Below are 72089 nucleotides of genomic sequence, written 5' to 3' on the forward strand. Positions count from 1 at the left end.
ATACTGTAAAATGTAAACAGGTGCCCTCACACTTTCCTGTTCGCCTGGTAAATCCGTTTTTCGTATTGCCCGCCGAGGAAAATTCAAAACATTTACTGCATTGTCGCCCCTTGCCCGAATGCCAACGCGAGAAAGAGTTTGCCTTCTCATTCACCAAGAAATCAGTTGTGAGCACTTTGTTGTGAATACCGTTGTCGGCAGTTCCTGGGTGCTTTTTCACCCATAAAGAAAGAGTGTACAAGCGAGTTGACAATTTTACACCCTACTTAATATGTATGAGAGAAATGCTATCTTGACCTTAGGAAGAATTGCATACAGTAAGAAAGGTCAGCCTAAGGGCAAACATCCAGTCCAGTGCATTCTGTCGCCATTTTGGAAACCTGGGTTCTGAAGCCTGATTTAAAGAGTACGCGATTCTATATTTCAAGTCGCAGGGAGTGACGTTTTGGAGGAAAGCAGGTAAATAGACATTTTGCAATTAGGTAAGTATATTCAGACAGACCTGAAATGTACGTCAACAAGCATAGAGATATAAACGTACTGTTAGACAGACCTGAAGTCTGTCTACCAGCATAGAAATATCAACGTACTATAAGACAGACCTGGAGTCTATGTCGACATGTATAGAGGTATCAACGTGGTATATTTAACTATTCTTCCACATTAATTTTTTAAACTGTGAAAAGTGGTTTAAAGTGGATTAATTTCTTAAACTGTGAAAAGTGGCTTCTGTTACATATGAACTATGACGTGACAGGAGCATGATTATGCCTTATTTCTGCTTAAGAGTTGTAAACCTTCCGATGTGCAGCTGACTCGGAAGGTTATATCTTATTGGTCGACAGTCACTACCCAAAGCAATTATGGTTAAGATTCAACCTACCAATTTGATATTAGCTTCCGAGATGCTGCACATTAATCCTTCTACACTGGATGCCACATTCGTGCCCTGTAATAGTCAGACATACAGTCGTGCCAGATTTCAAACCGACATACGACACGACCTTATTCTATTATAACTCCAATCTGTGCATTGCGACCCTTGATTTCCATTCTTTACATACAAAAGGGACGGTTCAGAGCGTCTGTTAGCAAAGCTAGAGGACACCAGTAAAAGTGCAATATGTGTTATTTGCGGTTAGGCTGCAGCAATGTAGTAACTTGATTGTGTGATATTTAGCTTTTTAAACAAACAGTACGTTAGAGGTGAACCATTTATATTGAGGGTGTAACTTAGTATCTACTGGATGAACCATCACATTGAGGGCGTACGATGACATTTGGATAAGGGAGCCTTCTGTAATTACAGGAGGAGGATCACTTTTTAGAAAACTGTTCAAGGGGGTGGGTCACGTTTTATAAACCTATCTTGGGGAGGGTCACTTTTGACAGAAGCTGATTTTATGGCCAAACCTTTGATTGTCTGTGTGATATTTCCTGAATAGGAAATCACCAACGATATACACCGATTCTTTTAACTACGTACACATTATCCACAAGTTTCACAATCAAATAAGATGCAGTGGTATCCTACATTAAACACCTTGAACAGTTCAAACTTATGAATGACAAGCGACAAAGACACATAAAAGTGTATATCAATTATCAAATGTACATAAATGCAAAGATATTCTTATATATAATCCCATGGTATTTTTCTCTGTTTGACGTCATCGTATACGAGTGTTTTTCGCGGAGCCGTACAACTTCGAGCCGAAGGCGAGAAGTTGTGCGGCTCCGCGAAAAACACGAGTATACGATGACGTCAAACAGAGAAAAATACCATGGGATTATATATTTATCACATGAACAGTCTTCTTATTTTTCTTTTGACGTAGATGGATCAAAATTATCGTAACAAATTGCATGAATTTCGTCGCGATTTGTGTTTTACTTACGCGGATTACTTTCATTTAAAGAGTAAAGCGGCCCGTCACCCAGGAGATACTTTCATTCATAAATCCCATCAAGCTGAAATTTGCTACATTAAAGGATATCTCCACCAACCAGACGTACGGATTCGGTCACGTGAACGTGTCAATCATTGTCTCGCGCTGTACCGATGCCAAGGCAAGTTGGCCATCGGCGGACATAGCTTTCACCGTGCTAGCGACGGATAACCATAGTATTCAGAGTTACTTAGAATATTTACAATTATATTTATGAAGTAAATGAGACGACACGATCGAAACAGTAATTCTCATTCTCAGAGATGCCGTGGCTTTCAAAATATCACACAAGTTTACGACCTTTGCGAGCGCGAAAGATTCCGTTCGATGACACACTCATTGCATGTCTGTGCCCACAACGTTGCCGTCACCGGTCTCTGCCGGTGTCAACTCGTCAATCCCGATCTCGGTCATCAATGTTTTCGTCTTACAAACTTTGATGTTTGCATTGACACATATCTCGTCCATGTATACATCCTAATTTTGTTTTGAGTGTTGTCTGAGTCAACTTTCGAAGTAGGCTACATGGGATTCCACAGCGCTGCACACAGCTCGACAGCTTATGTCTTCGCTACAGCATTAGGCCTATGCCGCGCTGCAAGTTTGATTCCGAGCGAGACTTTACGGAGTGTTTGTGTGATTAAGGAAATTGATCGTTGTTAGTCGAATGACTTTAGGCTTGTGCCTCCTATGTCGCTTTCCCGAAGATTATACTATACTCATTTATTCAGTTTGAGGTGTAGGTTCTGTTTTATCGCCAACCGGGATCGCCAGGTACGACGTCCACACGACTCGACTGGAGCCGAGACGTTACTGAGCCATTAAAATAACGATCGTCGGTATCTCCATTCGATTCTCGGGAAAAGCTATTGTTTTAGCGACTTGAAATTTCGTTGGACAAATATGCCTTCTATGTTTCCATATCTGGATTTATCGGGTCACCTTTTTGTAAAAATAACGTGCGAGCTAGCACGGCATCGATCACAACAAATCTGTTCGTGTCGCGACGCCTGCATGTACAGTGATGTATGAACGGTACCATGAAAGAAAAAAGTTCCGGTTGATGACGTACAACAGGGGTAATTCGGATTTCTTATCCGTCCTGTTCTACGTCACACAGGTGGGAATTCGGGCCAGTTCATGTGATACTGAGTTTTATCTTGGCGAAATTGGGCATAGTTCTCTCATAGACTACCATGTACAGTGAATCAACATTTCAGTGAAATTTCAAAATCAAATTTCTTGCACAACCACGAATTTATAACCACTCTAGTCTAATCAAGAACATTAATATTAATAATCAAGCGTACATAACTGCACAGATTTACCTACTTTTGTATTGGAAAAAAAAATTATTCATAGTTTCATGGGGAAAAAAATTATTCATAGTTTCATCATAGCCTACCATGTATAGTGAGCCAACATTTTAGATGAAATCCCAAAATCAATTTCTTGTATACAAATGCACATGTTACTTCCCACTTCAAGCAAAGTACATTTGAATATATTATCAAACATGTATAATATACAGATATAGCATGTTTTATAGAGATAATTTTCAATAATTTGCCTGGTAGACTCCATGTATTATAATTTTTGGATGAAGCACTATATCAGCCACATATTGCCTTCTTTATAGTTGCGCAAAATATGGTGACCCTCCCTCAAATGTATGAAATACCACATCACTTCAAAAATGCTTGCGTGATAAATTGCGAATGTCCCTCCCAAAACACCAGCCCTCCCCTCCATAATTTGTCCCTAACTTACATAACAATTAAAACAATTGTTAAAGTTCGACTTCCGGTTATGTCCATGTTGTCAAATGACGTCAATGCACGTCTACATTTCATGATAAAATGTACAATACCACGACAGTTATCTTTTCACGTTCATATCTTTGCTATGAGAGTGGTTCGATAGGGTTACGATTCATATAACTTTTATTTGGTTTTAATGAATGGATGTATCAGTATGGCAATTGTAAACTCACAGAATATCATCACGCAACTGATGAAATATACAGTAATGAACAAAGGTCGTATGGTGTACGCAGATTGGCGACTAATTTTCGGGCGAACAGCGATAAGACTTGACTTTCTACAATTCATTTGATTCATACACTTCATTTGATTGTTACATGACTGATAGTGTGATCTCTTGATTTAATTTGCCCCTTGGTTATCTCAGGCTGATCTAAGCCATTGTTTTATCGCCTTCATCGATGTTGCTTGTGTGTATGTGTGAGTGTGCATGTATGTGTATTTCATTGAACTCTGCCACCGTGGGGGCTCAAAATATGACACTTTTATGACCTTTGCACCAACTTACACCCTTTTGACAATAGCTGTGACTGAATATGAATTAATTTAACGTGTTGTAGTGTGTATATGGGATAACGTTTTTATTAACCTGCCTTGAGTTGAGGGGTAAAAACGTCACATTTATGACTGCACTGCCAGTCAACCGTCATCATTTCTCCCTCTGGCACGACAGAAGTGGTTTATTTTATTCAAAGATCAGATAGCGTATACGTGCTAAATAGTATAGTCGGCTGCAGAAGAGTTTGAATCTTACTAACATACTGATACCAGCATGACAAGATTTGAAGGTCATCTAGGTCCATGCAGGTGGTCATGGCCACTCGTTTATTGAAATAACAACTCAGACTTGTAGCTGAATGGTATTTTGACAGTTTGTGCATGTGCAAGTTGTGTAGCTACCATAAGCTGAGAGTTAGAATGTAACAGTAATATAACTTATAATTTTCACCCGGGATGAACCCATCCTGGTAAAGTAATTTATGTTTTTATGTTTTAATTTATGTGGTCTAACACATACATCTTGTAACGAGGTCCGTAAGGGGAAAAAAGAAATAATCATTGCCAGAAATGTGATTTTGAAATTTCATCAAAACGTTGATTCACTATGAATGGCAGTCTATGATGAAACTCTGAATAATGTTTTCCAATACAAAAATAGGTAAATCTGTGTATTTATGTATGCTTGATTATTGATATTAATGTATTTAATTAAACTACTGTGGTTACAAATGGATGTGTGTGCAAGAAATAGGATTTTGAAATTTCACCTAATATTGATTCACTATACATGGTAGTCTATGACAGATCTATGATCAGTTTTGTGCAAATATAAAACTAATAATATCTGTGCATTTATAGACATTTGATAATTGACATACACTTTGCAATCTGTCCCATATGTTTTTTTTATCCTTCATTAGTTTTAACTGTTCACGGTGTATAATGCAGGATACCGCTGCATCTTCTTTGCTTGTGAAGCTTGTCAATAGTGTGTACGTATTTATAAGAATAAATGTATTTTATCGGCAATTTTCCATACGGGAAATATCAAATGACATTCAAGTTTTGGCCGTAAAAATCATCTTTGTTAAAAGTGACCCTCCCCAGATAGGTTTATAAAAAGTGACCCTCCCCCTTGGACAGATTTATAAAAAAGTGACCCTCCCCTAATTCCCCTGGCCTACCTCTGTAATTACTGAAGGCTCGCTTAGCCTGAAGATTTGGCCATTGATTGTTATTTATTTTCAATGCATCAAAACGCAATAATACAGATAAATTCGCACTAATGAGATGCCTGTATTATAGAATTATACACGTGATTTCACATGAGTCCACATGAATACAGGCTTTCTGAATGCAAGCAATGGATTCTTGACTGTATTTATCTGTATATGCACTATTCAGCTAAAACACAGGCAATAATCCATGCTAATACTATAAGCATTATTGGGTTTCCATATAAAATTTTATTCTGTGCACCAAATGACATTTCTTGTTTGATGATATAGATGCATATACATGGCCTAAACATATATGTGCACAGTCAGCATCGTTATTTTTGAAAGTTGCATTTCATTCCAGACAAGAATTTCTTTGTCAACCAAAATACACCCACAGGCAGCAAACCACAATTTTGACAAGAAATTGAAGCAGGTACACAGTTTTAAAATATTGTAAAAATGGCAAAAAGGTACAGCTGATGTGCTCTTCTCTGACCAAACTAGTCCCCATTTATTATTCTAATTTATGAAAATCTTTTTTCTTTTTTTAGTATTCCATATTTTCAGCTTTGATGCATGAAAAAAGGTGACCCTCCGCCTTAGGCTTGCATAAAATTTTATGACCCCTTAAAAAATATATTTGCTCAAAAATGGCGACCCATACCCCCAACACCGGCCCACCCATCTGAAAAGCTAGAGGACAAAATATTGCGATTTATAGCTATGCTGCAGCAATATAGTAACTTACAAATGTAGTTAAGTCTTTTGTAAGCAAACAATACAAGGTAGCATGACATTTAAGTGATCTTTTTAAACCAAGGGGTGAACCTTTAGATATTGGGGATACTGGAAAGTAATAGCAAAGTGTCTGTACCATCATGATTGTAATTCATCCGATTTATTCTCACTCGTCTTTCTGCAGCAAACTTTTGTGCTTAATTACATAGGCAATTCTTTTATCTTGTCAATTCAGCTTGATAAGATACGGTCAAATTTTCTCTTATCCTCAATATTAAATGGTAGAAGTTTTTCATGGTGGTGATGGAGGTTGCTCAATATAGAACACGGCGTTTATTTGTACTGAAAGGGCTTCATGCCGGTATGTGCGCTTATAATGCTTGTCTAAAAGTTTGCTCACACCGTCAAATGTCAATGCATGTCTGTATTTAGTGACATGAACAGTACCATGATATATCTCCTTTCATGTTCCCGACTTTGCGTTGGACGGTGTGATAGAGTTACATTTCCCTCAATTTCATGTTTGTTTGTTAAATTGACAGATTTTTAACTATGGCAAAAATTCACCCACGTAATGTCATTGGGAAGCTGATTCAAAACGCAGTAAGGAAAGAGACTGGTGTACGGAGGCTGACGACTACCTCTCGAGCAAACACCGATATGAGGTGAGTATCTTTCCTTCCACAATGTCATTTCAGTATACATAGGTACATGATGTATTCGGGCGCGCTTGTAAACTTTGGCAAAGTCCACTTTAAATGTCTGTCTCTATGCCAGGAACCGTCCACGTCAAAGTCTGCTGTTGCTCTAAAGTGAAAGACTTAAACCTTTGTTCAAACTTTCCTCAATGAAACTTTCGACAGTTCTCTTACCAAGGCAAGAGTAAAAATCAGGGTTCACCGTGCAAAGTTTGGTACAAGAGAGACGACAAATTACCTAAGATTTCCAGATATTTGATATTAAAAAAACGCCATCCCTGTGTTAACTCTACTGGGAAAAATAAAAGTATCGATTTTCGAAAAACTTAGACGATGTAAACTTTTCTTTCATCAAGAGCTTTAAAATGAGCCCATATCAGTGGCAAGTCAGAAGAGAATTGTTAAAATTTGAAAGTCCGAATTTTTTTCCCAAGACGCGTTCTGTATACCTTAAGCACGGCAAAGCACATCGTGCACCAAGACGATCCTAAGTAGGTTTGCTCGAAAATGAAGATAAACGCAATCATTGGTTTCAAATTCGGCTGTTTTACCGGGAAAACCATCCCCACAAAAATGATGCGGCCGGGAGTCGGCGATGAAGCTGATGGCAGTCACCAGGACTGCGGTTGGAGACATAACATAAAGCCATGCCATTCAAAATTAGCTCAAATATGTGCTGTATTTGTGTGTGTATGAACGTGTTGTTCATTGAACTTCACAAATGTTGAACCTCCAAATGGGCCTGTTTCATGGCCCCTATTTGGCCTTACATCCTGGTATTTTCGTAGGTGTGTGACCAATCAACAGTCACCCTTTGGTAAGGCGAAATAAAAGAATGTGTGTTTCGGGTAACCCGACCTGCCCTTGAAAAACCCTCTGACCCTAGATATCTTTTACGCATTTTTAAATAAACTTTTGGGCAAATTCTCTTAAGTTTAAATTATTTTATGGGTGTCAGCCAAGAGAAAGAAAGATATAAAAGCCCATTCTGATTTTCGACGGCACACTATTATTTTTAATATGGCCTTAGACAGAATATACATTTTGATTTGTTCTTCGATTTTTTAGAGTAACAATTCAAAAATACGTTACTAGTAAGTAGACTATGCAGAGATTGAAATCAAAGTGACGGACTCAATTTGAATAAACGTATCAAGATTTATGGTCATACTGATGTCATGCATGCTGTGAATACTGGAACAATCTTAATATGCCCATAATGGTCAAAGGGCCGTTCCTTGGTATTCAAATTACCCATGTGAGGGCGGTGTTTTTAAAAAGCGGCCACTCGCTTAAAATCTGTGATTCGTTAGATTTTCTATTTCCATGGTAACTGTGGAAAAATTGGAGCAGGTGACAGTATACCTTAAAACGCTCGGTCATTGAAACAACGGTTTAGTGGTGATAATGTAGCCGAACTGTATTGTAACAGAATTCTCTGCCAGTTGAGCAGGTACTATAAGTTGAGAGATCGAATTTGAATCACGAAATTGCTGAATTTTCAAAAGAGACGAAACTACTCTGATCCTCAGTACAGTGATATGCGTCATTTAAGTAAGTAACCCGGATCACTCCTTCATTGAAAAACGGCCGTGTCATGACATCATTTGAGAAATCAATTTGTACACTAGACATTGGGTCCGTAGTTGGGAACTTGGGCGATATGGGAAAGCAGAAAGGTGCAGCCGTTACTTCCCAGCATTATGTGTGATCTTCACCTCTGGGATCTGTATATGTAGCTCTTGTATATTCGAACATACGACCCTCATCTCTTGAAAATTCCATAAGCGTTTTATAAGTCAACCCAGAGTCAAACGAACCACATTTCTCAATATAATGCAAACTTTAACCTCTATTTCGATGAAAACTTTGTCTAAGATCCCAATATTTTCAATTTCCCATCAATAAAGCCGGATAGTTGTTCTTTCAATATGCCTTACAATCTATTTGTGTACTTTATATGCATTAAGACGTCAAACCTACACTCTACTTTGTCAGACGCCATTTCAAAAAGAATCGCAATTGTCAACCATTGACACGTAGAGACAGCTACCGAAAAAAGTATCATGCTGAAAACATGTTTTTTCATCTTTTAGATCTGATAAGTTGGAACTGAAGTACGAAGTCCTGTCTCAGAAACGAATAACCGACGCAGCCTGGTTCATAACGAAAGAACTGCAAACACATAACCCGATGGTCCGCCTTCTTGGAATACCCGAAGATATACACTTTCGCAGAAACAAGGCTCAGTTAGAAAAGGTGGCGCAAAACGGGTTTTCAGCAATCATCATAGATACCAGTACAGACAAAGTGATTGGTGTTGGTACTGCTTTGTTGGTGTCAAACTTGGATCAGTTTGAGTATTTTGTTGATCCCACTAGGTGTGACGAATTCAAACCTATCCGACTGTTAGCTTCCAAGTTAGCAGAAGTATTTTTCAACATAGAGGAAGTTAAGAATCTTCAAGCCAAAGGGTATCCCTTTTTGTTTATAGATACTGGCGTTATCTCTGAAAGAATTCGCGGAACAGGTATAATGACTCATTTTGGACATTGGACACTTGAGGCTGCTTGGTCGAGAGGAGCCAAAATTGCGTTTGCCAGACCCAACAATACATACGGCCTTAAGTTACATAAAAGATTGGGATTTGAAGAAGTTGAACAAATAACATTCAAAGAATTTGATATCAACGGATTTAAACCCTTTAAAGATGCTCAAGGCGATCCTGAATCCGCAGGTTCAACGCTTGTAATCCGTAGACTTAAACCGGACCATTAAACAAAAACGAAGACAAGTTTTCAACAGAATATTCAAAAGTGATTGATATTCGAACTCTTCCTCTCTAGAATCTTACAACGTTTCGCTGGTCTGCAAAATTCCAGTTCTCTGAAAAAAAACAAAACATTTCCTGGAGATCGAGATAACGATGAGAAATGCAGAATTTTTACTTTCAAATATCAGTATACGATGTAAACTGGTTTTCTAGAACGTCACACCGTCACCCAAGTCTTGCCGTATATTTTGCAAAATGATACCCTTCAAAGTTTCCATAAAATGAAAGTACAATGTATTGGCAAACATGTGCCTTATAGGTCACTAACACTTCATATCTTTAACAAAAGATAAGATAAGATAAGATAAGGTAGATAAGATAAGATAAGATAAGACAAGACAAGAGAAGATGAGATGAGATGAGATGAGATAAGATAAGATAAGATAAGATAAGATAAGATAAGATAAGATAAGATAAGATAAGATAAGATAAGATAAGATAAGATAAGATAAGATAAGATAAGGTAAGGTAAGGTAAGATAAGATAAGATAAGATAAGATAAGATAAGATAAGATAAGATAAGATAAGATAAGATAAGATAAGATAAGATAAGATAAGATAAGATAAGATCATTGAATGAAGATTTTATCATTGAATGTGAGAGGGTTAGGTCTTCCCAGAAAAAGGAAAAACATCTTTCAGTGGATTTCAAAACAGAATTCCAATGTGGTGATGCTACAGGAAACACACTGTACCAGAAATGTAGAACATTTCTGGGCTAATCAAATTAGAGGCACTATGTACTTTGCTCATGGTACGTCAATAGTAGAGGAGTCATTACAATATTGCGTAATATAGATGCTAACATTCATAAAGTTATTCTGATGTTAATGGGAGATATTTGATTTTAGATTTACAGTTGAAAGGTAAACATTTTATGATCGTCAATTCTTATGCCCCTACAAATGAAGAACACCATAGAATTTTTTTGAAAAATCTTCTTTCTGACATTTCAAAAAACATTTCAGATCCTGAATTTCAATAATTTGGGGTGGTGACCATAATTTTGTTTTAGATGTTAATAAGGATAGGTTTGGTGGTAATCCAAAAGTGTGGAGGCATTCTTTAAATATGATGTTGGAAAGTATGGAATCTTTAGATTTATGTGATGTATGGAGGATACTCCATCCTGATGACTCTGCCTTTACTTGGAAACGTTTTAACCCCTCTCTTGTTCAGAGCAGGATTGATTATTTTTTGACGTCAAATTCTCTACTGAACAGTATTAGTGAAACAAGTATCATTCCTTGTGTTTTGTCAGACCACTGTGCAATTTTATTATCAGTGAGTTTCGAAGATACTGCAAGAGGTCCTTCCTATTGGAAATTTAACACAAGTTTATTGTATGATGTAAAATATAACGATTTAATTTATAATTCTTTTCCAGATTGGGTTTCTGAGGGCTCTTCTTTATCTGATCCATCTAATCTTTGGGATTGGATTAAGTATAAGATAAAGCAAGTTACAATCAGTACAGTAAAGAAAAAAGTAGGAACCACAAAAATAAGATTTTAGAGCTAGAAAAAAAGATTCATACTTTGGAGAATATTTGGCTACTTGCCCTTCCCAAGATGTTATTACCAGTTTGAGAAGTGTAAGCAAGAGCTTCAGTCAGAATATGATTATGTTACTGAAGGTGCCATCATTCGGTCTAGAGCAAATTGGACAGAGTATGGGGAGAAAAATTCAAAGTATTTTTTCCAGTTAGAAAAAGCTAATGCGGCAAGGTCACATATTTATTTTTTATTAAAAGCAGATGGGAATATGGTATCCTCACCAAAAGGTATTAATTCAGAGATTAAGTCATTTTACCAGTCTCTGTATTCTTCTTCTCTCGAAAGTATACAAGTAGATGATCATTTGCAATATTTACACAATAGTTTTTTAGATAATTCAAATATCCCAAAATTAGATGGTGAAAAGGCTGGACTTTGTGAAGGGTTGATTACTATGAATGAAGCTTATGAAGCTGTTAAGTCTTTCCCATCAAATAAGACACCAGGAAATGATGGGTTGCCAGTTGATTTTTATAAGCATTTTTGGCCCCTTATTAATGACCAAGTTCTTAATTCATTAAATTATGCTTGTGAGTCTGGTCAGTTTTCTATATCTCAAAGACAAGGTGTCATAACTTTGTTGGAAAAGCCAGGTAAAGATCGTAGGTATATTCAAAATTGGAGACCTATTTCTTTGCTAAATTCAGATTATAAATTGCTACAAAGTGTTTAGCTAGAAGGTTGGAAAAAGTTCTTCCTTTGATTATAAATGAAACTCAACCTGCTTTTGTTAAAATAGGTGTATTGGTGATACAGTTAAGTTGGTTGAAGGCATTTTAGATTATACAGATGCGAATGATATCCCAGGTATTTTATTGACTATTGATTTTGAAAAAAGCATTTGATAAGCTTGAATGGAGTTTTTCGTTATCAGCCCTTGACGCCTTTAATTTTGGTCCCACCTTTATTCAATGGATAAAATCCTTATACTGTAATATTTCAAGCTGTGTAATGAATAATGGCATTAGTACTGGATATTTTAATCTTTCTAGAGGGGTTAGACAAGGTGATCCAATCTCACCTTTGTTATTTATCATTGCATTGGAAGTTTTACTTGTTTCTATGAGAACAAATCAGCATATAAATGGAATAATGTGTGATGACATTGAGTTGAAAAACGTCTCATACGCCGGCGATTTAACATGTTTTCCAAAGGATACCTTGTCTGTGGAGCATTTATTTGGGTTTTTAAAACATTTTGAGATGATTTCCGGTTTTACAGTATATAAGAATAAATGTGAGGCTATGTGGCTTGGAAGGCTTAAGAATAATACTTCCAAACCATTAGGGTTGAAATGGCCTGATGGTCCAATTAAGATTGTTGGTATTTATATTTCCTATGATAAAAAAATGCTGCACGTCTGAATATGGCTAGGCCGATTGAAAGCTTAAATAATTCTCTTAATTTTTGGAAGATGAGAGGACTTTCACTTTTAGGGAAAGTACAGATCATTAAAACCTTATGTATTTCACGTTTTCTATATGTTCTTAATCTGTCTGAGCCACATACTGATCACTTAAAGCAGGTTAATAAGTTACTTTTCTCCTTTTTGTGGAATGGCCCAGATAAGGTAGCACGCAATACTGTTATTGGAACTATTAAAGATGGTGGAATAGGTATGCCAGACATTTATGCTATTTATAAAGCACAAAGAATCAATTGGCTTCGTCGATTCTGTGATGATGATGTGTCCCACCCATGGAAATTGTTTTTGTCAAAAAAATTAAAGGTTATTGGGGGTATTCACTTTCTTTTGAAATGTAATTTTGACATTAAGTTTTTGCCTATAACTTGTCTGAATTGAGCAAAGCATGCTTCAAACTTGGAGAGAGATTACTTTAGTCTCTAATTCCCAAAAGAATTTTATCAATCAGTTTGTCTGGAACAACAGTCAGATTCTCATTGAAGGTAAAAGTGTTTTCTATAAAGAATTTTATGAAGCTGGTTTTGTTTATGTCAGAGATTTTTTTGACAGATCCGGTAAAGTCCTGGATTGGAATTCTGTAAAAAATAGTATTTCACAGTGTAATTTTATGAAATGGTGTAGTATAATTTATTCTATTCCAAGGCAATGGAAAGTTAATGTAGATTTTTCTAATGTCATAGAACTTGACACTGAAGAGGATACTATCTGTATCACCTTCTCAGGAGTCTCTTATAGTATAAAAGATTGGAAAACAAAACTGTTAACACAGCTTTTTGTTTCAAGGTATTTTATTTGACCAAAAGCACAATATTACTTCGATCATGTTCTTCAAGCCAGACATGAAAATTGGGATTACATCTACAATCTTCCCTTTAAGCTTACTTTAGATTGTAAATTGAGGAGTTTTCAATGGAAATTGACTCATAATGTTCTTATGACTAATAGTCGTTTGACTAAGATGATTCCTTCGAAATTTCCATCTGCTGCATGTACATTTTGTGGAAAGGAAGATGAAACAATATTGCATTTGTTTTATAACTGTGAATTCATTTCAAACTTTTGGCAAACTTTTCTTGATGAGTGGGGTGTTTATTTTCATCTTGATGCCATGCTCACTTTGGAACAGATACTTTTTGGTGATAGCTCCTTAACTAAATTATTGAATTTTATGTTGCTTGTTGCGAAACGTTTTATTTATATTTGCAGATGTCAAACAAAAAAACCTAGTATTGTACACTTTAAAATTTTTTTGTGTGATATTCACAAGACAGAAAGGTATATTGCTACACGTTCTGGTAAATTAGATAATCATGTTACAAAATGGGGAGATATTTTGAGCTTTCATGAAAACTCTAGAATGGGAACATAACTGCCATTTTTGGTAATTTTTTGTGTAATTAAATTAATGTTTAAATATGATTTTCCACCTTCCAGCATCCCCCGAAAGGAATGTCGTGGGGACGATTTGTATGTGGATGTTTACATTAAAGTTATGACTGCAATAAAAAAAAAAAAAAATAAGATAAGATAAGATAAGATAAGATAAGATAAGATAAGATAAGATAAGATAAGATACTTTATTAATACCCTTGGGAAGATTTGATTGCTCGCAAGCAAAAATAATAGCATGTCACCTCACAAAAACATAACACGAGAAATAAAGACAGTCGCAAACAACTGATATTACACCAGTCACTTTCTATGATAAAATTCTGAGTTATGCACAGAGATTCCACGAAGTAAAACGGACATCCGAGCGATATGGGAAATACCACAATAGGATTAGACACACAAGAAGTGTAATAAGAGCTCAACACAAATTACCCACAAATATTTTTTTCATTAGGAAAATATTGAACACACGAGCTCGGAAAATAGAGTTATATTTGTGACTATGATTATGCAAGATTAACTTCAGCTCTGCTGCAAATATCGGTACATCTGTATTCACAATCGCTATTAAAAAAGACAAGGCTACGAGTCAGAATAAAATGCGGGCACATATGGGAAATGCATTCAATACGTGATCCTCTTGACAGTCTTGGCGCCATCAAACAAAAATTGGAACACAAACGCTAAATAAAGTAATTTTACCAATTTTATTATGTTCTGTCCTTTTTCTAAAGACACTGTTTAAACTGACTATTTCAAACTTTACCAATTATGTACTTTCTCATCAGTATACCACTTTAGGTATCTTTTGCATTACAGACTTATATCACTTCCCTAATACCATTATTAATTCATTAATTATTAATTAATTAATTAATTGTTCATTTGACAAGATAAAGGTACAAATGCAGGACAAAAATAGTGAAAATATAACCTTATTTTGTTTAGACCATAGAAATAGTCAACAAGGACTAGTCGACCCACTATCAACCAATTGCAGTAACCGATGATGTCATAAAGGGCTTTAGTAAGGACAAAAAACCATGTCTGAAATATAAAGAGATAATGAAAAATACAATAAAATAGATAAAAAAATCAAGCAAAAATACAAGTTATTCTGTGTTCATTACATAGCTTCATAATTCCACTTTAAACCGTTGTCTACACGTTATTTGCTTAAATGAAGATGAAAGAGAATCCCAATGTTTGATTATGTTGAGTGACTGTAAGCCTTGTTCTGGGAATATAGTAATTACAATGCTCGACTGAACATGAAATTTGACAACTCTCCTCTGTACAACAGATATTTATAACTCTCCTTTTCCGTTTAGCAAGACTCATTGCAATAAAGTTAAGCAATAAACCACACAAAGTGACTGTATACCACAAGATTTCGACCAGTTCACGACGTATGTGCGCGAGCGATAGTGAGTGCATACATGGAGTGAACTGGTCAAAATTGTGTGATCAATATACTGAATACAATTCATGATACAGTGCGCCCTCTGTTGGTGACGTTTATTTATAAAGGTCTCTACTGCATACAATTGACAGTAATAGAGGGTATTACCGACGCTGCTGCATACAATTGACGGTAATAGAGGACACATACCTTGTCTGTTTTTGTTAGCACCTAATGTTTTTTGGCCAATCTCGGCAGTGGATGAACAAGTAGTGAGTTATAATTTCAATGCCGCATGAAAATAGCTTACAGTCAGATATAAACTTGATGTGCTCTTTTGGCAAGAATGATAGAAGAATTGACGCGGCTTATGATTTTATAAAGTATCATTTCAACAAAATTAAATTTCAGAGAAGCTTTATTAGATATTTGCTACCCTAAATCCCTTCACTTCATTCGGCCTAGTAATTAATGGATGTAAATTTCGCAATAGGTGGAACAAATTCTTGTTTAGCTGATATGGACCAATATTTGAAAGCAATTTGACACGTGGCTTCGAAAACGAAAATCATTTTGACCAAAAGTGACCGAATTGGAACTCTGCAGTTCTTGATATAAGCTCACTACAATTGTGCAATTAATTTCAGCTGATGGGAGGTGATACTGTCTGGCAGGAAAAGGGTTAAGGTAGTTTTAATATTTTTCATATGATATATTTGTCAAACTCATTGGGAGAACAAAAATACAAGAAAAATACTCAAAGTTACAGCTCATGGAACTTTAATTTAATTGTTTCACATTGTGTGATTGACCCTTTTTTTGCCCTGACAAGCAAACAAACAAATTTATTTTTGTGACTAACTCTGGCAAGATGAGTTCATATCAGGGTGGTGTAACACTATGTCATGACTGGTCAAACGGTCTTGTTTATTAGTGAAATTAAGAAGAAAAAGAGCATGTGATTCATGGAATGGATTTGTGATGTTGACAAATCAGAAAGTTTCATCAATGTTTTCAAAAAAAGTAACTGCCCTAGATAAAATTGAAGACAATATCTCCTTTTGATCTGAGCCCTCCAAGTCAAAGTCTCCATTGTACTGATCCTCTCACAGATTAAACATTGAAAAGTTCTTAGATAGGGTGAACTTGACATGAAAGAACTGCAGTACTCAAGTGGCATACTTCAGGAATATGACATCAAATCAATTCCAGCAATCATAATCATTCAAGTAAATTACCAGGTCCAATAAACAATAAAAAACAAACAAACAAACAAACAAATAAACAAAAAAAAAAGATCTATGACAAAATCAGTAGTACAATCTTGAACCACTTTATAAGATCAGCGCCTAGCTAGCATGCTACACCCGTCAAGATTGAACTAGAGTGACATGTTATTGTACAGTAATTCAGCTAGCTGCCAAATTACTGTTCTGAGTCAAAGTCAGGAATCTGTCTCTCATCATCTGAGTGACAGATTTGTCATATTTGACCTTTGATTTTTCTCACTTTCTGTGACAAAGCTGCTACATTTCCGGTCGAAATTTGCAAGATAGCTGTTTTCACATCCTCAAAAAGAGTGTCTCAGATTTACCCTTTCATTGTTTTAAAGATAATGGCAGTTAAATGTGTTGGACTAAAAATTTTATTGCTCAAAAAAGAAGGGCAAGCATAAGAAATCTGTGACACTGTTTTCAAGCATATAACAATATCTTTCCATGATATAAATTTCAGACAGAAATCTATCGTGGATCCTTGGGTCCTATTGATTTTCATAACTTTCCTAAAATTGATCTTCTCAAATCAACTATGACTGATTAAGACATCATTTATTACATGTAATGATTCTAGAATTTCATTGAATACTAATTATGAGCATTATAACAATTACCTGGTGTTCCCATAATTGGTGGTGTCACGGTCCCTCCACACCGTGGTGGTGTACATGACAAACATGCGTTTATGAGTATGACAGCCATTAAAATATATCAAACCTGGCAAATTCTTTAAATGTACGGATAAATCTTTTGAAAAAGGGCAAACCTTTCAAAATTGGCATGCACTAACCTGGTGTACCAAGGATTCCATCTCTGCAATCGAAATCAGTGCCACGTATATGGAAATGTCCCATCTAGGCGGTTTTTTGCAGCAAAAAACGTCATTTTTGGACGATTTTAGGTCAAGTGGTGATGACCACAGCTGACAATTTTTCACGAATAAAACCAAAAATAAATGCAAGAGCCTGTCAAAAGCACACGAAACATAAATTCCGGTTCACTATCGAATCAAAGATATCATCCTTCAGTGAAATGAAAACATATGTACATGACAAGGAGCTGAAATACGACGGGGTCGTTTCTGTATCGGTGACTCACTCACGCCCGCTATCAGCTGTTTGACCTCTGACGTCACAAATGTACATAGCATAGGACCGCGCGTCGCGTTCGGAGTTTTCCCCTCCCTCCTGTTCTACCCTTTTGACAAGATACAAGACACAAATGAACGTCATTTGTTTCACAATATGATATAATATGGCCATTTGGCGGTCGTTTTTGTTTTTAATTATTGTCTATCTAGTGTCATTACTTAGATATTCCAATGCCGACTGTAATGTAACACGGCACAAGGGTGTGGTACTTAGTATGGATTTACGTTATTTGTATGTATATGATCCTATATGGTCGTCTGGCGACCAGTATGTGTTAATTTTTTGTTAGGCTGGACCATTATGCAGACATGAGAAGACCAATTTCATTTAAACCAGGAACAAAGACAAGGTTCTCTGACGTATAGCTATGACTATATATTCCTATATTTACCAGTCACACATTATAATTGGTGCATGATTACAGTTACATCTAAGATGACCTAAATTACAGGCAGGGCCTGTGTGATTTGCAATGACTTGTTTTCAGAATATTTTTAACATTTTTTTCATACGGCGTTGTGTTTTCGGTCATTCTTGTAGTATAAATTACTATTCTTGCTCATAGTAGTCTTGGAGATGGTCTGTTTAAATTCATTTCAAAGTTGCCAGGGTCTGGCTTGGTCTTCATATTTAGTAATTTCTTGTAGTCACATCGCACAATTTTCGTACAATCCAACTTTCGATGACATCCTTGTGTGCTAATAGTCACGAAATCTGTTTCCGAAGAAGTGGAATTCCCAGCAGTATTAGCAATGGAGACTGGCATGACAGACCTTCACGAAAATAAAGACTTACAATAAAGACTTCAAGATTTTAAACCTATCTACCGCAACTTACGTAAAAGTAAATTTATAACCTTTATACTCTCAGATCTGATATTCATGGAGTGAAGTACGAATTCCTGCCTAAACAGCGGATAGTGGAGGCAGCTATACTGGTTACTGAGGAATTATCCAAACATAATCCGATTAATCGTCACCTTCGAATCCAAATCGAAATATGTCAAGGAAGAAATACGGCAATGTTGGAAAAAGCCTTGGATAATGGCATTGTTACATGTGCGGTTGATACCAGTTCGAACAAAATGGTTGGTATTGGCACATTTACGTTAATTTCTAGTTTGAATCAATTTGAATATCTTCTTGACCCAATCATGTGTAAGAATTTGGTCCTATGCGTCTGCTAAGTACAAAAGTAATGGAAATGTTTTTCAACTTAGATGAGGTTAGTAAATTGCAATCTCAAGGCCAGTAATTTTTATCAACAGATACTGGCGCTATTAAGGCAGGTTATCACAGGACAGGAAAGGCTGAATGGCCACGCATTTCTCAAATTGGGCTCTTCACATAGCTAGGGAGAGAGAAGTAATCTTAGCGATTGGAAGGTCGAGCAACTAAACAAATCAAACGTTTTATACTAAATTCGGTTTTCAAGAGCTTGGAAAAATTTTGTATGAAGATTTTGAGATGAATGGTGTGAAACCCTTTCATAATATTGATATACAATGTAAAAGTTCGAAATTCTTATGCGCAGGCTCCTGCTGGATAAAGGAATAAAACAACAAGAAGATGATTAGATGGGTTTCGGATATTTCATTATGACTAAAGGGAAACAGCTGCAAAATTTGGGTCCTCGAAACAAATGTATAGAATTGTTTATTCAATCTTTACTTGGAGAAACTTTAACCATTCCATTTAGTAAGTTAAATAAAAAAGGAGTGTCAGAGTTTATCGTCTATAGTTTTGCATCAGAAAAACATGTTACTAGTATAACCTAATTTCTACGGATATTTATGATACAGTTTGACCGCAATATATATTCTATGTTAACTCAAAAGTTTATATGCTCCACAGGTTTCTAAAATAGTCGTATCAAGTATTGTGAACATTTGAAACTTGAACATCTTGCAAGATTCTACTTTAAGTTTTCGTCTTGCCTTGAAGTATATGGCTTTGTACGCTTACTTTCCTCTTTTATTCTGAATACAATGTTAATAATTCAAACAAAAGCTGAAACATCTTCTTTCTTTGATGATAAGCGGAATTTAACATCAGTAAAAAATCGAGGAAAATGATAGGTACATTAATACCATTCAAATTCTGTGCAAGCCAATAAATAAGCGTACTGTTTCATGTGCGATCATCCATTGGTGTACATCATCCTTCAAGACATTGCGACATATTTTGTGCTAGCTTGTGGGTAATGTGCTGTACCAGAAGAAGCAGCAGCCATGCTCATATTTATCTCCCTCCCATCCCTTTATTAATAAACCTGTTTGCTTTGTTTTTGGTTATTAATCGGGGTTTGCAACACTAGAATTAAATACAACCATTTTTCTTGTGATGTAATTTTTTGATAGGTTTTATTCTTCTGTTCGTTTGTAATTTAAAAGCTTTTGACATGTTGAGATTTTACTGGACTTTCTTGACAATTGCGTTCATTGTAACTTCTAGGGTGTCTCTGTAGATTTAGTACTTTTGTAGTAGTTAGTTTTAGTAAGCTTAAGGTTACAAGGCTGTACCCCGTAAGTATTTACATTCAACGGTGTAAAACTTCGATCTCTGTGCTGCCTTTTTTATGAATAATAATACCCTCTACAGTTCAAAAAAACCGCCTATCTTCGTGTATATTTGTGCTGTATGACACCCCCAAGCCAAGCCACAGGCGACCATAGTATTACTGAGTTTTTCACACTGTTTTCTCTATCATTTTCTCTTCTTTCTTCATGCTCTGAATGATCGGAATAAATAAAATAAATGGTTTATATAACCTAACCTAACCTAACCTGTGACTCTTTATTTATTTTACACTCCATTACAAGGACGTATATCTCTCATACACACATGCTGTAATTAATTAGTCAACACAACTAATTATGCTAATCCGTGGACTTATCAGGGATTTTACGGGTTGGTCAACATCGCGAAAGATAGGAATGGTTAACATCACTATCTTTCCGATGTTGACCAACCTCTGATAAGTCCACGGATTAGCATAATTAGTTGTGTTGACTAATTAATTACAGCATGTGTGTATGAGAGATATACGTCCTTGTAATGGAGTGTAAAATAAATAAAGAGTCACAGGTTAGGTTAGGTTAGGTTAGGTTATATAAACCATTTATTTTATTTATTCCGATCATTCAGAGCATGAAGAAAGAAGAGAAAATGATAGAGAAAACAGTGTGAAAAACTCAGTAATACTTGGGTCGCCTGTGACCAAGCTTGCCCTCATTATGCTTTTGTCCAGTGTAACCAGGATTTGCATATTGTAAACTCAGCAACTGCATAAAATCTATTGCCTGGTCGCCCATTCCCTGTCTGCAAAAAGGAGACAAAAGTTTGCCTTCGCAGTCGCCATGAAATGAATTGAGAACACCTTTCCTCGCGAACAACGTGGAAGGTCAACGGCCGAGTTATCAAATCCAAGCCTTGGTGAACATGAATACCAACATGACCTCTGAAGGAATTGTACATAGTACGGAAGGTCAGCCTCATTGTAGATCAAATTACAAGGGCAAGACAGTAATATGCATGCTGTGTATCGTTGTATCTCATGGCTATGTACAGCGTTTAGGAAATATCGGTTCCAGAGCGCGATTGAAGGAGTGGAGTAAGCCGTCAAGTGTTAAGTAGGGGAAAAGACGGTTTGCGTAAGTTTATTTATTCAGAGAGACCCAAAGTCCATTTCTGCATGATTTTAACTGCGTAGAGATAACAATATGCTATGTAAAATGACACACTTCAAGGAAGGCCTGTTTTCAAGATAAATTCGCTCAACAGAAGCATTTTGCCTAGTGTGTGCCATATGAGGTGGCCAGAGTGAGGATGCTACTGATGAGTCAAGGTAGCCACACTTACTACTACCGTCATCGTACATTCGTCCCAGATTTCAAATATCGGTACACACGATACAATGTAATGCTCTAACATTATAATATACTTGACAACCATTGGTTTTAATTCCTTAGAGGAACGGTTAAAGCAATTGTCAGAAAAACTACTTGACAAATTTGTGATTTACCAACATTTAAACATTTAAACATTAGACATCGGGGATACTAACGGACGACGCGCTGACCATTAACGCTTATTTATGGGCAACGGCGAGAGGAAAGCCAAAATTTAACGGGTGAGGCTTGCTGAGCCCGTTAATTTGGCTTTCCTCTCGCCTGCGCTTATAGCTAAACGTTATGGTCAGCGCGGAGTCTGTTTATAATATTTCCAATATATATCAATGAACACCGAAAAACTGTCATAATTTACGAAAATTCCCGTGCGAACGACACACACACGGGGCCCCAGAACCTGACAGTGAGTAGTGCGCGCTGCCGAAATTTTGCAAATCCGGATATTTCTTTTGAAAAAGCGCCTACACTTGGTCGACAGATGCTCCATTTTATTTTGTGGTTGATTATGAATTTTGTACAAATTGCAATTTTCGTTTTAGCTGTAAAGTTTCTATGTTTACGATATTATTCATATTCACGGGCACGAAAACAAACCATTACTGTGTATTTGTGGGCAGTCACGTGGTTCAGCTCGACCAATCAAAACGCGATGGACAGGGCATGGTAATATAATGGAGTATACCATTATGATTGCAATTCATTCGATTTATTCTCACTAGTCTCTCTTGAACAAATTTTGTGTGCTGAACCACATAGGCAATTCTTTTTTTCTAACTTGACCAGACACATTCGAATTTTCTCCTACCCTCAATATTTAGTGGTTGAAGTTTTGCACGGTGACAATGGAGGTTGCTTAATATAGACTTTGCCGTTAGACGGTATGATAGAATCACCTTACACACAATTTTATGTTCGGTTGTTAAATTGACAGAGTTTGAACTATGGCTAAAATTCACACACGTAATATCATTGGGCAACTCATTCAAAACGCAGTAAGGAAAAAGACTGGTGTATGCAGGCTGATGACTAATTCTCCAGCACACACCAATATGAGGTGAGTATCTTTCCTTCTACAGTTTCATTTCAGTATACATAGGTACATGATGTATTCGGCCACGCTTGTAAACTTTGGCAAAGTCCACTTAAATTTCTGTTTCTATGAGAGGAACCGTCCGCGTCCAAATTCGCCGTTGCCAGTTCTCACAATGGCGGTTAAGCACGGCCGAGCACATCGTGTACTCTGACAATTAATCCGAGGTAGGTTTGCTTGTAAACGAAGATCAACGCAAATTTTGGTTTCAAATTTGGCTGTTTTCGGCGGGAAAACCATCGCCACCGAACTGATGCGGCCGAGAGTCAGCGAAAAAGCCGATGGCAGTCAGCACGACTGTGGTTGTAGAGATAACATAAAGCCATGACATGCAGAACTAGGTCAGAAATGTGCTTGTATTTGTGTGTGCACGAACGTGTTTTTCATTGAACTCCACAAGTGTTGAAGCTCTAAATACGCCACTTTTGATGACCCCTATTTAGCTTTACATCCTGGTATTTTAGCCGGCATGTGATCAGTCAACATTTACCCTTTGGTATAAAGGTGAATTAAAGAATGTATGCTTCGGGTTACCCGACCTGCCCTTGAAAACCTACTGACAAACCTGCTGACCCTAGACATGTTTTTTCGCATTTTCAAAAAGAAATTGGGTACATTGTCTTAATTTTAAGATTGTCCTATGGGGTTCAGCCAAAAAGGGATAACAAAAAACCTATTCTAATTTTCTGTGACATGTTACTGAAACATTATTTTTATTTGGCCTGAGACAGAACAAGTATTTTATTTGTTCTTATGATTTAGAGTAACAATGCATACAATAACAATGCAATACGGTAGACTATGCAGAGTTTGAAATCAAAGTGAGAGACCCACATCAACAAATATATCAAGCTTGATTCTCATACAAAAGTCATGCATGCTGTCAATACTTGAACAACTTAGACGCTCGGTCATTGAAACGACGTTTTAGTGGTGAGGACGTATAAAGCTAAATTGTATTCAAACAGAAATCTCTGTTGATTGTACCCGTAACTTGCGAGATCGAAATTGATCAAAGAAGATGTAAGCTGAATTTCCACAAGAGTTATGTTATTTGAGTAAGTAACACGGATCACTGCCTTGTCGAAAAACGCTCGTGTCACGACATCGTTTGTAAAACAATTTGTGCACTAGGCATTTGATCATTACCAAGGAACGATATGGGAAAGCAAAACAAAGTGTATCCCTTACTTCACAGCATTATGTATATTCTTCACCTCTGGGACCTCTATATGTAGATTTGTATATTCGAATATAATATGACCGTTTTATGACTCAACCCAGAGTTAACGAGCACATCTCTCTTTATCATGCAACCTTTACCTGTTATTAATGTCAGGTGTATCTAGCATCCAAATACATTAATTTCCCAACAATACAGCGGGGAACATTTCATGCATCGTTTTATGCTCTTTACAGGTATTTTAACTACTGTAAGAATCGCAATTGTCACAACAGAGAGAGAGAGAGAGAGAGAGAGAGAGAGAGAGAGAGAGAGAGAGAGAGAGGAGAGAGAGAGAGAGAGAGAGAGAGAGAGAGAGAGAGAGAGAGAGAGAGAGAGAGAGAGAGAGTGAGAGAGAGAGAGAGAGAGAGAGAGAGAGAGAGATATCACCCTGAAAACTCTTTTCAACTTTTAGGTCTGATAACTTTGAACTGAAGTACGAAGTCCTGTCTCAGCAACGAATATCCGAGACAGCCTGGTTGATAACGAAAGAACTGCAAAAACACAACCCGATGGTCCGTCTTCTTCGAATACCGGAAGATATATACTTTCGAAGGAATAAGGCTGTGTTAGAAAAGGTGGCACAAAACGGGTTTTCAGCAATCACCATAGATACCAGTACAGACAAAGTGATTGGCGTAGGTACTGCTTTGTTGGTGTCAAACTTGGGCCAGTTTGAGTATTTCCTTGATCCGACCATGTGTGAAGAATTCAAACCTATCGGACTGTTGTTTACCAAGTTAGCGGAAATATTTTTCAACATAGAGGAAGTTAAAAACTTGCAAGCTGAAGGGTATCCCTTTCTGTCTCTAGATACTGGCGTTATCACGGAAAGATGTCGCGGAACAGGTATAATGACTCATTTTGGACGCTGGATGCTTGAGGCTGCTTGGTCGAAAGGGCCAAAATAGCGTTTGCCAGAGCCAACAATACACAGAGCTTCACCATGGCCAAAAGAATGGGGTTTGAAGAAGTAATATACAAAGAATTTTATATCGATGGATTTAAACCCTTTGAAGATATTGAAGGCGATCCTGAATCCACAGGTTCAACGCTTTTCATGCTTAGACTTAAACCCGACCATTAAAAGAACAACAAAAATACAATATCCAAAAGTGAGTGATATTCGAACTATCACGCTCTAAAATCTTACAATGCATCGCCGGTCTGCAAAATCACCTGTTTTTTAAAAACCGAACCTTTCCTGGAGATAGAGATAACGATGAGAAATGCAGGATTTTTACTTTCAAATATTAGTAGACGATGTAAACTGGTTCTCTAGAACGTCACACGACACCCAAATCTTGCCGTATATTTTGCGAAATGATACTCTTCAGTTTCCATAAAATGAAAGTATTGGCAAACATGTGCCTTATAGGTCACTCACACTTCATCAACTGTAGGTACTATATATTTAGATAAGATGAGATAAGAAAAGATTCGATAATATACGATAAGATAAGATAAGATAAGATACTTTATTAATCCCCTTCGGGAGATTGGATTGCTTGGCAAGCAAACACAATAGCAAGTCACCACGCAAAACGTAACACGAGAAATACAGACAGTCACAAACAAATGATATTATAACAGTCACTTTCTATGATAAATTCTGAATTATAGACAGATTCCACGAAGCTTAAGTGAAACGGACATCCGAGCGATATGGGAAATAGCACGATGGGATAAGACATATACAAGAATTGTGATAAGAGCTCGACACAAATTACCCACAAAATACTCGTCATATACGGAAAATATTGTACACACGAGCTCAGAAAGTGGAGTTATGTTATGACTACGATTATGCAAGATTAACTTCAGCTCTGCTGCAAATATTAACAATGGCTATTAAAAGGAAAAGCTAAGATTCAGAATAAAATGCGACAGTCTTGGCGCCATCAAACACCAATAGGAACTCAAAAGCCTTTGGTCAGTATGCTGCTTAAAGTATCATTTACGTGGAGGGACTGTGTTTACATTGAAGACATATCACTTCCCTAATACCATTTCACTTGGCCCACAAATATATACAACTCTCCTTTCCCCTTTCGCGAGAACCATCGTAATAAAGTTAAGCAATAAACTACACCAAGCGACTGTATACCACAAGATTTTGACCTCTGCACGACATATGTGCTTGTGCGGAAATTGAATGCATTCATGGAGTACACTTGTCAATCTAGTGATATGGGTAAGCCTAATTCACGTGCCGCGTGCCACGTGCCACGTGCCAGAAGTAGATGCATTTTCACTCCAATTTCATGAATAAATCAACATTCGGGCTTCAACGCCGCCTTCTAAATGCATGAACTGGGGACCAGCGAATGACCAGCGAATTCTGTGCATATGCAGAAAGGGACTCGAGAGAAATTATAGGGAGGGAGGGAGGGCCAGTATTTTTCAAAATCTCACTGCGCGTAAATTTGTAACATTAAAAATTGATCAATCAAAATTCTGTACATTGATTTTGTAGACCATATGGTAAGCTTGCCAAAGGCGGGAAAATAGAGAAAAACTAAAATTATCAGCCAATAGTATTTCACTTTGTCTTTTCGGCATCGACTTTGAGTGTGAATTGCTTCCGACCTAGTGATCACGTGAACAGATAGCGTATCCCGTATGTCTCCATCTGTAGCCAATTTTTATACCTACACGCTCTGTTATTACCGTAACATTTGTGGTTCCGCATTACTTCAATTTACTTTCTGGTAATGAAAACAATTACTGACACCCTTTCCCAAATATCACTGTGATTCACCATCAGTTTGTCACAAAGATCGCGAAGGTTTTGCGACAAAATGCACAATTGTGCCGGTCTTTACATGCCAATAAGTTTGAATACAATGAGAACACGGCCGGTCGCAAACTTCTCCGCTCTGCGACAACTCGGCTCCAAGACGAAGTCGGCCTCTCTGTGTGTAGAAGTGTCGAAATTGGTCAAACTCTAAAGACTTTATTCCATCTAATTAATTTCTATCCCCGACTTTTGTGAGTTTGGCGTAACAAAGGTAGTGTTTAGATTTGTTGTTCACAGTTTACCTGATTGTTCTCTAATTAATATGCAAAAATAAATATTTGTCCGCATTTTTAGATTACGCTTTTGAAAATTACGCATGTAAAAATGACGAAAACACATCTTAGTACACGACTACTTGTGTAACAATGAATACTAAAAGGCATATTCACGACTCAGAGTACAAGCTGCAAAAACGGCCATGTATGCAACATTGATAAAATTTGTCCGCATTTCAAGCTGCGTGTCCGATGTCGCGCGCGTACAGCTATATTTAGTAACAAACCTGTAACCGTGAACAGCGCTATTGTGGTGTTGCCTGAATATACTCTGGGCATGTATAAACTAACGCAATTCCTAGATTCCGTTGTGTGCTTGTGTCAGATTCCGTCGAATACTCTTTTTAATTAGGCCCTCCCTCCCTCCGTATAATTTCTCACGAGTCCCTGGCACGTGGCACGCGGCACGTGGCACGTGAATTAGGCTTATCCTAGTGATATACCCGTTGCTGAGCTGGTTTATTGCGACTACATCATAACATCAAATTGGAACTCTGGCGTGAATCGTTGAAAAGGGGAAATTTTCTTTGGCAGAGCTCGTGCGTGCGCGTGTTGTAACAGTGCTATATTGCCAATATACCATGATTATTTTCACGTGTCGACCAATCAGATCGCAGTATTTGCGCCATCAATATACTAATACAATACATGATACAGTGCGCTCTCCGTTGGTAACCTTTATTTAATAGATCTCTATTGCCTGCAATTGACGGTAATGTAGGGCTATTCCCTTGTCTGTTTTTCTTAGCACCTAATATTGGGGGGGGGGGAATCTCGGCAGTGGATGAACAAGTAGTGAGTTGTAATTTCAATGCCGCATGAAAATAGCTTACAGGTCTTTCTTGCACATAATAATCACTTGTAAATTTGATGTGCTCTTTAATGTGCTCTGCATGAATGGTACAGAAACCGACACAGCTTATGATTTTATAAAGTATTATTTTAACAAAATTATATTTCAGAGAAGCCTTATCAAATATTTACTACCTTAAATCCCTTCTCTACATTCGACCTAGAAAATAACGGGTGTAAATTTCGGCATAGCTTGAACAAATTCTAGTTTAGCTGAACTGGGCCCATAATTGAAAACTATTGGACACGTGATTTTGAAAACGAAAATCTTTTTAACCAAAAGTGACAAACTCTTTCATTTCTTGATATAAGCTCGGTACACTTGCACAATCAACTTCAGTTGCATCAGATCAGCAGATATTTAGATATCGTGTTCCACAATAGCAAAGTAGACAGGAAGACGTACTATGGAGCGTAATTCATGCCAAAATTAGCACCCTCTTTTCGATACCACTCATTCAGATTTTGACACTACTCAACCAGTTTTCGAAACTACCCATCCACTTTTCTACACTCGCAAAACCATTTCGCCACTACCAACTCAGTTTTCAATACCATTAAATCAGATTTCGACACCCGCAAAACCATTTCGCCACTACCAACTTAGTTTTCGATATCAGACACCCTAGTTCACTAAAGAGTTTTACGGCTATGAATGAGACGTCGATGAAAGAATTTGAGACAGAATGACATGCATGACAAAATTCGCTAGCAAATTCTTAGGTCGATTGGGGTGTGCTTAGGGGGTCGTATAGAGATCTGGAAACGGTTACCCAGACACAGCAGCATGATCAAGATCAGCACTTTGTTCATGCTCAGAGTCCAAGAGATTATGTGCTATTTTCATCAATCTACTAGCACGTCTAAGTTTATCAGCTGAATTGCTTCTCCCGCCTGGCGTCGCCATGCTGTACGGTCCGTGTATCCGTTGTATCCCACGTGGTCAGAGTTTGACCTTCCGGTTTACTAGTCTCCCTAGCATATTACGAGAAATTTGATGGAAATTTCAGTGACGTCATATGACGTAGGCATGATGCGTTGTGACGTAGCCACAACGCTCGCAAGCCGAGCTGTAAAAACTCTTTAGTGAGCTAGGGCGTCTATATCGAAACCTAAGTTGGTAGTGGCGAAATTGTTTTGCGGTAGCTCTGCATGGCAGGGCTGTGTGTTATCGGCGTTATACGGCTATGGAGCGTAATTCATGCCAAAATTAGCACCCCACTTTTCGATACCACTCATTCTCTTTTCGATACCACTCATTCACTTTTCGATACCACTCATTTTTTCGCCCGAGTGCTCATGGGTTGAATGAGATTAACAATGACTCATGCACCAGCTGATTTTGAGCGATCAGGCGAGCAGCTTTACCAATAAGTAAAGGAGAAAGTTTAATTTCTAGCACGAAGAGCGACAAGGAAAGGCTATTCTTTCCCAACCATTTCTGATTATTAATCTTAATACGTTAGAATTGCACAGTTATATGTGAAATCTCCGATAACCGAGAACTCAAATCGTACTAGTTGGCTGCACAAATGTAACAGCCTGTAACAATAGAGACAGGGACAGGTTGAATATGTCGTACCTTCAGCCAGTTTAGGAAAAATTCATAAAACATTTACAATGTTAAGGTATTAAACAGGGAAAATTATTTTTTTTAATAATCTGTAAAATGTAAACAGGTGCCCTCACACTTTCCTGTCTGCCTGCTAAATCCGTTTTTCGTATTGCCCGCTGAGGAAAATGCAAAATATTTACTGCCTTGTCGCCCCTACCCCGAATGCCAACGCGAGAAAGTTTACCTTCTCATTCGCCAAGAAATCAATTGTGAGCACTTTGTTGTGAATACCGTTGTCGGCAAATCCCTGGGTCCTTTTTCACCAATAAAGAAAGAGTGTACAAGCGAGTTGACCATTTTACACCCTACTTAATATGCTATCTTGACCTTCGGAAGAATTGTATACAGCAAGAAAGGTCAGCCTAAGGGCAAACATCCAGTCCAGTGCATTCTCTCGCCATTTTGGAAACCTGGGTTCTGAAGCCTGATTTAAAGAGTACGCGATTCTATTTTTCAAGTCGCAGGGAGTGACTTTCTGGAGCAAAGCAGGTAAAAAGACATTTTGCATATATAGGTATATTTAGACAGACTTTAAGTCTACGTATACGTCTACAAGCATACAGATATCAACGTACTGTTAGACAGACCTGAAGTCTGTCTACAAGCATAGAAATATCAACGTACTATGAGACAGACCTGGAGTCTATGTCGACATGTATAGAGGTATCAACGTGGTATATTTAACTATTCTTCCACATTAATTTCTTAAACTGTGAAAAGTGGCTTAAAGTGGATTAATTTCTTAAACTGTGAAAAGTGACTTCTGTTACATATGAACTATGACGTGACAGGAGCATGATTATGCCTTATTTCTGCTTAAGAGTTGTAAACCTTCCGATGTGCAGCTGACTCAGAAGGTTATATCTTATTGGTCGACAGTCACTACCCAAAGCAACTATGGTTAAGATTCAACCTACCAATTTGATATTAGCTTCCGAGATGCTGCACATTAACCCTTCTAAACTGGATGCCACATTCGTGCGCTGTAATAGTCAGACATCGTACAGTCGTGCCAGATTTCAAACCGACATACGACACGACCTCATTCTATTATAAATCCAATCTGTGCGTTGCGACCCTTGATTTCCATTCTTTACATACAAAAGGGACGGTTCAGAGCGTCTGTTAGCAAAGCTAGAGGACACCAGTAAAAGTGCAATATGTGTTATTTGCGGTTAAGCTGCAGCAATATAGTAACTTGATTGTGTGATATTTAGCGTTTTAAACAAACAGTACGTTAGAGGTGAACCATTTATATTGAGGGTGTAACTTAGTATCTACTGGATGAACCATTACATTGGGGCGTACGACGACATTTGGATAAGGGAGCCTTCAGTAATTACAGGGGGGGGGTCACTTTTTAGAAACTATCTTGGGGACGGTCACTTTTGACAGAAGCTCATTTTATGGCCAAACCTTTGATTGTCTGTGTGATATTTCCTGAATAGGAAATCACCAACGAAATACACCGATTCTTTTAAATACGTACACATTATCCACAAGTTTCACAAGCAAAGAAGATGCAGTGGTATCCCAATTAAACACCTTGAACAGTTCAAACTGATGAATGACAAGCGACAAAAACATATGTAACAGGTTGAAAAGTGTATATCAATTATCAAATGTACATAAATGCAAAGATATTCTGAGTTTTATCTTGGAAAAATTGAGCATAGCTCTCTCATAGACTATCATGTACAGTGAATCAACATTTTTATTGAAATTCCAAAATCAAACTTCTTGCACAACCATGAATTTATAACCACTCTAGTATAATCAAGAACATTAATAGCAATAATCAAGCGTACATAAATGCACAGATTTACCTGTTTTTGTATTGGAAAAAAATTATTTATAGTTTCATCATAGACTACCATGTATAGTGAGCCAACATTTTAGATGAAATTCCAAAATCAATTTCTTGTATACAAATGCACATGTTACTTCCCATTTCAAGCAAAGTACATTTGAATATATTATCAAACATGTATAATGTACAGATATAGCATGTTTTATGGGGAAAACTGTCAATAATTTGCCTGGTAGACTCCATGTATTATAATTTGATATTTTGGGATGAAGCACTATATCAGTCGCATATTGCCTTCTTTATAGTTGCACAAAATATGGTGACCCTCCCTCAAATGTATGAAATACCTTATCTCTTCAAAAATGCTTGAGTGATAAATTGCGAATATCCCTCCAAAAACACCAGCCCTCCACTCCATAATTGTCCCTAGGGTTACGATTCATATAAATTATATTTGGTTTAAATCAACAAATATTTCATAATGGCAATGGTAATTTTAACAGAATACAATCAAGGCAACTGATAAACTATACAGTAATAAACAAAGGTTCGTATGGTGTACGCAGATTGACGACTACTTTTCGGGCGAACAGCGATAAGACGTGAGTTTGTTTACTTCTACAATTCATTTGATTCATACACTGAAGGCTCGCTTAGCCTGAAGATTTGGCCTTTGATTGTTATTTATTTTCTCTGCATCAGAACGCAATAAATTAATACAGATAAATTCGCACTATAAAGTTACCTTTATTATGGAATTATACACGTGATTTCACATGAGTCCACATGAATACGGCTTTCTGAATGCAAGCAATGGATTCTTGACTGTATTTATCTGTATATGCACTATTCAGCTAAAATACAGGCAATAATCCTTGTTAATACTATAAGCATCATTGGGTTTCCTTATAAAATTTTATTCTGTGCACCAAATGAAATTTCTTGTTTGGATCCCAGAAACATGATGATATAGATGCATATACATGGCCTAAACATATGTGTGCACAGTCAGCATTGTTATTGTTGAAAGTTGTATTTCATGCCAGACAAGATTTCCTTTGTCAACCAAAATACACCCACAAGCAGCAAGACATGCAAACCACTGGCAATTTTGACAAGAAATTGAAGCAGATACACAGTTTTAAAAAAATGGGAAAATGGCAAAAAGGTACAGCTGATGTGCTCTTCTATGACCAAACTAGTCCCCATTTATTATTCTAATTTATGAATATCTTTTTCTTTTTTCAGTATTTCATATTTTTGAAGACGTGCACATATATGTTCAGCTTTGATGCATGAAAAAAGGTGACCCTCCGCCATAGGCTTGCATAAAATTTTATGACCCCTTAAAAATGCTTGCGCAAAAATGGCGACCCATCCCCAAAAAACACCGACCCACCCCTCTGTAATTTCTGTCCAGTCCCTTAGAAAAGCTAGAGGACAAAATATTGCGATTGATAGCTATGCTGCAGCAATATAGTAGTTTACTAATGTAGTTTAGTCTTTTGTTAGCAATTAATACAAGGTAGCAAGTCATTTAAGAGGTCTTTTTAAACCAAGGGGTGAGCCTTTAGACATTAGGGATACTGGAAAGTAAAAGCAAAGTGTCTGTACCATTATGATTGTAATTCATCCGATTTATTCTAACTATTCTCTCTGCAGCAAACTTTTGTGCTGAATTACATACTAGGCAATTCTTTTTTTTTTCAACTTGACAAGATACGGTCAAATTTTCTCCTACCCTAAATATTAAATGGTATAAGATTTACATGGTGGTGATGGAGGTTGCTAGATAAAGAACACGGCGTGAATTTGTACTCAAAGGGCTTCATGCCGGTGTGTGCGCTCATAATGCATTACTAAAAGTTTATTCACACCTTCAAATGTCAATGCATTTCTGCATTTCATGACATGAACAGTACCATGATATATCTCCTTTCATGTTCCCGACTTTGCGTTGGACGGTGTGATAGAGTTACATTTCCCTCAATTTCATGTTTGTTTGTTAAATTGACAGATTTTTTACTATGGCAAAAATTCACCCACGTAATGTAATTGGGCAGCTGATTCAAAATGCAGTAAGGAAAGAGACTGGTGTACGAAGGCTGACGACTTCTTTTTCAGCAAACACCGATATGAGGTGAGTCTGTGTCCTTCTACAATGTAATTTCATTATATATAGGTAAATAATGTATTCGGCCGTGCTTGTAAACTTTTGCAAAGTCCACTTGAAATTTCTGTCTCTATGCGAGGAACCGTCCGCGTCCAACTCTGCTGTTGCTCTAAAGTGAAAGACTTAAACTTTTGTTCAAACTTTCCTCAATGAAACTTTCGACATTTCTCTTACTTAGATTACAATCAGGGGGTCACTGTGCAATGTTTAGTACAAGAGAGACGACAAATTACCTAAGATTTCCCGGTATTTGATATTAAAAAAACGCCATCCCTGTAATAACTCTGCTGGGAAAAATAAAATTATTGATTTTCGAAAAACTTAGACGGTGTAAACTTTTCTTTCATCAAGAGCTTTAAAATGAGCCCCCATCAGTGGTAAGTCGGAAGAGAATTCCTAACATTTGAAAGTCCGAATTTCTTTCCCCGTTTCGCGATCTGTATACCTTAAGCACTGCAAAACATATCGTGCACAAAGACGATCAGAAGTAGGTTTGCTCGAAAACGAAGATAAACGCAATGATTGGTTTCAAATTCGGCTGTTTTAACGGGAAAACCATCCCCACAAAACTGATGCGTCCGGGAGTCGGCGATGAAGCTGATGGCAGTCACCAGAACTGCGGTTGGAGACATAACATAAAGTCATGCCATTCAAAATTAGCTCAAACATGTGCTTGTATTTGTGTGTGTATGAACGTGTTGTTCATTGAACTCCACAAGTGTTGAAACTCTAAATGGGCCTGTATCATGACCCCTATTTGGCCTTACATCCTGGTATTTTCGTAGGTGTGTGACCAATCAACAGTCACCCTTTGGTAAGGCGAAATAAAAAAAATGTGTGTTTCGGGTAAACCTGCCCTTGAAAAACCTTCTGACCCTAGATATGTTTTATGCATTTGGAATAAACTTTTGGGCAAATTCTCTTAGGTTTAAATTATTTTATGGGTGTCAGCCAAGAAAAAGAAAGATATAAAAGCCCATTCTGATTTTCGATGGCACACTATTATTTTTAGATGGCCTGAGACAGAAATACATTTTAATTTGTTCTTCGATAATTTATAACAATGCAATAATACGGTACTAAGTGACGGACTCAATTTGAACCAACGTATTAAGCTTTATGGTCAAACTGATGTCATGCATAATCTTAATTTGAAGAACAAATTGGTGAAGTCTATGAGTATTAAGAAACCTTGGATCACAAGGTCTATACAGAAGTCCATTCACATTAAGCACAAACTGTACACGAATGTTATTCTTAGGGGCGACGTCAAAAGATCGATGTTTGAAAAAAAACTTAATTGCTTAAGTTTGGGGGTGGGGGGTTTTTGGCCAAATTAATTTCTGTGCAGTCAAAAACGATTTAACGTCTTTATGGCAAATTTTACGATTTCAAGGCTGATTTTTGTACGCTAAAACCGATCCAGTCACCTGTATTTTGTTACTTTATAATGGTTTTCAATTTTTATTTAATTCAATGGTACATTGGTATGTCGTTTGAAAGAATTAGTACTGGGTATGAGTCCGCAATGTTTTTCAATTTTAGGTCAGTTAAGTTAGAAGGGGGGTGGGGGGTCTGAGGCCAAACTTAAGCAATTAAGTTAGATTTATTATATTGAACTTTTGATGTTGTCCCTTAGTCAGCACAAACCATGCAGAGTTTCACATTACAATACTTACAGAAATATCCTCACCAGTGTTCTAAGAAAAGCAAAGCAGAATTATTATGCAAATTTATTCACTGTAAATCAGGGCAACAAAATGTGGAATGTTGTGAATGATTTCGTGGGTAAGAAACGTAGTCCTGATAAACTGCCAGATGACTTGAAGGTATTTGCTAATTGTAATGTACAACACGTAACAGACCCAGCTGATGCGGTTCAGAATGTTAATGATTTTTTTCGTTAGCATTGGTGAAGATTTAGCGCACAATATTCCACAAACTTCAAAAATTTTTCATGATTATCTTTGCAAACCCCTCAAGCATTATTTTTGTCTTAAACCCGTCATAGCTGCTGATATTTATAAGATTTTAGCTACACTGGACAGTAAGAAAGCTTGTGGGTGGGATAATTTACCTCCGCTACCTTACGGACCGTTCCCAATTTGTTTATTCAAATGGCCAGTCATCGGAAAGGTCCACTATCCGTCATGGTGTCCCTCAGGGGTAGGTTTTAGGACCCACTCTTTTCTTAATTTATACATAAATGATCTTCCAAATCCATCCACGTTTTTTTATTTTCGTTTGTTTGCAGATGATTCAAAACTGTTTCACACTTATTCAGCTGCTGAATGCATAGACCTCACAAATGTTTCACATCATTTAGACGATGTTCAGTTATGGTGTCACGCAAACAAATTAACTATAAATAGGGAAAAGACCAATTTTATCATATTTAGAGGACGTCAGACGAAATTAAATGTGTGTGGCTCTGTCTCAATCAGTGGTGAGCACATTATGGAGGCTGACGTAGTTTCATTTGTTGGTATTTTGATAAATAAACATCTTTCTTGATCTGACCATATTGATAAAGTTAATAAGATCATTAGGAAGAAATGTGGTATTTTGTTTAGGCTGAGACACATCCTACCTCTACACATTCAGTTGTTATTTTATAATGCATTTATACTTCCTCACATAAGTTATGGTATCGAGCTTTGGGGTAATATCTACCCAACGCACTTGCATTGTATTTTGACAGCTCAGAAGATGATTGTTCGAACAATACTTTTTAAAAAACAGACGGACCACTCAGCACCATTATTTATCCAGATCAACATCCTAAACATTTTCAAGCTTCACAAATTGTCCCTTGGCACTTTTATTCATAGTCTTATTCATCAAAAGTCACCACACTCTCTAGCAGACTATTTCAGTGATTATAAGCCTGAACATAATGAGCCTTCAGACGCACCTTCGACCATATTATGCTAAGTCAAATTCAGGTCAATTTGCAATTTCTATGTATGGAATAATATTCCAGTTCATATTAGACGAATTGATTCACTGTACAAATTTAGGCAATATTTCAAACGCCATCTTTTGTATGGAATTTGATTGGTTCTGTGACAGCTATGTACCTTTTGTTTGACAGAAACCTTGCATGTTTTCCACAAGCTTTTGTTTTGGTTTGTTGTTTGTTTGTAAATTATTTTTTATTTCTTACATGTATTCATTCTGTGAGCCCTCTTATTTATTTTTCACCACAATTTTCACATGTCGGGGTTCAGACTCGACTAGCTACCAGCGATATCCTGCTTTCCCTTTGCCCAGATCATTTTGACTTATTCAAACTTGTTGCTGTTTTTGATACTGTATGTAACCTTTTTTCTGGGTAATAAATATAATTTATTATTAATATTATTAATATGCCCATATATATAGTCAAAGGGCCGTTCCTTGATATTCAAATTACCCATGTGAGGGCGCTGTTTTTAAAAAGCTGCCACCCGCTTAAAATCTGTGATTGGTTAGATTTTTTCTTTCCATGGTAACTGTGGCAAAGTTAGAGCAGGTGGCAGTATACCTTTAAACTCTCGGTCATTGAAACAACGGTTTAGTGGTGATGATGTAGCCGAACTGTATTGAAACAGAATTCTCTGCCGGTTGAGCAGGTAATGTAAGTTGAGAGATCGAATTTGAACCAAGAAATTGCTGAATTTTCAAAAGAGACGAAACTACTCTGATCCTCAGTACAGTGATATGCGTCATTTAAGTAAGTAACCCGGATCACTCCTTGGTTGATAAACGGCCATGTCATGACATCATTTGAGAAATCAATTTGTACACTAGACGTTGGGTCCGTAGTTGGGAACTTGGGCGATATGGGAAAGCAGAAAGGCGCAGCCGTTACTTCCCAGCATTATGTGCGATCTTCACCTCTGGGATCTGTATATGTAGTTCTTGTATATTCGAACATACGACCCTCATCTCTTGAAAATTCCATAAGCGTTTTATAAGTCAACCCAGAGTCAAACGAACCACATTTCTCCTTATAATGCAAACTTTACCTCTATTTCGATGAATAATTTGTCTAAGATCCCAATATTTTGAATTTCCCATCAATAAAGCCGGATAGTTGTTCTTTCAATATGTCTTACAATCTATTTGTGCACTTTATATGCATTAAACCCTCAAACCTACACTCTACATTGTGAGATGCCATTCCAAGAAGAATCGCAATTGTCAAACATGGACACGTAGAGACAGCTACCGAAAAAACGTATTATGCTGAAAACATTTTTCTTTTCATCTTTTAGGTATGATAAGTTGGAACTGAAGTACGAAGTCCTGTCTCAGCAACGAATAACCGAGGCAGCCTGGTTAATGACGAAAGAACTGCAAACACATAACCCAATGGCCCGCTTCCTTCGAATACCCAAAGATATACACTTTCGCAGATACAAGGCTCAGTTAGAAAAGGTGGCGCAAAACGGGTTTTCAGCAATCACCATCGATACCAGTACAGACAAAGTAATTGGCTTAGCTACTGCTTTGTTAATATCAAACTTGGATCAGTTTGAGTATTTTGTTGATCCCACTAGGTGTGACGAATTCAGACCTATCCGATTGTTAGCTTCCAAGTTAGCAGAAGTATTTTTCAACATAGAGGAAGTTAAGAATCTTCAAGCCAAAGGGTATCCCTTTTTGTTTATAGATGCTGGCGTTATCACTGAAAGATATCGCGGAACAGGTATAATGACTCATTGTGGACGCTGGATACTTGAGGCTGCTTGGACGAAAGGAGCCAAAATAGCGTTTGCCAGACCAAACAATACATACGGCCTTAGGGCAGTCAAAAGAATGGGATTTGAAGAAGTTGAACAAATAACATTCAAAGAATTTGATATCAACGGATTTAAACCCTTTAACGATATCCAAGACGATCCTGAAGCCGCAGGTTCAACGCTTGTAATCCGTAGACTTAAACCCGACCATTAAACAAAAACGAAGACAAGTTTTAACAGAATATTCAAAAGTGATTGATATTCGAACTCTTCCTCTCTAGAATCTTACAACGTTTCGCTGGTCTGCAAAATTCCAGTTCTCTGAAAAAAAACAAAAAAACATTTCCTGGAGATCGAGATAACGATGAGAAATGCAGAATTTTTACTTTCAATATTAGTAGATGATGTAAACTGGTTTTCTAGAACGTCACACCGTCACCCAAGTCTTGCCGTATATTTGCGAAATGATACTCTTCAGTTTCCATAAAATGAAAGTATTGGCAAACATGTGCCTTATAGGTCACTCACACTTCCTCAACTTTATATCTTTAATAAAAGATAAGATAAGATAAGATAAGATAAGATAAGATAAGATAAGATAAGATAAGATAAGATAAGATAAGATAAGATAAGATAAGATAAGATAAGATAAGATAAGATAAGATAAGATAAGATAAGATAAGATAAGATAAGATAAGATAAGATAAGATAAGATAAGATAAGATAAGATAAGATAAGATAAGATAAGATAAGATACATAATTAATCTCCTTTGGGAGATTGGATTGCTCGCAAGCAAAAACAATAGCAAGTCACCACACAAAAACATAACACGAGAAATACAGACAGTCACAAACCACTGATATTAACACAGTCACTGTCTATGATAAAATTCTGAATTATACACAGATATTCCACACGAGGTAAAAAGGACATCCGGATCCGGGCGATTTGGGAAATAGCACGATAGGAATAGACACACGACAAGTGTAATAAGAGCTCGACACAAATTACCGACAAATACTCGTCACATACGGAAAATGTTGAACGTACGAGCTCGGAAAGTAGAGTTATATTTGTGACTATGATTATGCAAGATTATCTTCAGCTCTGCTGCAAATATCGGCACATTTGTATTCACAATCGCTGTTAAAAAGGACAAGGCTACGAATCAGATTAAAATGCAAGCGATATGGCAATGCTTTCAATACGTGGTCCTCTTGACAGTCTTGGCGCCATCAAACACCAATTGAAACACAAACGCCAGATAAAGTGATTTTACCAATTTTATTATGTTCTGTCCTTTTTCTGTAGAAACTGTTTAATCTGACTATTTCAAACCTAATCAATTATGTATTTTCTCGTCAGTTTACCGCTTTAGATATCTTTTGCATTACAGACTTATATCACTTTCCCAATACCATTATTAATTCATTAATTAATTAATTAATTAATTAATTAATTAATTGTTTATTTGACAAGATAAAGTTAAAAATACAGGAGAAAAATATCAAGGGATGTATTGCAGTGAAAATATAACCTTATCTTGTTTAGACCATAGAAATAGTCAACAAGAACTAGTCGACCCACTATCAACCAATTGCAGTAACCGATGATGTCATAAAGGGCTTTAGTAAGGACAAAAACATGTCTGAAATATAAAGAGATAATGAAAAATACAATAAAATAGATAAACAAATCAAGCAAAAATACAAGTTATTCTGTGTTCATTACATAGCTTCATAATTCCACTTTAAACCGTTGTCTACACGTTATTTGCTTAAATGAAGATGAAAGAGAATCCCAATGTTTGATTATGTTAAGTGACTGTAAGCCTTGTTCTGGGAATACAGTAATTACAATGCTCGACTGAACATGAAATTTCACAACTCTCCTCTGTCCCGGCAGATATTTATAACTCTCCTGTCCCCTTTAGCGAGACGCATTGTAATAAAGTTAAGAAATAAACCACATCATTGACCAAGTGACTGTATACCACAAGATTTCGACCAGATTTCGAGCGATAGTGAGTGCATACATTGAGTGAACTGGTCAAAATTTGGTGATATACCCGTTCTTTAGCTGGTTTATTGCTTCTATATCAAACCATCAAATTGAACTCTGGCGTGAAACGTAAAAAGGGGAAGTTTTCTCTGGCAGAGCTCGTGCATGCACGTGTTACAAGGGTGCTACTTTGCAAATATACCGTGGTTATTTTCATGTGTCGACCAATCAGATCACAGTATTTGCGATATCAATATACTGATACAACATGGGTGACTTTAATTTGCCATCTATTAACTGGTCGTTCCCTTCAGCACCTACTTCATCTAATAACATTGAGGTGTATTCATTGACAGTATTCTAAATAATTTTTCTTTAAATCAACATGTTTCTGAACCAACAAGGGGTAACAATATCCTTGACCTTGTTTTGTCTTCATTTGAGTGCATTCCAATTTATATTGGTGAGAACTTGCTTGATTCTGATCATTCTTCTCTTACATTGAGTATTCCCACGTAAAACCATTCTACCATTGGCTTTCCGACACACCGTAAATTCTATAATTTCAAGAGGGCTAACTGGGATGACATCAAAGCCGACCTCCATGCCATTCCATGGAGTTCTTTGTTGTCTGACTCTCTAAATAGCGCGTGTAATATATTCTATGATATTTGTTTTTCTGCTTTAAAAGATCATGTTCCTCTTATCCATGCGAAAAAACCAGTTCCACCATGTTTGATGACGAGGTTTGACCTTTTGAAATCAAAGGAAGCATATGGGAGATCTTTAAAGAAAAATCCATCCTTGCACAACCGTGAAAGGTATAATCAAATTAGGTCCTCCTTTAAAAAGAGGGTCAAAGACAACTATGCTCTTTACATTAACTCAATTGCAGATGATATACCAACCAATCCTAAGCGTTTTTGGACATTGCTGCAGTCACGTAAGCGTATAAAAGTTTTTCCATCTGTTCTTACGTACAATAATGATTTAAAGGCGAGCTCTGATTTTGAAAAGGCCAATTTGTTTTGTAAATTTTTCAATTCAGTTTTCAATAACAATATTGCTGCTGATATTCCCGATGTTGCTACTATAATTGACGACCAATTTTCTATTGATATTGATGTCGATAGTGTCAGAAAAGAGTTGCTCTGCATTAGCACCAGCAAAGCTATAGGAAGTGATGGCATTTCCAATATGTTTTTGAGGGAATGTGCAAATGAACTTGCTATACCAATTACCATCTTATTCAATAGGTCTATTACAGAGGGGATTTTTCCTGATATCTGGAAACGTGCAAACATTATCCCTATTTTCAAATTAGGAAGTCGTTCAAAAGTTGAACATTACCGGCCGATTTCCATTTTACCAAGTCTGTCTAAAATCTTTGAAAAGATAGTTCACAGACAACTCTCACATCATGTTTCCAATTCCATATCTACTAATCAGCATGGCTTTGTTTCAGGTAGATCTTGTATCACTAATTTATCTATTCTTATGAAAGATCTCCTCTTAGCAGTTAACAGCAAATCACAATGTGATATCATTTATACCGATTTTGCTAAAGCATTCGATAGTATAAATCATAAACTATTACTTCATAAGTTGACTTCTTTTGGTGTCCAGGGCACTTATCTGAAATGGTTTAATTCATATCTTGATAACAGGCTACACAGAGTGATTATAAAAAATGCTTTTTCTGAGTGGACTCCCGTCCTTTCGGGCGTTCCTCAGGGTTCTCACCTTGGTCCACTTTTATTTATTCTTTTCATTAATGACATCTCTGATAATCTTGTGTCGGATTCGTTACTTTTTGCCGATGACATGAAGATTTATCGTATCATTGATTCGGATAATGACTCTTTATTGCTGCAATCTGATATCGATAGAATTGTCAGCTGGTCCGACACTTGGTTATTGAATCTTAATCCTACTAAATGTAAAGTTCTTACTGTTTCATTGAAAAGAAATGTTCATATTTTCCCTTACAAACTCGACACTCATGCATTGAGTAGAGTCAGTAGCATGAGAGATCTCGGTGTTATTATTGACCAAAGATTAAATTTTTGTGACCATGTAAATAACATGATTCAAGGTGCTAGAAAAGCTCTCGGTTTTATTATGAGGAATAGCCATTGTATTAAGTGTGCACGTTTTAAAATTATTGTACTTTACCTTGGTAAGGTCTAAGCTTGAATATGCTTCTGTTATTTGGAACAGTATAAGTAAACACCAGTCTGATAGAATTGAAAGAGTACAGCATAAATTTTTAACATTTCTTCATAAAAGAATTACTGGTTTTACAGTGATGACATTGACTCGTTGTGCAATATTTACAATTTACAGTCATTAAAATCAAGGAGGACTATTTTTGATTATATATTTTTATACAAATGCATAAATGCAAAGTTTAATGTTAATGCTTTAGCTTCATTTTTTAGTCTTCATGTACCAAGGTTTTCAACTCGGCGTACTACTTTGTTTCATGTGCCATTTGGTAGAGTTAATTGTGTTCGTGACTCTCTTTTTAGTAGAATTCCGAGACAATTTAATTTGCTTTGAAACGAATACAATGACATTGATCCTTTTTCTGTAAATTTAAATGGTTTTAAAAATGTTTTAAAACATTGTTTTCTCAGTATTTGTTAAAGTTCGTTCGTCTTGTCTTCTTGCTTTAACTCTGTATCTGTATTTTTACTAACAGTCTTCCATAAATGGCCTCGGCTGTGGAAGTCATTATTAATAAAATAAAATAGATAAAAATAAAGATACATCGCGCCCTCTGTTGGTGACGTTAATCATAAAAGTCTCTACCGCATACAAAAGACGGTAATAAAGGGCATTTACCGACGATACTGCATAAAATGGACGGTAATATAAGACGAATACCTTGTCTGCTTTTCTTAGAACCTGGTGTTTCTTTTGGCAAATCTCGGCAGTGGATGAACAAGTAGTGAGTTATAATTCCAATGCCACATGAAAATAGCTTACAGGTCGTTCTTGCACATTGTAATCAGATATAAACTGGAACTTCTGGAAGTACTCTTTTGGCAAGAATGGTTGAAAAATTGACGCGGTTTATGATTTTATAAAGTATCATTTCGACAAAATTAAATTTCATAGAAGCTTCATTAGATATTTGCTACCCTAAATCCCTTCACTTCATTCGGCCGAGAAATTAATGGTTGTAAATTTCACCATAGTTTGAATAAAGTCGTGTTTAGCTGATATGGGAAAGCTATTTGACACGTGGCTTCGAAAAATGAAACTATTTTGACCAAAAGTGACCATACTCTTTCAGTTCTTGGTAAAGGCTCACTAAACTTCAGTAGCATCTGATCGGCAGATATTTTGACAATCGCGTTCCCCGATAGCCAGGTAGACAGGCAGACGTACACCATGGATGTATACATCCATGCGTACACTCAGACAGGCGGATGGTTCTGGAACAACTCCCCTACCGGACAGCTGTCTCCTTAAACAACCTCTCGAATAGTATCTGTCCCTTCCGGAAAGTAGCCTTTTCTTGAAATAAACAAATAATTAATAAATAAAGAAAAACATTTTCGTTACCGACAATTCAGAACGGAATATAGTAACCGTCGGGTCAGGCAGATTTAAAATGGGACTCCGCGCTAAAATTCTATGAGAGCATTTCAGTTGTTACGGCTATATGTAGCGCCACCTGTGGCAGATGAGTGCTATACGTTTGTTTCTTCAAAAAAAATATTAAGTTAAACTGTTTTAATGTTATATAGAATTTCAGCTAATTGTAGTGAAAGCAATACTGCAGCGTTCGCTATATAATTCGGACGGCCATAGTGTGGAAATGTCCACTACGATACCGATACTGGTGCAAGTTACATACAGCGCGATTTTCTTATGACAATTTTCCAAAAGATTTTGTTTACAGTACAATCCATTAAGTAAACAATCATACCTGACCACACAAAAGTGTTCAAACGAAAACTTAATTTGCGGAATGTTACTAGAAGACCCAGAGGAGTATATCAAGGCATGGTTAGTCGTTCAGGTAGACTATTTGTCTCCCATGCTCTTCTGTGTGAAAAACCGCAATCTCAATATTTTTATCATGCTACAATGCTAATGATTCCCCTGTGCAGCAGTGCCTGAATTAAAACTTTGTTTTTCTGCATCAGGTATTGATGAGTACTTTTAAACGACTAAATAAATTACAATGAATACCTTTATCGCCTGTCCACAGAGTTTGAAAAATACGATGCTTTAGAATGAAAGGTTCGTAATATGTGAAACTTAGAGAAGCCAAAATTCATAGCAAGATTTATAATTCTTACTCTTTTTTGACCTCTGATCTCAATAAAGCCAGTGGTATAAATTCCTCTCTGGCCTCTATTGTGGGCCGACATATTCGTAGTTTTATCTTGCACCGTTCGGATACTGATCCTTTCTCCTCCGTAAAGAAACTTAGGGACTTAAATATGCAATGTCATAACCTACACTGCAACTCTGCAAAGCCTGTCAGATTTTGGACAACGTAACGAATGCTACTTTGTGGCAACTGCCTCCTGGTTAGTGACCCTTTGCACAATGATAAATCATGGTTTTTTATCACCGATGAAGTTTTCAAGCTTTCAGATTATTCGCCTTCGCACCTGTAGGACAAACTTCCGCCATTGCTTCAGGTAGTTACCGCGCAAACACTAGTGCTTGCAGTATGGCTGTTACAACTCCGCTACTGGTGTTCCTGCTCGCGTTTGCTCTATCGTGTTCATCCCAGCATACTGCTATAACTCTGGGTGTGGAAAATGGCCCCTATGAAGTAGAGTGTAATGAGTATAAGTACTTTTCAGTTGACGTTGTAGAACCATGCATGGACCTACGAGTACAGGTAAGCGCTTAGCAAACTGACACCAATTGTAGCACAGAACCCATGCTTGTTCATTGCACCAGGTAACATCCTATGTCTGTCGTCTTTTGCTTCTAGTATATCATATAAATTCGTATTGGGTGAGGAAACTCATAAAAAGAGAAAATATCGACATGGGGATGAGTCTGATCTCGGGCATCGATCAACCTATACAGTAAACTACACAAGTGGGTCTCAGTTTGTCATTTTCTATAAATGAGTAGTTTTTCATCTTCTCATAGACCGTTAGACTATACTGATGAAGTGCATGATTACGTATTAACATCTGAATTTGGCAATATTGAAGGAGAGCCTTGCAGTTCTTATGTCAGGATAAACTGGAGCATGAATTTACTTAAAAAGACATGATACGATGCAGGCACAAGTTGTAATGATTCTGAACATTTTCTCAGAAACATCAAATTTATGATTTGGTATGGGTGATAGGAAAAATGTTCACGAAGTCGGGAATGTGTATGAGCCATACTCGTTTCTGGTTCTCGTGATCGCAATCTCTCCATGGAGCGTGGCGTTTTAAATGGGTGATTATAGAGCACTAGCCCAAATTCCATCATCCCTCATTTCAAAATAACTCTTTGTTGACCATGAGTCTTCCTCATGGTATAAACTTTTATACAGACAACAAACACACATAAAAATAGATTAAGTCTTACAGACTGCATGATGATGTGACGTGTTACTGTTACATTCGAGATTTGGTAAGCCCTACAAACCTGGTCGTACTTTGCCCGCCGAACCGAAAAATCATTTCAAAATCTGCGTACCTCAGTGTAGACTCAAAACATATAGAGCAACAGCTTTCTCAGCTTTAGCTTCACGACTTTGGAATTTCTTATCATGTGACATTCGGCCAGTATCCACTGTGAACAGCTTCAACATAAATTCAAGACCCCTTTGTTTGCCAAGGCATATAATGTACACTGACTAAACAGCGCCTCTGAGAATAACAAGTCTTAGTAATTTTAGCGCGTTTTATTTTTGATTGATCAATTGCTCATGATATTTTGAAAGAATATTAGTATCCAACTTTTACTGCACAATGTTGGTACAGGCCGATCAGGTAATAATTTTTAATTCGAAGGTTTTTCTAACCGGTGACTTTGCGATTTCATATAAAGGGTCACGCCCATAGCGACTCTGTCACCCTAACTGTAAATCTATATCGATATTAACAAACGTCATTATGATTTTGCTATTTTGAGAGTTGCTCTTTAAGTCGGCAGTAAACTGTCCTTCGACATGTACAAAATACCACCAAAGAGCATTCCTGTATACTAATACTTTTATAATTGTCTCGAGCATTCTTTTCATTTACTGTGGCATATATTTACAAGAACTTAGCATTAGGCCTAAAGGCCCGTGAGCTGCAACTCTGTGAATTTGTGCAACCTCCAAGGTACCTGCATTTTCCTCAGATATTCATTGCAATCTGCAAATTGAACGATATAGTCATTAACTATGCCTCAACAACGTTTGCTTGTGGCGGTCCAGCAAGAAATTGAACAGATTTTTTGTTCATTTTAAATTTCCAGCCATTTTTGAGAATCTTGCCAGGTTATGTGAAGAACGGAGAATTTTTTGTCAAAGTGGAGTGAATCCCTTCACGTCCTTTCATTGGGTTGTATCATGTTGTATTTGTTAAGATTCAAATGTGTACATGCACCATTTACGCTGTTTATCATGTAGTTGTAAGGAGGCGGCCATATTTGAGTGCGGCGTCCGTTTATTAGGCCAAAGTAATTTAATTCTTTGTTTTGCGTCCCCACCCGCTTAGAAAAACACACACAGTGTATTTGAATAGGAAATTTTAGGACATAACTGCTTAGCTTTTCTGAACTAAAATTTTGTTACAATTTTTTATTTGCTGCAATCAAATTACATTGTGTTAATTTTCTTGTGTGTGTTTTTTCAGCCGCCTAGACGCTTACCTTTTTCCATTTAGAGGGACGCAAAACAAGAATTTAATTACTTTGACCTTATTTGTCGTACTGAAATCTCCCCATGCAGTACCAGTCAATGGATAATTATACTTGAGTAAACATCTCTCAGTAAGAACATATCTATGAACTAATTTTAATCTAAATATAAAATCATGAAAATCATGTCAAAAGTTGCAGCTCATGTGCCTTTAAAACTTTACTTTAGGTATTTGGAAGAGCAGGTGAACCCAACCTATATGTGTCAAGATACCCTACACTGTACCCAACAGAGGAGAGTCTTGCGTGGACTTCATACAATTGGGGAGATGAAAACCTGACCATTTCCAGCTGGGATCCCTCCTTTGAAGTTGGTACATTCTATGTGGGTGTCCAGGCATTTTGCAGTGATGAAGTGCAGACCGGGTTTGAAGGTATCTCACACTGTTTTAGATTGAAGAGTCAGTAGCTGTAGCTTTTTGATGATTTTTGCACTATTTTTCCTTTTTTCTATGTCAACTACATTTTTTTGTTCTAATCTCCAAAGCATGTTGAGATACACAGTTTTCAGTTTGTCATCTCATCCTGTACATGTGTTAACTGTGCTGTTTTTAACTGTTGACAAGTGAATTCTTGTCCTGACAAGACGTTGAATCACAGAGTAACATGGACAGAGTGGCAACATTTGCATGCCTTTTGTTCCATGGTCGTCTCGGTAGACTATTGGCTTTTCATATTAAAATGAGCTTCAAAGGTGTTAAACTTTTTGGAGGCTTTGTTTGTGGTTGATAATTACACGAGATTATGCGAAACATACGACGAGATGGCATCGTACTGCCAGTCGCGTAGCAACCATAGTTACTTTGTGAGCTCTCAGGCCAGAAACACTGCTTCACGCCAATCAAAACATAACACGCCAGCAGTTTCATAAACATGTCCTTTCTTGACGCACGTGTAAAAGACGGTATGACTGACCGTAAACCATTGAGTAAAACCAGACAGTATCGATAAAAGACTTTCACATTTGGTTCAAACACACTCATTATATATTCATAAAAATATGAGAGGAATTTTTAAAATGGTAAAACCCACTTTCCTGAAGCTCAAAACACTCCCGTTTTTGCCAGCACATCAATTCCGATCAGACCACACGACAACAACAACACAAACTTTGTCGAACATACTTTCGCTTAACAATTGGTGAAAATCCGAAAATTACCGAAGGGTGCAAGGTCGGCCACTCTTCGGAAAAGAGAGCCAAGAGCTTCGTGAGGCGAGGCAAACATGGATTGCTTACGTAACCGCTTCACACCTTAAACAACAGCTGTTGCCACTCTGCCTATGGTACTCTGTGGTTGAATGTCAACAATAACGGTGCATTTTTACACTAGCAGATGCTGTTTTGGCGAGCTAAAATTTCAACATGCCTTGGCAGTGCATAAGAACTTGCAATTGACGTTAAAAAACAAAATACTCAGAAGTGCATCAAAAACACAGTTGCTGGCCCTGTCAATAATGTACCGTTTTGCTAGTTTATCTGTTCTTTTTGCTACTTTCTGAGTACTTGGACACAAACTCACCAATTAACATGTTTTCGGTCGGCTTTAAAACAATAAGTTTAACACTTTTTTGACTGAATATGATGTTCTTGATCAACAAATATAAAGTCATTAAGCTAATTAAATCGTTGCTACCGAGGTTGCGTACAGTTTTAGCAAAACAATGTCAACTGGAAAAGTGGCCATTGTAAGTCTACACTATTGAATAGAGAGGTAAATTTGCATATATTGGTCTATGGTTGCATTTGTGTCATATTGTGCTGCTTCAAATAAATTCGCCTGGAAATGACTACTTTTCCCTTGGATACAAATATGACTTAAAAGTGTTACCTGAGATGGTTACCTCACATTCATAGCAAGATAAGTTGATATACTCACAGAACATATTACTAGATTAAAATGGCACTCACACTTGGTAACATTTTTAAAGCACATGTTTTTAATGCCAACGGTCGATATTTTACGTGGCGACTGCGCGCGGATCGCTAGATATCGATAAAAACATGTCTTCAAAGGAGTAAAAGTTTGAATTCCGGTGGCCCACCTAAATTCAGCGTCCGAACATCGAACGTTCGGCACTGGGTCATTGTCAACTAAGCTATGGAGTACGAGTCTACGCTAACGCTGCTGTACGCCACAGTACCACTGGCGTCGTGATCGGTCATGCCCCCGGGGGGAACTCCCATAGATGGCTATACGGGGAGGGTCCGCGCGAAAGGGGTCGTTTTTTTGCACTGTTTGGTATCAGAAAGGGTATACTTTTCACGAGGTGTTGGTATGAGAAAGGGTCCGGTTTTAAACACAAACTGACATTTGTTAAAAAATCATGCTGTCAACACTGGAAACCCATGTATCTACATCCCAGATCTACCATCAATATTTCCGATCTGTCGGTTTGACTGTTGGTACCCCTGGTACGCAAGGCGAGTGAGTCGTATCTGTATACGTATGGTATTGTATGGTATCAGATAGCTGTGGAAACGCAGCTATCTGTTGGCGGGGTAGCGTGAGTTGCTATGCGGGTCAAAGGTCAACCCCGCAACTCACGCTACCCCGCCAAGAGATAGCTGTGTTTCCACAACTAGGTATCAGAAAGGGTAGGTTTTTTTGCTCAAAACTGGTATCACAACAGTTTGGGTTTCCATGTTCGTGCGGAGCCCCCCGTACTATTAGCCATGGAGTTACCCCCCGGGGTCATGCCCCGTGGGAGAAAGCTGAGTCTTACTGACTTGGTGTAAAAACGAAAAACAATTTTTGCTGATTCCACCAGAATTCGCATAGGTGACTAGCACAGTTACGTGCGGTTGATACATAGCGGCCGCCGCGTGGTATGCATACCACGGACGCGGCGGCGTACTGTGTGGCAGACGACAAAATGTAGTCATCGGAAGCGGCTAATATTTGACACGTAAAAACTGATGTTTATGTGGTATAGGTTAAAAATATAATACAACTGATTTAGAATAATGAAAACGACAAAAACTAAGGAGAAGTTTTAAAAAATTTACCTGAGGTAAAGGCATAATGCTGTATATAAAGTCTTTCCAGTGGGAAGTAAATTAATTGCGTCGTTCGAACTTATTGTAGACTCCCTAGAATATCGTCAATCAGCACAACAACAAACCTTCGGGGGATTTCGGGTCAAAATCAGAAACGATCGTAAAACTTCGGGATGTGAAAAATACGCTCGGGAAATGACATGTTTTTATCGATATCTAGCGATCCGCGCGCAGTCGCCACGTCAAATATCGACCGTTGGCATTAAAAAATGCGCTTTAAAATGTTACCAAGTGGGAGTGCCTCTTAAAGGTAGAATGCGTCTCGACTTAAACTTTTGCTAAAACTTTCGTGAATGAGACTTTCAACGACTCCCTTACTAAACCAGAATTAAAATCTAGCGAACAAACTACTGAAACAATTAACCAACAATATTCGAAATTCAAAATGGTCGCCATTCCTGTGTTAACTCTGTGGAGAGAAATTATATTTTTGATTTCCGAAAAACTAAGACGGTGAAAGTTTTCTTTCTCTAAGAGTTTAACATGAACCCTCACAAGTGGTAGATCAGAAAAGAATTGTAGAAATTTGAGAATACAACTATCTGTCCAACTAGATATCCTGCAACCTAATCAGAGCACAAATTAATTTATCATGCGTTGTCGACCTACTTTGCTCGGAAATTAGGTCGGAATAAACCACTTGCGGTTCCGGATACAACGATTGTATGAAAAGTAAGGTAGACATAAACTTGTTCATGCTTAACATTTTCTATATTTAAGGTAAACGCACCTCGGGGACAGACATTCGGACTCTCAAACTTTTACAATTCTCTTCTGATATACCACATGTGGGGGTTCATTTTAAAGCTCTTGGTGAAAGAAAACTTTTCACCGGCTTAGTTTTTCGAAATTCGAAAATTTTTATTTTTCTCCATAGAGTTAACATAGGGATGGCGGCCATTTTGAATTTCTAATATCGGTAAATCTTGGGTAATTTGTTTCTCTAGTACCAAAATTTTCACGGTGACCCCCTATTTTTATTCTTAATTTTGAAAGAGAATGATTGAAAGATTCCTTGAGGAAAGTTAGAGCAAAAGTTTAAGTCTTTCACTTTCGAGGTGCATACTACCTTAAAGGTCTTTTTTCTCCAACTGTTGTACCTTTGGATTCAAGGGTTTCAGAGCATCTTATACAGATGTGTGTTTCTCTTTGTGACAAAAGTGGAGTAAAATCAATTCATGAAAATGTTTGTGCCTCTTTTGAAAATATTGAAAACGTGTACATGAGCCTGCTGAACTGCATTTCATTCTTCAAATGATTATGACAAAATCCTACCCCAACATTCTAATAATATTACGAAATTGTTGGTTAGTTAGTTTCCCACTTAAAAAAAACTGCGACGCTTATAACAATAACTCGTGAAAAAAAACACCATAGACTCTGTTTGCAAAGTGGGAATGAGTGTTTTAATAGGCCAACTCAAATTAATATTGTATTCGTTTCAATTACTTTTAAACTTTATCAGTCAGATCAAGCAATGTAAAGTTACAGTGAAACGGCGCGCTATTTGACCATCAATGGTAAATATTATTTACGGCAACCTTCTGTTAGTCAGGCCTGAAATTAACGATGATTATATGTTGGCATCACATTCATTTCACCAGTATACTATTGAAGCCCCATTGACTGCATCGTTTTGCAGGTTTCTATAAGATAGTTTGAAATCAAATGGAACTTATGTAAAGATGCTTTCATATTGTTTTTTGTGTCTGGAGTTGGGTCTTATGAGCTCATAAAAAGGAAAATGAAATAAAAACCTCAGACCTCCTTCTATTTTGGCCAAAGTCAACAATAACCTTTGCTTGTAATTGCTTCGGTTCATGGTACATTGGTGCACAAACAGCAGTTCGTGATAAAGGTCAACAACATAGATTTTTCAGTTGGCTTGTAATTTTGTGGCTCAAAGATGTTTACCCTGAAACCATGGTTAAAATCGTTGTACTGAAAGCTCACTCAATTCACCTCATTGCTGCATAAGATGTGCTTCGAAGATAAAACCAAGACTTTTTCTATATACAATTTAAATAAATTAAGCAACGATTAAAGGTCAATTTTCTGTTCTGGTTGTGTCCACTCTACACACACGTAAGCCGTTGCCATGCCATATATCAGTTTAAATCTTTAGACCTTTCCCGCGAAGTAAGAAAGGTATACTGACATTGCGGTGAATTTATGAGCAACATTTCAACAGACCAAAGTAAAATTGTCAAAATTTAGGACTCACGTGATTGACTGAACCAGAATGACATTGCTGTGATACGATTCTTAAAGGGGGGATTTTGAATCCCACGGATGGAAGTGGCCTTTCATTTAAATACAGCCACATAGTATGATAATGAATTCTGTTGTTATTAACTGCGTAGGCTAATTACAAAAAATGTTGTTGGGCGATAATCCCGATATCCTTAGCATGTTTACTTCCTTGAATCATCATGTGAACATCGGCTTCACAGTAGAGATGTTACATACCACCAGAGGAGATCGCTTGAATTGTAGTGTACAGTCCATACCGGCACTTCTACACTGAATGCGATTTGTTTGTTCATGGCCTCGCTCTCCAGAACCAATGAAACGTTCAATCATAACCAGCATATGTTGTCGCAATACCGCTCCCTCATAATGGAAAACCTTGCTTCTTTCTCAACGATAACTAGTTCCATAGCTTTCATTGCTATAATTTTGAAAATCACCCCTCAAAGGGATTGGACAGAATTTACAGGTGGATCGTAATATTTTTACGCAAGCATGTGTGTACAAAATTTGATATTTGGATGTAATTTATAATCAATTGTTGATTTGACTGTTGTACCTTTGGATTCAATGGTTCAGAGCATCTTATACAGATGTGTCTTTGTCTTTGTGAGAAATGTGGAGTAAAATCAATTCATGAAAATGTTTGTGCCTCTTCTGAAAATATTGAAAACTTTTACATGAACCTGTTGAACTACACTTCATTCTTCAAATGATTATGACAAAATCCCTACCCCAACATTCTAATAATATTACGAAATTGTTGGTTAGTTAGTTTCCCACTTAAAAAAAAACTGCGACGCTTATAACAATAACTCGTGAAAAAAAACCACCATAGACTCTGTTTGCAAAGTGGAATGAGTGTTTTAATAGGCCAACTCAAATTAATATTGTATTCGTTTCAATTATTTTAAACTTTATCAGTCAGATCAAGCAATGTAAAGTTACAGTGAAACGGCGCGCTATTTGACCATCAATGGTAAATATTATTTACGGCAACCTTCTGTTAGTCAGGCCTGAAATTAACGATGATTTTATGTTGGCATCACATTCATTTCACCAGTATGCTATTGAAGCCCCATTAACTGTATCGTTTCGCAGGTTTTCTATAAGACAGTTTGAAATAAAATGGAACTTATGTAAAGATGCTTTCATATTGCTTTTTGTGTTGTATGGAGTTGGGTCTTATGAGCTCATAAAAAGGAAAATGAAATAAAAACCTCAGACCTCCTTCGATTTTGGCCAAAGTCAACAATAACCTTTGCTTGTAATTGCTTCGGTTCATGGTACATTGGTGCACAAACAGCAGTTCGTGACAAAGATCAACAACATAGATTTTTCAGTTGGCTTGTAATTTTGTGGCTCAAAGATGTTTACCCTGAAACCATGGTTAAAATCGTTGTACTGAAAGCTCACTCAATTCACCTCATTTCTGCATAAGATGTCCTTCGTAGATAAAACCAAGACTTTTTCTATATACAATTTAAATAAATTAAGCAACGATTGAAGGTCAATTTTCTGTTCTGGCTGTGTCCACTCTACACACGTAAGCCGTTGCCATGCCATATATCAGTTTAATCTTTAGACCTTTCCCGCAAAGTATGAAAGGTATACGCTATTGCGGTGAATTTATGAGCAACATTTCAACAGATCAAAGTTAAATTGTCAAAATTTAGGACTCACGTGATCGACTGAACCAGAATGACATTGCTGTGATACGATTCTTAAAGGGGGGGGGGGGATTTTGAATCCCACGGATGGAAGTGGCCTTTCATTTAAATACAGCCACATAGTATGATAATGAATTCTGTTGTTATTAACTGCGTAGGCTAATTACAAAAAATGTTGTTGGGCGATAATCCCGATATCCTTAGCATGTTTACTTCCTTGAATCATCATGTGAACATCGGCTTCACAGTAGAGATGTTACATACCACCAGAGGAGATCGCTTGAATTGTAGTGTACAGTCCATACCGGCACTTCTACACTGAATGCGATTTGTTTGTTCATGGCCTCGCTCTCCAGAACCAATGAAACGATCAATCATAACCAGCATATGTTGTCGCTATACCGCTCCCTCATAATGGAAAACCTTGCTTCTTTCTCAACGATAACTAGTTCCATAGCTTTCATTGTTAATGTGTAAAAACATTACTGGAGCATGCTTGATTTGCTCTCTGAGGCAAGGAAAGTAAAACGGTTGTTTTTTACCCGACCTCCTCTAATTGGTAGCACCGACCTTGATAGCTGTGTCTCCCATAAACATGTGACTGCCGTCTACATCCTGCACGCTGATCACAATAAATACTAGCTACAATGCCAGATAGTATCGAAACAGGCGTCCTGATGGTCACAAGCAACGCTTGCGAACTGTGACGAAAGTCACGGCTATTGCCTAGTTCGAATATTACCTTCCGGTGACTTTGAAACAAGATCGTATCAAATTGGCCATTACATAAAAAACGGACCTGTTTTATTTAAACTACATGGACAGACATAATTCCTCAACTAAGTGTCTCTGTGAGTCAACTGAATGCCCTTCTAAGGGAGCGTTTAGTTATTATGGCCGGGGGTGGGCCGGCAAATTCTTCCTGCGCATCAGTCAAAATAAGTGAACCGCCCTACCCATTGCACCAAAAAATTGATGACCCCCCTTTTAAGATGACAAAAATTTCATGACCCCCCCCCAATTGCTTGAGTAAACCTTCACACACAAACACCTCAGGGGGCGATAGAATCCAAAAAAAGATTCTCAGATTTTTGCAAATGACCCCCTTACAAACTCACAAGATGTTAATGATCAAATTTCCCCTTCTGACTTGCTATAATTTTGAAATCACCCCTCAAAGGGATTGGACAGAAATTACAGGTGGATCGCAATATTTTTACGCAAGCATGTGTGTACAAAATTTTGATATTTGGATTTAATTGATAATCACCTGTTGATAATGTTGATTCACTATACATGGTAGTCTATGAGAAAACTATGTAATACTTTTTCAATACAAAACTAGCAATATCTATGCATTTATAGACATTTGATAATTGACATAAATGTACTTAATTGGAATAGGGTTGTTACAACTAGTATGTGTACAAAAAATTTGACTTTGGAATTTCACCAAAAATGTTCATCCACTATACATGGGAGTCTATGATCACGTATTGGATGTAATTTTTTCCTAATGAAAAACTGCTATACTTTTGCATGTACAGATGTTGGATAATTAACATACTTGTACTTGATTACAATATGATGGTAAAGGTGCATAGAATTATGTGTACAAGAAATCTGACTTTGGAATTTCACTGAAAATATTTATCCACTATACATTGGAGTCTCAGAGGAAACTGTGAATATGTTTTTTGAAATACAAAAGTAGTTTAATCTGTATATTTATGTACTCCCGATTATTCATATTAATGTACTTGATTAGACTACGATGGTCACAAATGGATATGTATGCCAGATATTGGATTTTGGAATTTCGCTAAAATGAAGATTCACTGTACATGGGAGTCTATGAGGAAACTAAGAATATTTTTTTCAAATACAAAACTAGCTAAATCTGTGTATTTATAGACGTTTGATAATTCATTTTAAAGTACTTAGTTAGACTAGGATGTTTAGAAGTTGATACACGTGCAAGAAATTGGATTTTGGAATTTCACTGAAATGTTGATTCACTATACATTGGAGTCTATGAGAAAACTATGAATAAATTGTTTTCAATGCTAAAATAACTTAATCTTTGTTTTTATAGGTATTTGACAATTGATACAAATGTACTTGATTCAAATAGGGTATTTGAAAGTTCAGATGTGGACAACAATTATGATATTGGAATTTCACCTAAAAGTATGATTTCACTTTTCATGGTAGTAGTAGTCTACAAGTAACTGTTAAATTAAGCAATAACCCCCGCCGCAGGAGGGTATACACGAGATTTTGGTACAATGCGCGACATATAGCACGAGCCGATAGGCGAGTGCTATATGGAGCGAATTGTACCAAATCGAGTGTATACCCGACTGCGAAGGGGGTTATTGCTATATATTATATCAACTTGTGTGTCTTTGTCGTCTTGGTCCGGCATTTTCGTCAGTTTCAGCCCAAAATGCAGAAAACTGACGTCTGAGAGATCGAACGTCGGAAAATCATCGCCCGAGACCGAGCATTTTTATAAGTTTGGATTACGTTGACAACACACGAACACAATATCCTACGATAACATACGCATTACGTTCATCAAAATTTCATTAATATTTACATGCTAACACGAACTGCTTCAGACACAGAAATGGGTCAAGAGTTCAAAGCAAAAGAAAAAGTAACAATTTTTTCGTAAATTTACATAAAAACAATAGCGCTGGCTTTTTTATTTTGCGTAGAACACTAAAAATAGATTTGTCTCAGTCCGGTGTGCGCCAACCGTCGTAACATTCAGACAGAGGAGGTGGTGCAGTGGGGTTACAGGTTCTATTTTTGATGGATATTTGGATGGATAATTTGTGCCTGAAAACGTGCAGTTTTGAAATAATCCAGACATGGATTACGGCGACTGTATGAACAGTTGTAATATGCGAGCAGAGTGTGTTGCCCGATTCAGCGAGAGCTGGACGCTGACACAGCGATTTTCGTCGCAGTCGCCAGGAATGATCGCATTGTTATTTTGAACTTCTTCAAGTTCTTGGCTACATCGTTAGAACACCCTGGTCTGTTACAGCCCAAACTCTAGGAAGGAATATCTGACGTACCGTTACAGTGAGGAAGTTTCAATTTATTTGTGTATGAACGAATACTAGTAGTAGCTTCGTTTTAAAGAGCGGTATGTCGCGTCTCGACTCCTGCTGAATCGATCAAGCAAACTACACAGTGCGCTGTTACCCTATACAATTTGTACATCATCATACCAAAATAAATGTGTTGCTTCGGAGATTTCTTTCATCATAGACCGCTTATTTTCAACAAGAGGTGAGTTACAGAACCATACTTTATCTCTGTATCGAAATTCGAACTCGGTCTTTGAAACAAAGCGGACTGTTTCGGATTAAGTTCAAAGCCACATGTTCTAATGCACCGACCGGGCAATTTTCAAAAATGCTGGTTTAGGGGCCCGTTTTACCACCGCTATCAGTGCTAAAACAATATTTTAGCATCGCTCTCGTCCAATCAGAATGGCGCATGGTAGCATGATATAATATAATATTTTTTCTGACAACACTTGCCATATCTCTAATATGAAAGTGATAGGAATTGTTCATTGCCCTTACAGTGAGCTCGATTCAAAATAAGACAAGCCTCAGAGTTGCCAAGGCAAGATGTTCATGTGACAGATACTCATACTGTTGTTCAGGTAAATCATGCAGCGAATCGTTTTTATCTCCCAGAATATTTCTGAACACTGAAACTGCTTTTGACGAGACGAATACTTTGAAAATTAAGTGACCCCCCTGAGCTGTTTGAAAAATACATGCCCCCCCCCCTTTTTGCAGTTTTCAAATTTAAGGTGACGCCCCTGGATTTTGCCGGCCCACCCCCGGCCGTAGTAACTGACCGCTCCCTAAAGTGCCAGATTAAACGACGATTTGTTACTTCTTACTTCGACAAATCATATTTTTAGGGTAATGTTTCACCATCGGATTCACGAAAAGAAAAAGACGAAAATTGTTTAGTTCTGAAAAGTTCAGCTATGTCAACTTTTCCCCGTATCAACCTTTTCAAGTGAACATAAAAAGGGTGGTTAGTCGAGGTCGACGCGCAAGAAAGAGAACAAAAGCCTGTGCTTTCTGCCGGTCTAAGATTAATATGAATATGGGAACTGCCCATATGTGAATGTTTTCTCGGGCGAAATTTTATGAAACACAGTTTGCCAAAGTGCCTGTGTGAAACCACACATCTTATACCATTGATGACTCTGGAATAATTAGTTTATATAATTGCCAGTGACGGGAGCATAAGACGAGGATTGACACATTTTAACGCCCTCAATATTGCCGTCAAAACTAAGATTTACACGTCGGAGGCGGGGGGTCTCTGCTCACGGCCAGTGCTGGCAACTAGCAGCAGTTTTTATTGTATTTGTATGCGGTATATACCACACATTATCGTCCAAAATGCATTTAAGTAAAGGTATGGGTTAGATATGACACATTATGTGAAACAACGGGTGTTTATTCTCTCTTACGCATAAAGCAATACATTTATCTGTAACGTGCTTACTTGGTTTGCTTGTAAGGTGCTGTATTAACTTATAATTTGAAATATTGCCCAACATAACAACACATTGTTCTATTGTTTACCCTGTATATTATTTTATCAGATGCAGTTGTCATACTACTGGTAGAGAGTGTTCGGTCAGTGCATCCTGATTTGAATGATATCTCTGATAAGCCTGTAACGGGAACTCTTGCTGCGGAGGGATATCACTATTACAAGTTCTGTGTACCGCGAGAATGCGTGTCTCTGGAGGTAATACTGGAAAACTGTCTGGATCCCGAAGAGTGTCCAACCAGCTATGCCTGGCCTGAACTGCTCGTGTCGCATAGTATCCCGAATCCGACAATTTATGATCTGACATGGAAGTTGGCTACTGTTGAACGCCGTAAAGTATCCCTCGACCCATCTCATCCTAATTTCCACACGGGGCATTTCTATGTCGGTGTGTACGGTTGGTGTACTCCGGCGGAACACTGTCCGGATAAGTCCGCGTGCGGTCCCTGTGAATATGCAGAAAACACAGAGTACACCGTGACCATTCACACAGAGGAAATCCCCCAGGCAGACTGCAAGCCGAAGACATACAAGTGTGAAGTCATCTCCGAGGGCAACACTGTCCTTCTTAATACTTTTGTTTTGTTGATGTCAATATCTGCTCGTGTTTTGCATTTGATTTTGTAATCACATACCTAGGCGTAATTGGTTACCTAAACCAGAGAATTGTACACTGCATCATATTCTGCATCAAGTAATCCTGAGGATGTACCAGAATTTATGTAAGCATGTTATTAATTGTACCTCAGGGAGGCATCATTGATCAGTATTTGACTTCTTCATACCTTTTCTACGTAAATTAAATAGATACATGTACCCATCAAATACAGTCAAATTGTAAAGATTGTTGTTACAAATACAGTTTTCGCAAAGGTTAAACTATGACAAATCGCAACTCGAGATTTGCACTCTAGGATGGCAATATTTGTTTTGTAAGATTTGAAATTACTTTACTTTTCCCTGGAAGAAGTGATCTAATAATTATCTAAGGATAACATGTTTACCTGATTTAAACGAGTGATGAATGTTTAATTAATATTCATCATGTAATTAACATTCATGTTGTTATATGTTCCAGCCGGTGGCATGTGTGTGTACCTCTTATGTAATAAATTCAACACCTATCACAGGAGGATTGTCCATTATCGTCATTTTAGGAGCGTTATAGACTTAAGGACTTCTTAAAAATCTTTTTGTTTTTTTCACACACAGAACACATACTTTTAGTGATACTAATTGTGAAATTTATTAAACATACAATTACAATTCATTTTTATTTTATTTTATTTTATTAATAATGACTTCCACAGCCAAGGCCATTTATGGAAGACTGTTTGTAAAATACAGATACAGAGTTAAAACATGAAGACAAGACGAACAAACTTTAACAAATACTGAGAAAACAATGTTTTAAAACATTTTTAAAACCATTTAAATTTACAGGAAAAGGATCAATGTCATTGTATTCGTTTAAAAGCAAATTAAATTGTCTCGGTACTCTACTAAAAGAGAGTCACGAACACAATTAACTCTACCAAATGGCACATGAAACAAAGTAGTACGCCGAGTTGAAAACCTTGGTACATGAAGACTAAAAAATGAAGCTAAAGCATTAACATTAAACTTTGCATTTATGCATTTGTATAAAAATATATGATCAAAAATAGTCCTCCTTGATTTTAATGACTGTAAATTGTAAATATTGCACAACGAGTCAATGTCATCACTGTAAAAACCAGTAATTCTTTTATGAAGAAATGTTAAAAATTTATGCTGTACTCTTTCAATTCTATCAGACTGGTGTTTACTTATACTGTTCCAAATAACAGAAGCATATTCAAGTTTAGACCTTACCAAGGTAAAGTACAATAATTTTAAAAACGTGCTCACTGTTAATACAATGGCTATTCCTCATAATAAAACCTCGAGCTTTTCTAGCACCTTGAATCATGTTATTTACATGGTCACAAAAATATAATCTTTGGTCAATAATAACACCGAGATCTCTCATGCTACTGACTCTACTCAATGCATGAGTGTCGAGTTTGTAAGGGAAAATATGAAACATTTCTTTTCAATTAAACAGTAAGAACTTTACATTTAGTAGGATTAAGATTCAATAACCAAGTGTCGGACCAGCATGACAATTCTATCGATATCAGATTGCAGCATTAAAGAGTCATTATCCGAATTGATGATACGATAAATCTTCATGTCATCGGCAAAAAGTAACGAGTCTGACACAAGATTAACAGAGATATCATTAATGAAAAGAATAAATAAAAGTGGACCAAGGTGAGAACCCTGAGGAACGCCCGAAAGGACGGGAGTCCACTCAGAAAAAGCATTTTTTATAATCACTCTGTGTAGCCTGTTATCAAGATATGAATTAAACCATTTCAGATAAGTGCCCTGGACACCAAAAGAAGTCAACTTATGAAGTAAAAGTTTATGATTTATACTATCGAATGCTTTAGCAAAATCTGTATATATGATATCACATTGTAATTTGCTGTTAACTGCTGAGAGGAGATCTTTCATAAGAATAGATAATTTAGTGATACAAGATCTACCTGAAACAAAGCCATGCTGATTAGTAGATATGGAAATATCATTTGAAACATTTGAAAATTTGAGGGTGTCACCCTCGTTTTGACAAATTAACTTGAGAGGACTTCGAACAATTGTGATTTTAAAGGAAAAGTGCCTGAAACTTTTGATATTTTCATAATATTGTTTTACTAAAGTTGTTAAACATACACTTCGTAACTCTGAGCCTCCTTTCTAAAGTATGTTGACAAACAAGGAATTTGTACGATATCTGATGTTGGTGCTGACAAAATATGAATTTTCCTCCGGACTAAAATTGAGTTGTGTACAACAACATGAGACACTTGTTTACACTTACTATTTTGGCCATGTTTATTAAACCAACATGACGATATGGATAGAATCAAATTCATAAAATTATGTAGTGCCTGAGAAATAAGAAATTTCCAATTATTTCAAAATGGCTGCTCATGACGAAAGTAACCAGAATCAGATCAGAAGAGAGTGAGTTTTATCTGTATTCAGATGACGTCAGCGTGATTGTTAACCTTCGATGACCCAATTCTTCTATACATGTAGCTACTGTCTTTGCTTTGTAAGGTTTGGAGGCGCTGTCACCAAATTCTGTCACACTTTGACCTCGTGTATGGCCACGTGGTTTTGTATTTGTGATGAGCTTTATCCGATTGTATCAAGTTGAACTTTCTTGGCTTGATAAATAGATAAGAATGCCGCCCTAAGCATCTCCTTGGAAATTTTATAGTAAAGGTTTTTGTTCTAAAGTTGTGCAACCATATATTTATGTATCTATTGAAATTCTGTAGTGTCAGACTTTGCGTCCTATTGGCGGTTTCAGCTTTAGGGAAGAGTTGATAAAGTTAAACGTGTCGTGTTTCGTTCAGTTGCACCTCATTGACCGATGAAAGATTTCGAATGGGCTGACTGTTTCTTTATGGTGCATATAGGTAGCTGTGAATTTTAATAAGATATATTGCATGGCAACGAGATAGTAGTCATGCACGTGATGTGACCTGTGAGAAAGACGGAAGTTCAACGTGAAAATTATAGTTATTACAGAGACTGCTTGTATTTCTTCAGTACACACTCGACTAACCAGATTCTTTTTGAATTATCAGTGATAAATGGCGCCGGAACAGACTTTCAATGAGGTCTTGAAAAACCACAAGAAACACCGTCGATACGAATAAGGAGTTAGAGGGCCTGGCCCAATTGGCATTTTTCAAGTGTTATAATTGTTGCAAATAAAAGGAAGCAGCTGAAAATATTGTAATTAAAATACCCGTCTTACCTTGCTAAGTTTCGTCTGCGTGAGTCGTTTAGGGCCAAGGAGAAATGCTCTATCGAACCAGAAGCTGTTGCACATAGTCATTTTTGGAAGTAATATCGTCATAATTATGAATATCATATACCGTTTAAATTGATTCAAAGCAGTAAGAAAAGTCCTTTCTAAGCACGGAAAGTGCTGCATTAACAACGCTGTAAAGAAGAAACCAACCAATTCATGCTGACTATTGCCTCTTTTTATTAGCGAAACATGAAACTTATTTAGCAATTAAAATCTGCGAAATGCAACAGCAATGATTCCGTTCGCATGAGAAATGGTAGAAATGAAAAAAGTAGTAATTTTACTGCAGAGCTGTTGACTTTAAATTTCTCGGTATTTGACTTGGGTTCTCGCGAAGCATGCAAACAGCGTAGTTAGACACATGAATTTTTACTCATTGGCTGGTCCCTTCAAGAACATATCATGGCTTGAATTGCGAAAATGTTTACATACATTAAGTCAATGACGTGACGTATCTCCTTTACACGTAGACACGTTTTATTCATCATTGAGAACTGCAAGATGTTTCCCCATGAAAAGAACGATCGCACGAGGGCGCTTGTGGTTCGCTTCAACTTTGGCCTTCCAGGAGGCCAAATCAAAAAGCGATCTACGCAGATAGGTGACATATTGCTTAGCGATAATCAATTAAAGTTTCCATGCTGCCGGGATAATTGGGGGCACTATACTCAGTTGATCTCTTGAAGCTGACAACTTAAAATCCGCAAGTAATCTTTCATTTACCATAGGAAGCATCGTGCGCTACTATTGATGAAATTATTCTTAGTAATGATTTCCTTCGGTTATTTGAAAACAAAGAAATCGTCTGGACACACTCCCGCGTATTCAATTAAATTATCTTTGATCATACCTAAGGACTGGACTGCAGACAGTCCACAGACGCCATCGTCAGATCACATTATTTTCAATATGATCAAGTCAGTCTTGAGATGTATATTTTTACCGCAAGTGTATTTACTTTTAGACCGCATGGCCAGTTTTAGGACCCATTAATTCTCTTCATATCATTGTCTACATACTATACGTATCCGGGTGAACTCTCCAAATGAAGAGTAATTGACCTTTGTTCCTTCTCATTCAAGAGCATCGAAGTTCCGTGTAACCCCTTCGAGCTTCAGTTGCCATGATGAGTCAGTCGCCATGTGAGCCCCCTTTCTAATCATGTACTGTGTTACCTTTGTAGCCAGGAAGGTGCACATATGTGTCTGTATCAAAGGAGACGCTTCTATACCATGTTACAGAAGACAGCATGGACGACAGTATGGATAATTTTAGCCGAGAAAATTCTTGTAGTTCTTACATCAAAGATAAAGTTTTTCGGGATTTTCACATGCCAAAGATATTTCCTCGTTACCGATGACACAAAGAATGCTATCCAGCTTCACTTAAGCACCAAGTGCAGAAAGTTCGTTGACACTGCATGGTCACTTAAGTTGGCATCAAGTTATTTATAGATTTAACCTTGGCTTTTCGCCAGATGCTCAATAATTTGGAGTTGAGTAATTACATTTCTCTGAGGAGGATGTGGATTGAAATATCAAGTTCACTCAACAGGTGGTTCTCAAACCGGATTTTTACTGCATCTGAACAGCCATTGTATCCAAAACATTCAATCGCAGTTGGGGGACAAATCTACCCACAAAGCGCAGATAATATTTGTTTCTGTATTTTGAATATTAAGTTCAAGTGCCTCGATGACACTAATTTAGTGTCATCGAAGCACTAAAGCAGTGTCTTGGTAGAACATTTGTAAAAACGTTTGAAGCGAATGTTGAAAAATATGTATCATATTCCAGAGAAGAAAAAGGCATTGCAGTGAGATAGCTATATGAAAGTTGTACCCGAATCTTTATCTCATTTAAATTACTGAGAGCTGATTCAGAAGGACGAGAAGAAATGTAGACGGATACGGGTGAAATCAAACAGATCAAACACTTTTCTAATCTCCTCCTTCGTCTTTCAAAATGACAAAGTCGATGTTCGCCCTGTATTGTAAAACCTCTATCACTTTCAAGTAAGAAACCTTAAACACAAAAAGTGCGCCATATTTGCTCCGCTAGATATCGGCGTTCTGTGAAATCATTTTTTTTTAATTTTAATGCAGACGGGTGTTTCCTCTTCATCGTTACGTCTACTTCTTGACATTTTATCTTCTTTATACGTGGACTTCAAAAAGAGGACAATGCGACTGAAGCGAACTCACCAATTCAAATATTTTGTGAATAAGCAGGCGCGGGATATTGTCACCATACGATTATTCTAGCTAAGTTGTGTTTATCCCAATCGTGTCATGTTTCTAGATGGAACGAGTATAAAATTTTGCCAACATGATGCCATCAAGCGCGTATACAATTGGTTATTTGTCATCATAGCTGCAAACGTATTTTGAAGCGATAGTTAATATCGAAGTACATGAGTTATGTCAAGGTCAAGCTCAAATAGGATGTTGTCCTGCAGGCCTGATACGGAGCACGAAAAGCCAACAATGAAACGTTACAGGAAGTCATAAAAGTGACCGGCACTGTGCCATGTCACGACATCCCTGCCGAATGAGCCAGCGACATCGGAAAGTTATCCCGTCTGATCAGGTCCGCCTCGCGTCGGCAAGAACCTGACAACGCCTTTGATCAATGGCATATTTCCAGCAAAGTTCCATATGCGAGGCCAATGACACGATGAGCTGATACTCAGTGAACAGTTAGATTTATTACACTTCGAGCGAGCGAAGTGATTAGCCATAAGTCGAGAATGTAGGCCCTTTTTTATAGAGTCGATTATTGTCCGTTTTTTATTGAACATCTTCTTCTATCCCTGATGGTAGATGTTCTATTCCTCACGGTAGATGTTCTATTCCTCATGGTAGATGTTCTATTCCTCATGGTAGACAGTCTCTTTGACCTCCAGGCTATACATAAGACCTTCATAATCCGACCTCAGTCACATGACGACGCGGTTTCAATATTTTAGCTCGTATTGACCTGTCTAAGACTCATTGTGTCATCAATTTATCACACGTGGGGATACGTCCTGCAACCGTCTCATTGTGTTATCAATTTATCACACGTGGGGATACGTCCTGCAACCGTCTCATTGTGTTTGTCAAAACTCCATCTTTCCTTCGTTTTCCAAAACACATTTTTTCATTCTGATGAGAACGACGATGATGCTGATATGATGACCAGTATCTCCCTTAGCCGTTAGCTCACTCTTATGTCCTCTCAGTTACATGACATGCTTACAAAAACAAAAAACCCAGAGATACTTCAGTTCATACGCGTACATCCAGAGCTTATATTTTAGTGTGCGTCTTAGATACAACCATGATGTCGAATTGTTTCATTTAATATGATGATTATCGGGTTTGGCAATGCGCATTGGGGACAGATCGTCTGGACAGATATTTTGACAGATATTGGCACCCTCACATTTTCCAATACTTTTCTGGTCGACCGCTTGTTGGGGCTTATTGTAAGCTTGTAAGAAAAATTTACACAATCTTAGTTTTTTGAAAATCTCCAGTATTATCTACCCTGCAGAATTATCACAGGAATGGTGGTCAATTTGATTTTCAATTATCGGTAAATTTAAGGCAATCTTTTTTTCTGGTGCCCAAATTTGCACCGATTACTTTGATTTTTATTCCGGATTTTGCAAGAGAATTGTTGAAAGTTTCCTTGAGAGGAAAGTTTGAGTAAAGGTTAAAGTCCTTAACTTTCGAGGCGCAACCTACCTTAAGCGATGTTACACAGTGGTACTCTTATTAACTTAAATTCTTTTTCGTTTATCGAAGGCATTCGATACCGGATGTAATTTCCTTCAGAGTGACGTCTGGCCACACCACCTTAAACTTGGTTGTTTATTCAGGTGTGCACTTTCGCCAACGCAAAATTTTCTCATATATCCAGTAAGTTGCGCAATCGCGGTAGGTCTCGGCTAAAAAAAAATTTGTCTTGAAAATAAATTTTTCAATAAAATGAAAAATATAACTAAATACTGCTCCTCATTCTTCTTAAACGAAGTTGATTTCTAAAATTATGTAGGCATAAAAATAAAGTATCTTTGATCAGACTTAACGTTGAGTCCGGCCAACAACTTGGTCTTGTCCTTATGTTTTTTACAGGGCTAGACATTGACGTAATTAGTAAAATTCGAATTGAGATTTTCTCCTCTGGTTATCAGATTTCCGAAAAATACCAAAAATACTCGAACGACACAAAAAAACATTATATTTTGAAGTTGATAAAATAACTACCCAATATATCCTATTTGCAATTACGAGTCTCGCCTACAGTTATTAGCAACGATAACTTAAAGTAGCGACAGTCCGGTTGACGAAACTGATCTAGAAGAGAGAAAGTTCCCCTTGTGTTGGTGACGTCATAACTGCCATTTGTCCGGTAAAACAGGCCGCTGCGTTGAAGATGCCGTTTCCCCACCCCAGGGCCGTTGCTTTGACAATGTTGATAATATCATGCCATGTCTCTTCATTTACAGCTCACTACACTACTTTAGATATTTTCTCAAACTTCATTTTTCTGAAATACAAGCATGATCTTTTTCTTCTTTCCAAAATCATGGCGAGAGAAGTTTTTCAACTTGTCGGCACACTTTGTACGTGTTTAATAGCTGGTGTCGTCACAACGGAATTTCAGTTAGGACTGGAATTCATTGGTCAACAATAATGTACGTTACGGTGTTGGCAGAGCTAAAATGGTGCATTTTGAAAATAGGGGTTAAAAAGTTGTATATGAAACAAATATACAAATATAGCGAAAAATAACATCGTTTAAGACAGGTTGCGCCTCGAAAGTTAAGGACTTTAACTTTTATTCAAATTTTCCTCTCAGGGAAACTTTCAATAATTCTCTTGCAAAATCCGGAATAAAAATCAAAGTAATCGGTGCAAATTTGAGCACCAGAAAAACAGATTGCCTTAAATTTACCAATATTTGAAATTCAAAATGGCCGCCATTCCTGTGATAATACTAAGGGTAAATAATACTTCAGATTTTCAAAAAACTAAGATGGTGTAAATTTTTCTTACAAGCTTACAATAAGCCCCAACATGCGGTCGACCAGAAAAGTATTGGAAAATGCGAGGGTGCCAATATCTGTCGAAATATCTGTCCAGACGATCTGTCCCCAATGCGCATTGCCAAACCCGATAATCATCAAGCAATAGGTATCTCACTCTGTTTTGACCAGTACAATCCATGATGGCGCTCACTACCGCTCGAGCAAATATGTTGAAATATGTACGATGAAATTCTTGTAGTATACCTGTATCTGGGTGTGGGTTATTGCATCATTGTTCGACTAGAGTAATACGTGTACACTGATCTCACAAGAAGCAACGTTTTCGATGTCCCAATTATGTAAGATTGAAGTGTTTCTTGAGCCGAGACATCAATCGTGAATGTTGGCGGTTTTATAAATTATAACAGTTAGCTAACTATCAGTGTCCGTGCTATTGAATAATAATTCTTCTAAATTCCAGAAGGTGAAAATGCGCTTACAGCCGTCAAATTCCACGAGTTGCCGGTTTCTAATGAGAACGCTGTCAGGGCCTAACACTCAGCGTATGGGATTGGCTCTGTTTTTCCTGAATAATATTCGTCAACAAGTTATCCGGTATGTTTGACGCTTGCTCGATCTAGAAAGCATTATTTCAAGTTATTTCACACAAGAGAAGAAAACGAGTTTGCTTTCATGCAGTTAAACAAGCAATGCGTTTTACATGAGATATCATTTAAAAAGAGCGAAAGTGAAAGACTTAAACTTTTGCTCAAACTTTATCAAACGAAACTATCAATCATTCTCTTACCAAATCAACGATAAAAGTCGGGGGTCACCGTGCAAAGTTCGGAACTAGCGAAACAAATTGCCCAACATTTTGCCATTTTTGAAATTCAAAATGGCCGCCATCCCTGTGTTAACTCTATGGGGGAAAATTAAATTTTAGATTTTCGAAAAACTAAGCCGGTAAAAGTTTTTCTTTCTTCAAGAGTTTTAAAATGAGTCCCCACAAGTGGTAGATCAGAAAAGAATTGTATAAATTTGCGAGTCCGATCGTCTGTCCCCGAGGCGCGTTCTACCTTAACTTTGAAGCAACAAAACATTTGCTTTATTTGAATCTTAATGTGAACCAAAAAAAGTAATGGGGAGGTTAATCTTACAAATTAAGATGGGTACGAATAGTTCTTATCTGTTATTAGTTTCTCTTCAATCTATGGCGTCAATCGATCGTAAACTGTGCCTCAAAATCGGTATAATAAACGCAAGTTCAGTCTGAGGCTGCCACATTCTTTCTCCGTCTTTTGCTTCTTCTGTCAGCCTGTCCTTCCCCAGCTCTCTCTCTCTCTCTCTCTCTCTCTCTCTCTCTCTCTCTCTCTCTCTCTCTCTCTCTCTCTCTCTCTTCTCTCTCTCCGATGTATTGACTTTTCTCAAGTGTGAGAACTTAAGAATTCTCTTCCTGGTATATCATGGTTATTATGTTGACGACACCGACGTCGTCAATCCAAACGTTGTTTGGTTGCCATATTCCTACATAAACTTTATATGGTGGTTTCCGCGAAAGCGAGTCTAGGGAGCGTTTGGGGAGAGTGTTCGATTCGTCGAGTCACTTTGTGACGTCATAGCAAACTTTGAATCACACTCCATAAGAGGAGTTTGTACAACATGGTATTGTCACTTTTTCATTTCGCTACTTGCTACTTATAATTCTTGCTAGTCGTAGCCGTTTCTACAGTTTTAGCTCTTGCTACTCCTTGCTCTACCTAGAACAAAAAGGCGAAGAAAGAGATGGCAAGTGAATGTCAATTCGATTGGTTGGAGAGAAGGCTCAGTTCGCTTTTCTACCGCCTTGGCAAATTCATCGGACGGCATCCTTTGCCGTTTCTCACGGTATCAATGATCGCCGCTGGCGTATTCGGCTCTGGAATGGTGTTCTTTTACGAAGATAACGACTTGGAGTATTTATACACGCCTGAGAACAGCCAAGCAGCCAAAGACAGAGACATAGCCGAGCGACTATTCCCTCAGAAAGACGGCAGTGAATTCCACCCCGTTCGACAGACTAGGGAGGGAAGGTATGGCCGTTTGATATTTGCCGCCACTGACGGCGGAGACGTGCTACGGGAAGACACCATGCGTGAGATTTTAGAAGTCGATCAAAGCGTGCGCGGTATTGGCGTTACTTTCGACGACGAGAAGTACATATTTGATGACTTGTGCGGAAAATGGGACGGTCGGTGTTACCACAATGCCATACTCCAGCTGTACAACGATGATGGCACCAGAATCAACAACAACAGCTTCACGTATCCCGTTTACTCTGCCGACGGCCTGCTACCGGTGTTTCTCGGAGGAAGCTTAGGTGGCGCCGAGTTCTACGAAGATCAAGAAACCGTCAAGTCTGCTACAGTCTTACATCTGGTTTATCACTTGAAATACGGTTCCCGTGATGATGATGCCAAAAGCAGAGCATGGGAGCGGGAATTTCTAGACGTGATGTCACAATACGAATCTGAAAACATCGAAATCGCGTATTTAGTATCTCAGACACAAGAATTAGAACTGGAAGGAACAGTCAGCGTTATTCCTCTTTTCTCCATAACATTTACCGTGTTGATAACTTTTTCCGTTTTATGTTGCATCATGGCTGACTGGGTACGAAGCAAGCCGTGGCTTGGCATTCTCGGAGTTCTCTCTGCCGGTTTAGCCATTCTCTCAGCATTGGGTCTGTGTAGCTACTGCGGTCTACCTTTCGTCAATCTGGTTGCCGCAATGCCGTTTCTCATACTAGGTAAGTGCTCACACTGCACACCAAACTATAGTGTTGGTCTTTTCTGTCCCGCAACTCACACACAAAATTGATGTAAATTTTAAGAAATTCTCTTTTGGTCAGCCACTTACGTCGACTAATTTGAAATTTGCGGAGTAAATGAAATTTTCGCGTCGAACTTGACGTGTTGGTAAAGTTTCAGTTTTATCTCTCCTCCCAACCTTGCACAGTGACCCATGCTCTTTGGTTATCAAGGTGAATGGTGTAACATCTGCCAGGAATAACGTTTGAAAGAATTCAAAATTTATGTTCAAGGTAATACACACCTCGAAATGGGAAGAGTTAGACTTTTGCTCATACCATCCGAGTTCAGGTGCACTCATATGTGCACATTCCCTACAGGAAACATTAAATCATTCCCCTTCGAAATCAAGAATAGACATTAGGGTGCGCCATGCAAAATTTGGATTAGATATACAAAATTAATAACCCCAAATTTTCCGACTGTTTGAAATTTAAAATGGCCGCCATCCCTGTGTTGAATCTGTGGAAAAAGCCAAAAGTTTCGAATTTCAGAAAAAACATTGGCCAGTAAAAACTAACAAAGTATTGTCAAATTTTGATAGTCCGTATGTCTGTTCCCGAGGCCCATTCTGCTTTCAGTGTTGTCATCAACTGTATACATGGAAAAGCTATATTTTCTCCTCTTTAATTATGTAATCTTGGCTCACCGACCGAATTTCTACTAGTAAAGGTAAATACGCCTTTAACAAAAACACAAAAAAGCGAGACACCAGTGAAGATCTGAGACTAAATCCTATATTCCTATTTTATCCAATATGTAATTAAGACTGTACTTAGCTTTTGAGTTCGAAGCATTCAAATTTCCATTACGAATATTGACAGAAAATTGCGTCTTATTAAACTTGATTTAGGTCCAATTAAACGCGCACTGTATTACAACCTAACTTACGATTAAGTACGGGTTGCAGATTGATGTTGTCTTCGCGTGATAACATGTGGGCCTTGCTAAAGTTGCTCTCGTATGTGTAGATGATTGTGTTTCCACCCACAAATTTTAATGGTACATATAAACAGTCAGTGAAAACACTAAATGGGAGTTAGTAAAACTTTTGAATGTGTAGCTGTACAAAACCGAAAAACTCTCACATCAAAGTGTTCTTTTATTTGTGACAGGTATTGGTGTGGACGATATGTTCATAATGATTGCGGGCTGGCGGCGAACTTCACCAAGTCTCAGCGTCGAGGAACGGATGGGGCATGCATATTCTGAGGCCGCCATGTCGATCACTATTACCAGTCTGACTGACGTCATAGCTTTTGGTATCGGCGTCACGTCATTTTTCCCTTCGGTGAGAATTTTCTGTATCTACACCGGCATAGCGGTGCTGTTCGACTACCTCTATCAGATCACATTCTTTGGTGCGTGCATGGCTTTAATGGGTGAACGAGAAGCG

General features: G+C 37.5%; 4 protein-coding genes across 4 annotated transcripts in view; all 4 read left to right on the forward strand.

The window, feature by feature from the left end:
* Nucleotides 1-351: 351 nt before the first annotated feature.
* Nucleotides 352-10241, forward strand: LOC139133241 (uncharacterized). The gene is made up of 3 exons (XM_070699784.1): nt 352-459; nt 6774-6896; nt 9026-10241. The coding sequence occupies exons 2-3, from the start codon at nt 6784-6786 to the stop codon at nt 9705-9707; spliced, it is 795 nt and encodes a 264-aa protein (XP_070555885.1). The 5' UTR covers nt 352-459; nt 6774-6783; the 3' UTR covers nt 9708-10241.
* A 23299-nt stretch (nt 10242-33540) lies between these two features.
* Nucleotides 33541-38946, forward strand: LOC139131786 (uncharacterized). Its single transcript, XM_070698050.1, has 2 exons — nt 33541-33681; nt 37974-38946. The coding sequence occupies exons 1-2, from the start codon at nt 33569-33571 to the stop codon at nt 38653-38655; spliced, it is 795 nt and encodes a 264-aa protein (XP_070554151.1). The 5' UTR covers nt 33541-33568; the 3' UTR covers nt 38656-38946.
* Nucleotides 38947-45087: 6141 nt separating this feature from the next.
* On the forward strand, nt 45088-60041 carry LOC139131792 (uncharacterized). The gene is made up of 3 exons (XM_070698064.1): nt 45088-45314; nt 47499-47703; nt 58962-60041. The coding sequence occupies exons 1-3, from the start codon at nt 45141-45143 to the stop codon at nt 59537-59539; spliced, it is 957 nt and encodes a 318-aa protein (XP_070554165.1). The 5' UTR covers nt 45088-45140; the 3' UTR covers nt 59540-60041.
* Nucleotides 60042-69629: 9588 nt separating this feature from the next.
* LOC139143244 (patched domain-containing protein 3-like) overlaps nt 69630-72089 on the forward strand; it is a 5709-nt gene continuing 3249 nt past the window's right edge. The window contains exons 1-2 of the mRNA XM_070713396.1: nt 69630-70632; nt 71809-72089. The exon at nt 71809-72089 is cut by the window's right edge and continues 1561 nt beyond it. Of these exons, the coding sequence (XP_070569497.1) occupies nt 69630-70632; nt 71809-72089 (1284 nt within the window). The remainder of the gene's footprint in view (nt 70633-71808) is intronic.

Source organism: Ptychodera flava, chromosome 1, assembly GCF_041260155.1.
Source record: "Ptychodera flava strain L36383 chromosome 1, AS_Pfla_20210202, whole genome shotgun sequence".
Taxonomy (NCBI): domain Eukaryota; kingdom Metazoa; phylum Hemichordata; class Enteropneusta; family Ptychoderidae; genus Ptychodera; species Ptychodera flava.

Coding starts and splice junctions, on each gene's coding strand:
- LOC139131792 (XM_070698064.1), top strand. CDS start 45,141: ATGGCTGTTACAACTCCGCTACTGGTGTTCCTGCTCGCGTTTGCTCTA. Junction 45,315..47,498: donor GCATGGACCTACGAGTACAG/GTAAGCGCTTAG, acceptor ACTTTACTTTAG/GTATTTGGAAGAGCAGGTGA. Junction 47,704..58,961: donor AGTGCAGACCGGGTTTGAAG/GTATCTCACACT, acceptor TTATTTTATCAG/ATGCAGTTGTCATACTACTG.
- LOC139133241 (XM_070699784.1), top strand. CDS start 6,784: ATGGCAAAAATTCACCCACGTAATGTCATTGGGAAGCTGATTCAAAAC. Junction 6,897..9,025: donor CGAGCAAACACCGATATGAG/GTGAGTATCTTT, acceptor TTCATCTTTTAG/ATCTGATAAGTTGGAACTGA.
- LOC139131786 (XM_070698050.1), top strand. CDS start 33,569: ATGGCAAAAATTCACCCACGTAATGTAATTGGGCAGCTGATTCAAAAT. Junction 33,682..37,973: donor TCAGCAAACACCGATATGAG/GTGAGTCTGTGT, acceptor TTCATCTTTTAG/GTATGATAAGTTGGAACTGA.